Source organism: Xenopus tropicalis, chromosome 8, assembly GCF_000004195.4.
Source record: "Xenopus tropicalis strain Nigerian chromosome 8, UCB_Xtro_10.0, whole genome shotgun sequence".
Classification (NCBI taxonomy): domain Eukaryota; kingdom Metazoa; phylum Chordata; class Amphibia; order Anura; family Pipidae; genus Xenopus; species Xenopus tropicalis.
In genome coordinates, this window is record NC_030684.2 from 126,603,963 (window position 1) to 126,664,921 (window position 60,959).

General features: G+C 41.7%; 2 protein-coding genes across 4 annotated transcripts; one reads left to right on the forward strand and one right to left on the reverse strand.

The window, feature by feature from the left end:
- Positions 1 to 5,356: 5,356 nt before the first annotated feature.
- Positions 5,357 to 31,686, reverse strand: arnt (aryl hydrocarbon receptor nuclear translocator). Of its 3 annotated transcripts, XM_012969821.3 has the most exons (22): positions 31,460 to 31,686; positions 26,962 to 27,073; positions 26,561 to 26,611; positions 25,255 to 25,299; positions 21,471 to 21,515; positions 18,317 to 18,530; positions 16,973 to 17,186; positions 16,781 to 16,883; positions 15,460 to 15,525; positions 14,455 to 14,540; positions 14,115 to 14,191; positions 12,785 to 12,919; positions 12,611 to 12,685; positions 11,448 to 11,599; positions 11,043 to 11,153; positions 10,376 to 10,454; positions 9,401 to 9,524; positions 8,969 to 9,071; positions 8,272 to 8,419; positions 8,006 to 8,165; positions 7,279 to 7,427; positions 5,357 to 7,174 (listed from the first exon to the last, which is right to left on the reverse strand). In XM_012969821.3, exons 2-22 carry the CDS (start codon positions 27,069 to 27,071, stop codon positions 7,085 to 7,087), a joined length of 2,337 nt encoding a protein of 778 aa, XP_012825275.1. In that variant the 5' UTR covers positions 27,072 to 27,073; positions 31,460 to 31,686; the 3' UTR covers positions 5,357 to 7,084.
- A 17,913-nt stretch (positions 31,687 to 49,599) lies between these two features.
- ctxnd1 (cortexin domain containing 1) lies at positions 49,600 to 59,737 on the forward strand. The gene is made up of 2 exons (XM_031891375.1): positions 49,600 to 50,097; positions 57,799 to 59,737. The coding sequence occupies exon 2, from the start codon at positions 57,845 to 57,847 to the stop codon at positions 58,007 to 58,009; it is 165 nt and encodes a 54-aa protein (XP_031747235.1). The 5' UTR covers positions 49,600 to 50,097; positions 57,799 to 57,844; the 3' UTR covers positions 58,010 to 59,737.
- The last annotated feature ends 1,222 nt before the right edge of the window (positions 59,738 to 60,959 follow it).

The window sequence follows — 60,959 nt, forward strand, 5'->3', positions numbered from 1 at the left end:
ATGTAAACTAAAATATTGTTCATGCTAGGCATATTTAGAACAGTGATTGTAATGCTTACACACAACTAATCATATGAGAGACATGGTGCGCATAGTTTCGCTTCAACTCACGTCACATGACTTTAAAAGAGAAGGAAAGGTGGAATCACTGGGGGTGCCAAAATGTTAGGGAGGGTAAGAAGACAAATAAATTAACCATGGGGCCACAAAACACCAAATACAGGTGAGAGCAATAGGGCAAAGTTACTATTACAACTGACCATTACAAAGACGTAACCGAATGAACTGTTTATCTGTATGAGAGTAGGTCAATCTGAGCCTGTCCCCGCTGGTTATGTGCCATTTTACTGCACCTTAGTCCTACTGACCAATTCCGAAGAAGGTAAGGGGACACAGAAATTAACCATAGCGATATGCTACCAACAGCCAAATAAAGTAACCGCTATGAGGCCAAGTTCATGGAAAATTAATCCAAATAAATAATACTAAGAGCAACACAAAGTCTGACTGAAATAACTGGTTTTAATAACAAACATCCTTTCCTTATCTTCATGGCATCCCTGGGGTTAGGGACTGGGGAGCTCTCTACATGAACTAATCAGAACCTTGGATTGTTTGTGTTGGTTGCTACTGCTTCTGTCAGGGGTTATCTTGCCCTGTTTCTTGCAACATTACATATCATTCTGATCCCAGTCCTGCCATCTACTGCATTTGTACCCACCCGGCACCTATACGGCCAGTGGTGAAACTATTTCCTGCTCATTTCCAAACTCCAAATCCACAGACCGCTGTATATAGTATGCCCACGATTATTATTCTAACATATTACATATACAAAGAATAAAAGCCCATAGTCAAGATATCCAAATATAGAAGTCTATTACCCCTACGTCTCAGTGGGGAATAACCTTTATCACCAAAAAATGGAGAGATGCAATAGAGCATTATGTTCATAAAAATGAGCTGGAACTGGTAATTTAAGATTATTTGTCCGAATGGTGAACTTATGCTGACTTATTCTTTAATATGTATAATAGCTTGCACTGTCTCACCTACATACAGTGACCCACACAGGCACTTAATGAGGTAGACTGCATACTCTGTGAGGCATGTATAATACCCATTAATGGCGTACTTCTTACCTGAATACAGATGCGGGAAGTACGTAGGACGTCTGTAGGAAAGAAGCGTGGTTAAAATCACGATAATTTCTTAATTTCGAAAATGTGACAAAAATTCTTTTATCGGTTGTACAAAAATATTGTGGTGTGACCCGAAAGTCGCAAATTTTCTGGATCTGGACGTTCATAAACGGAGCGAAAACCTTTCTGGCTTTGAAACCTTCAATGTATGATTTTGGAAGCCTTCCACAGGACAGTGGCACTGTACAGCTCCAACCTGGCCAAAAGATAGTAACGATACCAAAGTTTGAATGGTCGTAGTCTTTGCTGGAAGTTAACAGAAACCACAAAAAAGTTGTGGAATTTTAATGAAATCATCGCAGACATTACAAAAAGTTCTATAAATTAGAAAACATACAAATTTTTCTCAAAAAAAAAAAAAAACATGGTTTAATGAATGGGCCCCTTAAATTCCTCTATTTGTGGGTAAGTTCTGGCTAATATACCCCAGTGCCCATTGCTGGATGAAATGTATGAACAAATGGAATGTGTTTGGAACTAGATTCTCTCTGTCCCACCTGTTAGCAAACATACTCGATCTGTCTGCCTCACTTTATGTAATTTCCATAGGATAGTAAGTGAAAAAGAGTGATTAGAACTGAGACTTGATGAAATGACTCAGAAGTCAGACAGACTGAGTATGTTTGCTAACAGGTGGGACAGAGAGAATCTAGTTCCAAACACATTCCATTTGTTCATACATTTCATCCAGCAATGCGGAAAATACAACATATAATCAATAGGCACTGGGGTATATTAGCCAGAACTTACCCACAAATAGAGGAATTTAAGAGTCCCCCACTTCTGTCCTAAAGATAACCTGTTTACAGTGTAAGCAATATTCTCATACTATTAGAACTACGTACTTCACACATCCATATTCAGGTTAGAATTAATAGGTATTAATAGGTATTATACTTGCCTTACAGAGTATGCAGTCTACCTCATTAAGTGCCTGTGTGGGTTACTGTATGTAGGTGAGACAATTACCAGTTCCAGCTTATTTGTATGAACATAAGCACTCTATTGCATCTCTCTGTTTTTGGTGATAGAGGCTATTGCCCCACTTAAACGTGGGGGTAACAGACTTCTATATTTACAAAAATGGGAGAAATTTTGGATACATACTTTACAAACATTAGAGCTGAAAGGTATGAACTGGGAATATGATCTGACTGCCTTTTTATAATTATGTCGGGGACAGGAGCAGAAGAGTGTCAAATATGTATGATGTAAATGTACAGATATAACTAGTGGATATCTTGGGTATGGCTTTTATTCTTTGTATATGTAATGTGTTGGAATAATAATGATATTTGGGCATATTATATACAGTGGTCTGTGGAAAGAGCTAAGGTAAAGCAAGGGTTAATTTATTGTGTTGAATTGGAGGGTGGACTTATGATTTTAAAGTGTGGCTGTGGTTTTTAATTGTGGATTAAGAAAGGAGTGGGAAGCTCTGAAACGTTGCCTTAGTATGTGACTAGAGAGGGTAGGACTTTTTTATTGATTTATATATATATATATATATATATATATATATATATATATATATATATATATATATATATTCTACAGTGTGATTATTATACCATAGGCAGGGTAACCAAATGATCTGCGAGTATCGCCCAATAGTCACATGTGTATAATATACTTGGAAATTAAGATACGTAAGGCACAGGCCCATTTTCAGTTCTTGTTTAATACATAATTTGCCTCGTGTTTGTGATTTCACTTCTCTTCTCAAACACATTTTCTAATCAATGACTGTCCCAGGGGAAAAGAGCTTAAGTGTGGGAAGGGCAAGATGGGGGGGGGCAAACAGGGAGCATAAGGGCATCTGCTAGGAATAAATTACTGATTCTTTAAGTGGAAGCAGATCTGTAGGAAATGATCACAAGTAAAAGCCCAATACAGGTATGGGATCCCTTATCCGGAAACCCATTATCCAGAAAGCTCCGAATTAGGGAAAGCCTGTATCCCAATAGACTCCATTTTAATCAAATAATTCAGAATTTTAAAACTGATTTCATTTTTCTCTGTAATAATAAAACAGTACCTGTACTTGATCCCAACTAAGATATAATTACCCCTTATTGGGGGCAGAACAGCCCTATTGGGCTTATTTAATGGTTAAATGATTCCCTTTTCTCTGTAATAATAAAACAGTACCTGTACTTGATCCCAACTAAGATATAATTACCCCTTATTGGGGGCAGAACAGCCCTATTGGGTTTATATAATGGTTAAATGATTCCCTTTTCTCTGTAATAATAAAACAGTACCTGTACTTGATCCCAACTAAGATATAATTACCCCTTATTGGGGGCAGAACAGCCCTATTGGGTTTATATAATGGTTAAATGATTCCCTTTTCTCTGTAATAATAAAACAGTACCTGTACTTGATTCCAACTAAGACATAATTACCCCTTATTGGAGGCAGAACAGCCCTATTGGGTTTATATAATGGTTAAATGATTCCCTTTTCTCTGTAATAATAAAACAGTACCTGTACTTGATCCCAACTAAGATATAATTACCCCTTATTGGGGGCAGAACAGCCCTATTGGGTTTATTTCATGGTTAAATGATTCCCTTTTCTCTGTAATAATAAAACAGTACCTGTAATTGATTCCAACTAAGACATAATTACCCCTTATTGGGGGCAGAACAGCCCTATTGGGTTTATTTCATGGTTAAATGATTCCCTTTTCTCTGTAATAATAAAACAGTACCTGTACTTGATCCCAACTAAGATATAATTACCCCTTATTGGGGGCAGAACAGCCCTATTGGGTTTATTTAATGGTTAAATGATTCCCTTTTCTCTGTAATAATAAAACAGTACCTGTACTTGATTTCAACTAAGACATAATTACCCCTTATTGGAGGCAAGCAAGCATATTGCGTTGGCCTGCAGACAAGGCAGCAGGGAAAAGGAGGAGTCTCTTGCAAAAACATAACAGCAAAATACTTATTATCCAGCCAATAGGAAACCATTATACGTAAAAAGCTTAGTACTTACTGTGGATATTGATAGGGATGGGTGGTAGATGAATTAAAATACCAGTTCCCCAAAGGGATTACAGAAATACCGCCATCTTTATTTATTCATTATATATGTAATTGTAGAGAGGTTACTGGTTCATCTCCCTCTGTATTTAATACAGGTATGGGATCAGTTATTCAGAAACCCGTCATACAGAAAGTTCCGGATTATGGGAAGGCCATCTCCCATACTCCATTATGAACAAATAATTTCCTTTTTCTCTGTAATAAAATAATACTGGTACGTGAGATAATTAATCCTTTTGGAGACAAAACAATCCTATTGGGTTTAATTCTGTTTAAAATATTTTTTAGCAGACTTAAAGGAAAACTATGCCCCCCAAACAATGTAGGTCTCTATAAAAATATATTGCATAAACAAGTTCATTAATAAACCATTTTTTATAAAAATATACTTTTTTTACTAGTTTGTGCTGTTTGTTAATCTTAAATAGAAAACTGCCATTTTAAGAATTAAGGGATCATAGGATTCACAGTGCACACAAACAAGCCAAGGCACACAAACATGCTAGGCCCCATCAGCCAATGAATGGGCAGAGTTCTGCCTTTTGCTCCCACACTACTTCCTGTTACAGTTAGAGCTGCATTATTTCCTGTCAGCTGATCTCTGAGGGAGCACACAGCCCATCACTAAATGGTGGATGAAGGGAAAGGATGTAAAAGGGCAATATTTACAGATATATATATATTCCACTAGAAGATAAACTGTTGGCAGATACATTAGACAGCGCACGAGGGTCTGGAAGCCTTTTTAGCAAGAGGGAATACACAAGTAACTGTAACTAGTACAGGGATGATCTGTATGATCTGGTCCAATTGCCCTTTTGGAGTCAGCATTGTCTATCCCTTATTGAAGCAAATTGCAGAGGATTCTGATTGGTTTATTTTACCTTCCACTATATCAACTAGAAAGCAGAATTTATACAGACATGTCTTTTTTTTCCAAACTGATCAATATAGCTATCTATACAACTTGAGTTAAATTTTACGCAAACATCTGAACACATACAGACACACTCTCTCTCTCATGAGGTATTTACAGGGCCAATCCAGAAAATAAAATGTAAGGATCACCATAGGAAAAAAAACAACAAGGAGCCAGTGAAAGATCATAAAATGATATTATTTCATACTGTATTCACATAAAACAATTTTCACAAAAAGGGGGGTTGAAGTAAAACAGACAAACAGAGCAGTTGATCTGCAGACAAGTCAGCAGAGAAAAGGAGATCTCTGTAGCAAAAATATAAAAGTGAAATACATATTTATCCAGCCAGTAGGAAACAATGATATATACCAACAGGTTACATACAAACCAGGGGGTGTCCTGCTACTGGCCCTCCAGCTATTGCAGATGCCAGCAGCGGGGAATAATAGACAGACGGCAGGAGGGCCACAGGTTGCACTTCCCTCCTATAAATTAAATCTGTGTTTAAATGAGGGCACTTAGAGCCAGAACAGAAATATTCTCCAAATGGAAGTTGTGTCCCCTACTCTCACAGCTCTGCACAATAGAGCCACGTGTTACTCTTGAAACTGATTTTAACGCTCAGTGGTGGGGCAGCCAGCCAATTACGGTTCTAAAACTCCAAATCATTGCTCAGTGTCACAAAACAGCTGGCTTCTTTCTTCACCCTACGGCTCTCTAGCACCTCTAACAACGATTCCCAGCATCCTTAGCCAGGATACTGGAAATTGGAAAGCAGATAGACAGCCACGGGGTTGTGAAAGTCCTGTTCTGAGATGGCTGCTGGCAGATTGCATTATGCTTTGGCAAAGGCCCATATAAGCAGGTCACAATAATTCTGTCCATCAAGATGTTTTCAGTAAATAACTTAAACACGTTGATTTATGTTGCATCTCCACAAAGCCGGAAAGATTTCTAAAGTTGCTCTCGTTGGTCAGAGGAATAGGTGTTGGTAAATCTCGTGCCTGTAAGTGCTAGAAAGAGAGCCACATAGAAATGTCTAGAAACCAGACCTGCTCTTACTCATAGGTGTAGTAGCCACATGACCTAGCGCTTAGCTCAACAGCGGGGTTACATTATGGACTCAAGGCTAACTGTGCATTCAGCAGAGCTTGATACGTTCCTTGCTTGTTGAAATGTAAAGGCTTTATCAATGATTTGGTAACGCTGTCCCCAATAACAATTATTAGGTGGGAAATATATGATTGTCCTACAAATCTGTCTGAGGCAGCACATTTACAAATGGTGCCCCTATAAGTTACAAACGAAGCATTTATCATTCAGCAGTCACAGAACAAAGATCTAAAAGCCATAAAGTGATAAGCAGGCCCCTGCCAGCACCTGTCGGGGGGCTTCCTGGGATTATAAAAGGCATCCATTCGATTTTGATTATCATACGCAATAGTTATCCCTGAAAGAGGTGTCCGTAATAAACAAATCCTTTACGATGCTGCTTATTTTTGCCAGAATTAGCCATTTAGAAAAGATGAAATGTATCTTGTGAATGGTTAAAACTGTGATGTAATCACGCTTTCAGCCACGGCGGGATCTTGCACATCATATGATATAGAAAAAATAAAGCAGTGGCAAAACATGAATTTAAAGCTGGTGTGTACGTGGAGCGGCATCTTTCAGCCTCTCAAAGTTCTATAAAAAGGCAGTTCTGTGGTATCCCTGTAATTATCCTTCCACCCATATGGGTTCCAGTACTTTGTTTTGCTTATGCCCTAATCACAATCGGCTTTCTCCATTCCTTTGTGCTTCTAGGAGGAGCCATAATAAAAAAGATCCTTTGCAGACAAATGGTACGAAAGCAGAACTGATTTTCTTTAGGGAACATTCCAGGCAGAGTATCCACTATTACTTTATTCAGCGAATGACTGGAACATGTTGAGCTCTGAAAACTCCTCGTTGCTGTAACTTGAGGTCTGGTCTCCCAGCATGGAGAGCATATCCTGGAGGTAGGAAGTAAGAAAGACATAAATATAAATGGTTTCACAGGTCCAGTTTTTCAGTGGCTCCAGTAGACCCATTTTAAATAATGCTTGTGTATACTTACTGGGAAGACCTCAGTCTGGTTTGACTGCTGTGACACATGAGATTCAGCTGTGCTTTGTCCATGATGCTGGCTTTGCCACTGAGGCCACACACCTACTGCATCAGCAGCCCGGGCCTGGAACTGGCCTCTCGGTTGGGCAACTTCTGTAGCTGTAAAGATAATATACAGTTAATAATTTAAGGCTCCCACTGTCTCCCTATCAAGCCCCCAAATTGTTTAGGCTCTTAGGGCTGTGACACACGGGGAGATTAGTCATGCCGCGACAAATCTCCCTTGTCGCGGGCGAATAATCTCCACAAAATGCCATCCCACCAGCTAGAATGTAAATCGCTGGTGGGATGGCATACGCACGCCGCAATTTGCCGAAGTCACGGAAGTTGCCTTGAGAGGAAAGTTCCGCGACTTCGGCAGTTCGCGCCACTACGTATGCCATCACACCAGCGATTTACATTCTAGCCAGTGGGATGGCATTTTGGGGAGATTTGTTGCACGGTGGCTATTCTCCCCATGTATCACAGCCCTTAATCACCATGATTATACATTTGTAGATTAACCAACAGTGATGTACCAGTGGAGCAGACAAACACCTACACTTGTTTAATACCACATGAAACAGTTTTAAATCCCAAAACCCCTGAATTGTCCCTTAAATAACTCATCTCCTCACTTAGTGATAACCTAGGTATGTATATGCAGCATTAGAAGCTAAGCTAAAATAAACTTGTACCAAAGTTGGATGTCCTGCCGGTCATGCTGGGATAAGGTGCTCCTGCGGGAGAGGCGGTTGAGCTCTGTGAGGACAAAGGGCTGAAGCTGGAAGGTGTTGCTTGGAAGTTGCCCATTCCAAACTGAGATGCCTGAGTCTTTGGTGTCTGTGTTGGTACCTGCTTTAAGTAAACCAGGAGGAAACTTCTTAAGTTTATTTATATATAATGGTAGGAGGTCACATATGAAGATGTGGGAAAAAAAAAGTATTGAAAATAGAATCAGTACCTGAGCTGTGAAGGATGGACGAGTGCCAGAGCTCCAGTTGGTCCCTGTGACCTGTGTGGGGCTGGTATGCCGAGATATCTGGGCCAAGATCTGCCCTGCAGATACAGGTTGCTGGATGATGCTAGGCTGAGGCACCATGCCACCACTCCTTTAAATTAAATTAATAAGCAATTAAAATATGTAAATAAGACAACACAAACACATAATCTTTCCAACCCCACATACAAACAGTGATGCAAGAAAATGCTAAGCAGCAGAAAAGAAGTGTAAATATAGCACCCCAGAAACGCTATCTCATTACAAACAGAGATTAAGGACTGCTGTAGACAGAAGATAAGACACCCACATTGCTTGAAACGGGTGGGGAATCCTCATTGTGAAAAGGAGAGATAGTCACACTAGGAGTAGTCTGCAACAAGGGCTCAACAAATAGGGCCCTGTGCAAGACCACTTAGGAGTCCCAGGCTATTTATTGCAAAGAGAATTGTAGCTGCTCTTCAACAAGAGGTCACTAGATGGCGCAATGAGCTGAACCTGTGGCTTTTCGCCTTCCTATTGTACTCAAACCAACAAATACAAATTGTGTGCAGGCCCATGACAAGAGAAATATATTTACAGTAGTGATTTTACTCACTTTAGAATCATTACATGGTAAATTTAACACTTATATGACATCATTCATTTATATTTATATTACCTGAAACTCTCTACAGGGCGAGGCGCAGATGTGAAAGTGCTGGATTGTTGGAAGAGCTGCTGGTTGCCAGAGACACCACTGGGATTCAGCGATTTGCTCTGATCTGCAAAAGTGAGTAGAATTTTCATAAATTATGAATAAATTAAATAGTATGCACATGGAACTGTATTAAATCTGCCCTTCTGAACTACTCCCTAAGTACCCCAAACTTATAACTGCAAGATGCCTGCCTAATAAGATGGCTATATATATATATATATATATATATATATATATATACACACACACACACACACACATTTAGGCCTGGTATAGATACCAGAGATGAGAAAGTAAGTCAGAACAAAATAAAAAGGTTTTCTCAACTGAATTTAAAAAATCCAGCAAAAAAGGCAAAATACAAAGAATATAAATGTGACCTTCTTTGCCCACCTGAGTTGATATTGCTGTAGATCTCAGCAAATCTGGGGTCTCTTTCCTGTCCATACATGCCCTCTGTTTTCTCCAATGGTTTGCTATGATCAGAAACAGCGGCACTTACTGGCTGCACCGGCACCTGTATATGGGCAAAGGAAGGGTTAATGATTTTATCAGACTTCCACACTACTCTGAAAAATAAACTGTGTAGCCAAAAATGTATCCTTTTATCAGTATTGCTACATTAAAGTGCCAGCTAAACCAAAAAGAAAACATAGGGCTCATTTACACCAGTGGTTATGTGCATTAACGCCATTAATGGAATATTTGATGACTGCCATTTCACCTGCACAGTCTGTTTGGATTAATAATGCACAAAGATATGTACTTATGCAGGAAAACTTTAGAGCTACCGCCAACTCCAGAGTTTTCACTGTAGTCTATGTCAATAGGTACAGTAGACTTGTGCCTAAAGAATCATGGGCAGGCATCATTTTAACACCAAGCACTGATAAGGACGCCATCCCAACCCAATTTTTAGTGCTACAGCCTTAGGCGTAAATCTGCTTGGAGCCACAATGACTGGAGCTGGGGGAAATAATATTATAAAAAACCTTATTATATCGGATGGACCAGCATTTACAGGTTTTCTTGCCATTTTCCTATTTTCATTCATGAATATTATGATGCTGGAGTTACTGGCCCTTTAAGTACTTGCAACACTAGGCTGACCGCAAACCACGGCCATCACCAAACAGCATTGTTGCACAAAAACTCTCCCCATCCCCCTCCCACCACTTGCTTCTAAAGTGCTTTAGTACATAACCAAATAATGCTTCATAATGAGACACTATGCCCAAGGCTTCTATTCCTAATATCAGGTACCAGGTTTAGACAGTGAGTAACTACAGAGGAAGGGCATGGGGGGACATGGGAAGAAGCAACCAAGCCTGTCTACATACCATAATTAAGCAGGAGAGAGACACTCACCTGTGTGTGGTTGTAGGAGCCCAAGCCCTCCCTGCTGGGCACAACATCTGTTTGTGGTGGCGCCTGTGGCTGCTGCTGCCTAATTATTCAAAAGAGGAGAAGAACAATTTATTTTATTATTATAGCATGTGTTTACCTGAAAATATCCCAAATAAATTGCAAGATGCAGTTCTGGAAAAATAAATGTTTTCTATTATTTTCCAGTTTAAGGACAGAAATCATGTACTATTTTCTGACAAAGTCCTGTTGAATTGCAGAGTCAGTGTCCCACAAGACCTGGGCTGAACAGCTGGAGGTCCACAGCATTTTAATTCCCCACAGTCTGCCCATGAAATTTCCATTTTAACATAACATTTGGACTTCCCAAACATCCCTTCAATTTGGTTATGGGCCCACAACATGAAAGAGGTTGGAAAGCCCTGCACAAGGCAAAGCAGGAACAATTATGTTTTATATAAAACATATCTATTTGCACCAACGCTCTCTATGCTTACTGCTTATGAGATGTTACTATTCCTTAAGCGTTTATTCTATAGAGAAATTCTCTAGGAAGACTGTTCCATGTAGAATATAGGCACTGCCCATTCTGTGGTCTGTATTAGTCTAGTAATGTCCTATACAACTGTGCTGGGAGACACTGAGAAGGGTAAAGGCACTGGGTGCTTACCTCCCGGGAAGCTGAGTTTGTCCCATATCCATGGGGTGGTTGATGCTCGGACCAAGGGGAGGCCTCTGTATTGTACTGGCCAAGGCAGGGCGGGGTTCCTGATTGGAGTTTCTGAAAGAAGGGGGATACAGTAGTTAGCACTGCAATCTCTGTACAGATCTTTCAATTAAGAGTTTCCGGGATATTGGATACTAATACTTTATTTACCCCAGTTTACCCTCAGCTTTGTATTTTCTTAACTAGATTTTGTAATAACAAAAACAATTTCAGTGCAGGATTTGTTTTGCAGTAAAATAAGAAAACTGGTCTAGGGGATGAATATTTTTACACAGGTATGTAACTGCTCTGTGCCAGCTAACATGCTATAAAACATGGAATGTAGAGAAGAAAATTCATGCCACATACTTTACATTAGTGTTGGTACAGATGATATACTCAATCTCATCTGAGTATGGATTCTGGAAGGTAAAGGAGCTGGTTCTCATCAAAAGCCACTCTCTGGTTTTAGACCGAAATCGGAACATGACAGACAGGACCTGACCCTTTAATTTCACCACCTGGAAAGAGGTAGAGATGGTAGTTAAACAATTCAGTACACAATAGATAACCACAATATAAAAACCTGAGATATTTATATATGTTTTATAAAAAGGAGGTAAACAAGGCCTGTAGCCCCCCCCCCTTTCTAACGGAAGCCTCGGATATTAAAACCGTAGGGCAATTTTAAGCATTTTGTCAGCCTGGCATGAAGCAGGCTCAGAACCAGCCTGCCATTCATTTGAATGGGAATCGCCTCATGGTACCTGGTGCACTTCCCTGAATGTGAAAACATGAATGTGAACATTAAAACTCACACTGAGGCTTCTCCCAAGTAATATTCAGCAATAAGGAAAAAAGACACTTTTAGATGAGGGGCAGCATTGTCCCTCACCTAAGAAGCAACAAAACATTCAGTATCACCCAGTATGCCATTGACTTTAAACAGTCAGTGATTCAGTACAGAGCTGCTGCACCATTTTCCTGGTACAATAACCTTATGTCTAACCCTGACCCCCATCCCATCACAATCCTTCTAAACAGTCATGTTGTTTAGTTTTTATAATACAAGGAACATGCCCAAAGTGGCAAACAGCAGAGATACTACAACGCACAGCTTTACCCTTCCAAATACAGGGGGAGAGATAGTGTCCATAATATAAAGTGAGGGTCACTACAATGTAAGCAAAGTATCGCTATAACTGGCAACCTACAGAAGCCTTGTGCCATAAGTCTAACCATACGGACTATTGTTACTCAGGTGGGTGCTGTAACTAAGGGTTCTGTGTCCCAACAATAAAGTTTAAAAATAATAAACTGTGTTACACATATAATCTACTTAAATGCTCAGAGACTATGGCACAGTAATTAAAAGTTCATCACTTCCCAGTACTTTCTTTATTACCAAAGCTAAGAGACTCTTGTTGATTTACATCAATAAGAATATATTCCAGCACAACCACGGTTATACAGAAAAACAGGACAACGGTGCAAATTCTGGGATCTTATATATGATTAGATCTGCATGTTACCTGTTGAAAACTGTCCCGAAGTAGTTGCTGGTCTTCAGGGTGTGCAAACTCCACAATATCCTTTCCAAGGAGCTCCTAAAGAAAGTAAAAGCAAATAAACATCTTTCAGAGATCAGAAAATACTGCGATGGCCAATCCCTAGGCATCAAGTGTCCATGCATTGGAGCTCCTAACCTGCGGCTGGTATCCAACTGTAGCAGTACATCTGTGATCGACAAATGTGAACAAGCCATCGACTCCGTGCCGGGAAATGAACTCTATGGGCTGGCAGACCGTGTTTATATCTGTGCAGGTCGGAGAACTTGTCACCTTTAAATAAAAAAACAACATGTCAACATGATAAACTAAAAGCTTAATATAGAAAATATAGTGATTATAATTGACAGTCCCTAGATGCTGGTGATCTGTTGAGTCACCCTTGTAAAAGCCACTGTAGGTAGCATCAAAAACACAGAATGGGTCTACAGTGCACTAAGCAGCCATATACAGGTATAGGATCTGTTATCTGAAAACCCATTATACAAAACATTCCAAATTACAGGAAGGCAGTCTCCCATAGACTCCACTTTATTTTAATAAATTCACATTAATAATGATTCCCTCTTTCTCTGTAATAATAAAACAGTACTTGAACTTTAAAGATCAAAGACACAATTAATTCTTACCGGAGGCTAAACATTCCTATTGGGTTTATTTGATATTTCAATGATTTTTTTTTTTAGTTGATCCAAATTATATAAAGATCCCCTATCTGGAAAACCCTGTGCATTTTGGATAACAGATCTCATGCCTGTAACATGCCTTGTACTTAATACCCCTGAAACCCCTGGGAAACCCCAGTACCTAAAACTCCTGGGAGCATAAACTGCACAAAGTTTTCATCCAAAAGAACCTTTAAGGTCAATGAAGGAATGAAAATGCTTCCAATTTGTTCCACAATAACATGAATGAAGAGCACCTAAACAAGTAAAAATCCTACATGCCAGTACTATCTTCATAAAGTTATTAACATAGTCAATTCCCATTTTAACAGGCCCAGAAATTATTTTCTGGAAATGACACCATTTTCTCTTGGCACACACGAGGGTAAGCACCATTGTATCAGTTGTGTCCATATCTAAGTATTATATTTAGGATCACAGATGTGACAGAGCAGGTAAAATGGGGTTTTTGGTGCCCATTTAAGTTCTGATGGCCAACGTCCTGCATATGTAAGCATTCTGGGTACAAGGTGCTTTTGCAGTGTCATCTAGGCAACTGTTCTAAGCATGACTGCTTTAAGATGAGAATGCAGGGTATTAGAGACTCTGTATCACCAGGGGAATAGATGATACCTGCAGCAGAAAAGACTATAACACAGCTGTCCTGTCTTCCCCAGTGTTATATAAAAATACACATATCACCACATAACCAAAAGTACACCTGATGGTATACTTTTGGTAGAAGCAACCAGTTCTGAAGTGCAATGAAGGTCAAGATGATGCAACAAAAAAAGAAAATGTACCTGCAGTCTGCCAATGGCCACAAGACAGAATTTGCTGCTTTGCCCTGCATCAGGATCATCTTCTGGTAGTGTGACACCTGATTAAGCAAAAAGGAAGACTTAAGTTAGTTACATTTATTCAGCACTGAAAGATAATAGTATCACTAAATAAATAAAACAAAATAGCAGCTACAGTCTGTCAATATGCACATATAGATGAGAGAAACAAGAAAATTCAATAGAGTTATTTCTGTAACTTAGCTAAATTGTATTAAAGTAGTTGCACAGATGAGTGTATGGAGATGCTGGAGTTATATTCATTTAATGCAACTGAAAGAGTAAAATCAGTTTGATTTCTTACCTGCTGGAGGCCAGGCTTTGATGTATCCAGTGCAGTGCACTACTACAAATTGTGGCTCCCCATCTTTAGATGGACCCAAGCCGTTTCTATGTTAATAAAGAAAATAGCGTTACCTAAATAAATTTGAATTTTGCTTACAGGCACATCATTTATTTTACATTTCCCATGTACAAAAACAGATGAGTGGTTATCATTATGCATGGTTACTGTTGAAGAGTTTTCCCCCCTGCAACATTACAGCATTACTAGCTTTGTGGGGGGTACTCTGTCCTACCCTAGACAGCCACTCTGTGTTTTGGTCCCATAATTATTTATATCTTCTCTTAAAAAACTCTTTTGCAAAAACAAAAAAAAACAAACATGGGCGTGGCCTTGGATATGGGCTGGCAACCTTCAGACATAACTAGAAGCAAAAATTAGAACAAACAGAAAAGAGAATTTTCTATGACTGTACAAAAAAAAAAAAAATGCTAGATTATTTAAGGTGTTACTACGGGTAACTAGTAATTAAACTGTTAAATAATGGAAATCCCAATTAAAGAGGTGCTAGAAAAAAAAGTTTCAAAGGACAGGGGCCTTGTTCAACTGAAAGTCACAGTACAGCCCAATAAAAGAGGATAGCTCTGCATGCAGAAGTGATAAGCAGACCTCAGAAATGCTTTAATAGCAGTGGGTTTAATTAATAAAACACTAGGGAAATGTTTACATGGGCAGTAAGCTATGGCAACCAATCAGTGATAGGCTTTCTTTTAGCTAGCTCCATATTGATAGATAAAAGCAAAGATTTGATTGGTTGCCATGGTTTACTGCCTAAGTGCAAATTAGTGTTAAACTAGCCCTAACACGAGCAGAGGTCCATCTGCCAATGCTATGTGTGGTTAATGTAGTGGGAAGCAGTGTCAGGAAGACAAGGAGAATTTAGACTGCCACTGTTTTTGGACTAATTATGATGGGGGCCAAAAGGCATCATTTGTGCCATAGCAGTAAAATCTTAGAATATCATACCTGCACCTGTTTCTCATGAAGCTAAGTCGGTTCATTGAGGAGGGTTCAATTACTGCATTTCCACACCTGTTTAAACAAAAATACCAATAGGCTTAAAAATGCCCATCTGTACTAGTTCAACTCCAAACCAAAAAATACATAAAATAATATTACAAAGAAAACACAAAAGCTTTTTAGATTTTTAATCTAGCATACATTACACCTTTAGCCATTTTTAATCTTTGGGTAATACAGACACCATCTTGATATTAAAGATGTCTTTTGTATTTTATTTTGATTGAATAAAATCTATACTTTTACTTAATAGTGCATGTTTGCAATGGCCTCTAAACCAAACAACCAGAAAGACTAAGTCCCAGTGCAAACAAGAAAAATAAGTTCCTCCATATACCTCTCCGCTGTCTACATCTTGTATGTGTAAAAAGTAAGATCTGTTGCTATAAAGATGCCTGAATTATCCACTTTTATTCCAACGCTGACTTTAAGTTATTGTGTCTGGGGTTTACATGTCCTTTAATCAGTGAACAGCCTCTTTGAAATCGTTTAATACCTGCCACACTGGTTGTCCAGAGACTAATAGTAAGGCTGGGCGTCACCTTTATCACTTAGATTTCCTTATTCTCCTGTAACTCACTCGGGCCCCCTCCCTCAGGAATTTGCTTTGACTTCTGACTTGCCAGACATGCTCAGTTGTTCAGGTTCCTAAACACGCCCTCCAGTCTAGCAGCCAGTGAAGAGACGGCATTGCTGGTCCCCATAGAAACTTAAATCTTGCTTTCTGGTTCAATTTTTTTTTCTCCAAACCTCCTCTCCTGAGCTCAGCTCAAACAAAGCAGAACTTTTATCAAAGACCGTTCTTCCTGTGTGAGCCTGTATTCTTCATGAAATGTATTCTGAATAATGGTCTGTGTGTGTATGCTGTTTGCAGATTTAAATGTATCTGATTATGTATCAGGGGAAAATGGCCACCGGATGATAGCTGCTATTTGCTTTACGAAAATGTGATGGTGCTGGCAAGCAGAGGGGATATATGCAGTACAAATAATGCCATTAGGGTGGGGGAGACATTCCCAACTGATATACATTGTAGGTAAATGTTCTTTAACAAAAGTTCAGTAGACAGATGTATGTTCCCTTAATTTTGTGCTAATGTGCTTTATAAAAGCTTCACCAAAAACTAAGATTTGCAAAGCTTTATAATGAACTGATTACTGAAGGGATGCCACCTATTATCCTTTTGTCAAACATGGGTGTACACTGACCACTGTGCTAGCTGGCATTTGACTGTATGAAAAGCAAAGAATATGAATCACAACTTCACCTCATTCTGCAGATGAACGATCTGCGAGAGCCCATGCACATTCTCATAGAGGACTGCTGCCCTTCTTTCTTTACTGTACCGGTCTTTAAGTCCAAAATGCGACCTGTGGTAAAGTACACAAATTATAGAAAAAAGTGGAAAGGGAAGAGTGAATTGCATTGTTGTCCAAAAAAAAGACACAAGGAAGCTCACCTGTCATGGCATTTTCAGCTGTGGAAAGCTGCTCTCGAAGTTTGTCTAGATCATCTGGGTGCACCTGGTCATACAAAGTGCTCCCAAACCACTCTGACTGGGGCTGGTTAAGGACAGGGGTCACAGAATCTGACACATACACGATTCTGCCGGTTTCACAGGATACCACAAAAAGGAACCCATCTGCTGCCTCCAAAATCAGGTGTTTAAGCTCCTGTCCAATGTAAAACAAAACATTAAGCCCTTCTAAAGGAATAATCTTAAATTGTCTTTTTTTGACTTAACATAAAGACAACTTATTTATTCTGTGCAGATAACCTCATTTTTGCTTGCTGTACTGTTGCTTGGGAAAGTTCAATTCAATATTTCCCATGTACATCAATAAAACAGTGCCCTGACTGGCAAAGATAACATCAGCAACTGCTGAATATCACACAGACAAGATAAATTTGATTCCCTAAGAAACAGATTTAAAAACCCTTCATGTCCGAACACAGGAAATACCAAAAAAATTAAACCGATGTGGAGCCATATCCTGACAGGGTCTGTTCTGCACCTTAAATTTTATTGCCAGGCTATAAAAGATCAACATCAGTTCCTTCACCTCTCCTCTTGGAAAAAGAGGGCAATCAAACTGCTCACACACTAGCTGCAAGGCACACCAGTTTGCCAGCTAGCTGACCCGACACTGAATAAATCTGTTTGACTTGTCACTCTCTTCTAATCCAGAAAATTTAAGAGTGAACAGCTTTCCCAACAACATTGAGAAATGGACTAAGAGCTGCTAGCTAGATCAGAACAGAAATTAAGAATAAACGTACCACACTAATTAGGGTACTGCCTTAGGGAACCCTTATATTTAGCCACCAACTGTGCTTATATTTTATTCACTTCTTAAAGCAACAGTAACACCAAAAAATTAAAGGAGCTTTCAAGTAATTAAAATATAATGTACGGTTGCCCTGCACTGGTAAAAGTTGTGTGTTTGCTTCAGAAAACTACTATAGTTTATATAAATAAGCTGTGCTGTGTAGCCATAGGGGGAGCCATTCAAGCTGGAAAAAGGCATAGGTTCCATAGCAAATAACAAATGAACTCTGTAGCATATAATGGTGTTATCTGCTATGTAACCTGTGTTTTTCTCCTTTGAATGGCTGCCCCCGTGGCTAGACAGCAGCTTTGTTTATATAAATTATAGTAGGGTTTCTAACGCAAACACACAACTTTTACCAGTGGAAGGCAAGAACACATTATAAAACACTTTCATTTTTTGGAGTTACTGTTCTTTAATATATAGAAATACAAATATATTATTATACTTTTATGCTGCAAAGGTAAACAAACCTGATCGGTCAGGAAAGAAGGCTTGTAAGTGCCATCTGTGGGTGTGTTACCAGTGCCCCGCAGAGACTTCATATGCGAGACAGCCATGCGCAGGATGGTGAGCTTGTCAGGCTTGCGTGCTAGAGCACTGCAGGTGGGCACCATATCAGACAACTCTGTGATATAGGCAGTCATCTTGTTTCTCCGCCTGCGCTCTATTTCACTGTGATTCTCCCTGAAGTAGGACAGACAAAAGGACATGTGAAGACTGTTCTAGTGATATAGATGACAGAGCAAAGACCATAAGGATCTGTTAGTGGAACAAGGCCTTTTGTGTCATTTCTAAGATACCGTGTCATCATGCAAAGCATGCATGACATAGTGAGAAGGAAAGAAAAGGAGCAAGGGTTAGACATACATAAAGCTGTGCAATATAAAGAAAACATTAATGTCAGGAACAGAATCTTTGTACATATGCAAAATTATCCTACTTTATGTCAGTGATGGCCCAAAAATAAAAACAACTCCACCAAGGGGTCCCTCAATAAAGGCTTAGTTCCTGAGAATAAGCCTTAAACTAATAGTGCTACACAAAAATAACAGCTAGGAGGCCTATCGGCATGAACTGAAAAAACATATTACCTGGTTCATTTCAACAAAGGCAAACACAGGACCACTGACAAGCGGCTACCAGTCCAACGTAATAGCATTATGTATAGTTTAGGCACAGAGGCAGACAAATGTCTTAACTACACCTACTGTTAGACCAGCAAGATTCTCACACACTAAACACTGCTGAACAAAATTGACATCAGGTCAGGTTCTATGTGAAGGACACCCAGAGGCTGCATAGTACAGCTCTGGTAACAATCTACCTTCAGGTCACAGAAGAAAGTGAGAAGTGTGGGGGGAAATGTAGTATTCATTCATTATTAGGTTGCATTTGAAGGGGTGGTTCAGCTTTAAGTTAACTTTTAGTATGTTGTACAATAGCCAATTCTAAGCAACTTTTCAAATGGCCTTCATTACTTTTTTTTTTTTGTATAGTTAAAATATTTGACTTTCTCTGACCCCAGCAGCTAAAAACAATTGCATTGTGAGGCTACAATTTTATTATTATTACTCTGTATAGCTTATTTTTCGGTTCAGGTCGTTTCATATTCATAAACCAGTCTCTCATTTAAACTACACCATGGTTACTAAGGTAATTTGGACCCTAGCAACCGAATAGCTGCTTAAACTCCAAAGTGGAGAGCTGCTGAACAAAAAGTGAAATAATTAAAAAAACTACAAATAAAAAATGAAGACCAATTGCAAATTGTCTCAGTATATTACTCTCTACATTCTACTAAAAGTTAACTCAAAGGTGAGATGCACCAAATCCATTATTTTTGGGTTCGGCTGAACCCCAAATCCTTCATGAAAGATTCGACAGAATACTGAACTAAACCCGAATCCTAATTTGCATATGCAAATAAGGTTATGGAAGGGTTACTTAGAAGCAGCCATACAGCCAAATCCGAATCCTGCTGAAAAAGGCATAATCTTCGCCAAATCCCGAATCGAATCCTGGATTCGGTGCATCTCTAATCAATATATTGACAATATGGCCAGAGCCCAGCCTGGTTCCCTTGAGGGGACATATACAGAATGCAGCAGAAGTAATGCATTCAGTTTGTTGGGCGAAGGTCCAGAGGTATTAAACCACCATGACAGCTACTTGGGAGCAGCAGTAGATGCTAATCACTGGAGTTATGCTAGTCATATACATTAAGATCCACTTGTATGGCCAAATTGTAATACGACAGGCCCTACACCTAGGCCAAAAAGTTGCCATATAGGACTGGAGGGATTAAATTGACAGCTTATATTGGCCTGTCTATGTGTAGTTTTACACTGTCTGAGTCCTGCCTGCTATTATTAAAATGGTGTTTGACAGTTATATGACCCTAGCCTTAGGGCAACAAGGAAAGGCATGCTAACATGAGTAATACTTCAGTATGATGGAAGCCTTACAGAATTTCCTGACTCGGCATGTTCTACAGGAAGGGTGAAGCTCATTTCTAAATCCAACATGAGCAGATAGGATTTATCATCTCTCTGTAGGTTTTTCTCCATGCAGGGCTCAGTATGCATAGCACGTCAACTAGGTTGATTTTAGGCTGACAACAGGTTTATGCAAGGTCAATAAATGTGCAATAAATAAAATAAGATGTGGATCATTCTGATGCAATCCTGATGTATAAAAATGGACTGTACTGCTTCCGCAAGGTGCATGATTTAGATTGTGGCAGCATCTGTACCTGATGGGGCAGCCAGCCAACCACTTTGGAACCAGGCCCAGAACAGGTAACTGCATCAGCAGCTATGGCAGGAGGAGTTTGATCACTGAAACAGATGGTTCTGAGTATCCTCTGGTCAAATGATTAAAGCCCACAAATTCCCACGCTTCTGTTCCTTGCAACTACACTGACAACACTGGTATTGCCTCTGTATTCTACTTTTTCTCTACAAAACATACTGCTTTTGGGAAAGAATAGCTACCCCATATTAACAGTTCCACAATCCAACTTGTTAAAGGGGTCCTGTTACCCAGACAAATCTGCATTAAAAAAAGTCCCTTTTAAATTAAACATGAAACCAATATTCCTTTTTCCTCCATACCCATTATAAAGGCATTTACAAATCCCAGCTGTCAATCATATATTGCTTGCCCCACCTCTATGCCTTAGGCCTCCATTGCATCACATACACAAGATTTTGGCACGATGCAAAGCTTCTCTAAATAACTGTTCTCAAAATGGCGCCTGCCTGCTTGCTGTGATTGTGTAATTCCAAGACTGAAGGAAACAAAATTTATATTATTTATATAGTGTAGGTCAATTTTATTTTGCTAAACTAAAATGGTGGAATTAAATTTGGAATTATTTCTTAGGGCGACAGGTCCCCTTTAACTCCACAACCATTGCTTGATGCTTGGATGCCTGCACCTCACAATGGTATCCTGGGATATGGCAGGAAGATAGCCAGTTATTAATTTATGATAAACAACATGGTTTTGTACATCCTAGACAGACAAAAAAAAGCTGTGCGGCGGGGCAGGACAGAAGTTCAGTAGGAAGCGAGGTGACAGGGCAAATAGACCAGCTTTGGCTTGGGATGCTCCTGCTCCTACCTTGCAAGTCTTTCCTTATCCGCTGAGCTCTGCTCATCATCCGACCTAAAAACAAAACCAACCGGCTAAGCTAAAGAACAATCAGTTGGCATTGTAAGAGTTTGCGTACTTTATTTTTATCAGATTCATCCTAGACTGGAAAGGGGTAGGTCCAACTATGGAGAAGGCGGCTATGATCAGAAGGTCCAAACAAGTGTTATCCCAGTTTATTCTCTATTGAAGATGCATTTTGCTACAGCAAAGATTTTCTGAAGGGAAGAAAAGAGGTAACCAAACAGCCTTGGAGCACAATGATCTTAGTTTGTTTGGAAAAAGGATGATGTATTTCTTCGCATTACAGATGTAGGCCAGCACCTAGGGTGTGGAAATAGCCCATCTTGAAAGGCCTGCAATATTATTAAGTTTTATCCTCAAACATGACCCCAGCCTTGGTAAACTTAATCTTTTATTGCAGAATGAGAACGTCATGTTTATGTATGTGAATATACAAGCACAGCAAAAGTAACTATATTTCTATTTCTGAACACCAACCAAGGTTTCCTGTAATGACTATTAAAAGTGTAAAATTTTGCAGGCAGCATGCAGTTAGTCACTAGGGGCAATTCAAGGCAGTGTATGTACACTGGTCTCCTGGGTACGCAAAGCATGAAGGCTGTGTGGAAAGGACCAATAGCAGAAGAATTTGATAGAATAGGCTTCTCAGAATTTTGTAAGGCATCCACTGTGGTTACACTGCAGGAATGTTCAGTCAAAAGATAAGGTGGTGACATGGGCATTTACAGAAAATGAAACATCAGGGCTGTTGCATGCATGCTTTTGGATCGCCATGGTGCTCAACAGAAGAACCATGGCAATAAAAAAAACCCTTGCCACAACTTTTCAATTAAGAGCACAAAATGCTTCTTCGGCAGATACTAAAGGTAACAGCATGAGTAACCACTCAAATTATTATTTTGGCACCACTTATGCAAAACTGCTACAGGCAGATTGACTTAAAGACTCAATATGAAATAAACAACAGATTTCCCAGCAACAAATATCCCAGAACCCCAGAGAAACAAGAGGCTATTAAATACAGATGGGGAATCAAAGGCTGATCCATGGGTAATAGTCTATGATTGCCTAAAGGGCAGTATTTTCATTTTTTTACATCCACAATCATTCCCCAAAACAAATGCAAAGCTTGAAGTGGAAACTACATAGCAACTTTGCAAGTCCCAGTAAAGTCCCTTTAGTTTCCATAATTCAAAATAAATGTAACCCATGCCCTTGCAGAGTCTCTCACATCCAGCGATATAAAAAGTGAAAGGAACTTATGCTGTGGAAAAAAACTTCTAACATGTCATAATACAAAAATGAAAATAAAATCACTGCTATAACTCACAGAGAGAGGTACACATAACCTTTGTTTACATACAAAATACTTTACTAGGGTTTATCACGCACTGTATGAGCTAAAGAGTCATGGGAAGTCTAGAGGTGTTGCAAAAAGTGCTTGGTCATGCAACATCAGCAAATAAGACCAGGCCACATGATGTTCCCCTACCATGCAGTGGTAGCAGACTGAAGCAAGCAACAGTTGCAGTGTGCGTGCCACAAGAGTCCATTTTAATCGGAGCTCAAATGTTTAAAAATTATTTCCCTTTTCTCTGTAATAAAAAAAAACCTTGTACCTGATCGTAAGATAATTAATCCTAACTGGAGGCAAACAATTCTATTGGGTTTAATGTTTAAATTCTTTTTTTAGTATCCTTCAGGTATTGTGATCCAAATTACAGAAAGATCCCTTATCCGGAAAACCCAAAATCCCAAGCATTCTGCATAAGAAGTTCCATTCCTGTAGTGGTTATAAGAGCACAATCTGTCTTTGCAGTATTCTATAACCCCATACAACATTCTTCTTGATTAAGGTGATTATCTCTTATTCCATCAGTCTATCAAATTCAAATCAAATAAGAGACGTCAGGCTCATGTGTGACCGGATAGAGACAGTGACAAGCATTGTTTCCTTTTGGGCTTCCGTGTGCAGCACAATGCAAGCTCTGGAATCAGCAAAGCCAGCTTCCACAGGACCACAAAGCTGCATTTATAGACACAGCACATACCCTTTTAGCCAGGCCTGTCCAAATTGAAGGCCTCGATTGAGCTCTCCAGGAGAATGGACAAGAGAATATTGCACAGGACATCTTGCAACATAAGAATACCTTCAGAACTTGTGACTGATGGCAATCGGCATGCACCCCAACATAAAAAAAAAACATTCTATAGAACCTCTCTGGTTAAACCATGGAAGGGGATCCATGTAAAAATCTACCCCAGGACAATACACAGGAATAACCAGCTGCCTACACAACTTGAAATCTACAAAAAAATAACATGGGTGCTATAGAAATACAGTGGAAAACTAAAGTTTGGAGATCCCAACAAAACAAAAACAACTATCTAATGTTTCAGTATCTTACACTGAAAGCTCCTCAGGCCAGGGCCCTATTTAGTACTTCTATCAGTTGCTTTTTATATGTTATCTGTATGTTCAATATATACACCTATCGATTGTACAGCACTGCAGAATATATTAGTGCTAATAATAAAATAAAATTAATAAAGTATCAAGAACAGGCAGTGATATCTCTAGGGGTGTGTATATTGCAAAGAAGAATTATCAGACATCCATCAGCAGCAAGTGGGAAGCTGAATTGCAGCAAATCTTTCTCATAGATCAAGGGCCACTTATCTTACACACATCACTTGCTAAGGGTCTTATATGAATCCCAGCCCAGTTACTGACTCAACCTGACAGCCACAGGGAATACTATTTAAAGATCAGAATATTCTATTGGAGAACAGCAGCACTTTAAGTTTGCAAGGCAGGGTTGGATGTTAAAGTAAACCTGACTGGTTTAAACATCTGAAAATGCCAGAGGGGCTGATGTAAAATGCCATAGAAAGTTACTGTTTACCAAGATGGTGGAGGGCTGTTTCAGCCTCGGTGTATTTGAAATGCCAGGGCCTATCCTGAATCCTAGTCAGACATGGGAATCACCTTTAAAAGTTTTCTAAATCTGTGGATTTAAAAAGCAGGCTTTTAACCTTTCATCTATGGGGGCCCCTACTTACTAAATTCAGTCACACTGAGGAGGTACATGATTGAGGAAAGGGAATATTGGGTATTCTACCATATAAATGTACCTCGGGTAGAGACAAGGCTGCAAGAGAGATAAGACTTTTTAAAAAGCTTTCACCTTTTCCCAAAGCATTTTAAGTAGTGAGCCAGTCCAAAAGAAACAATACTATCAATAAGTTTATACCAGATATAAATATATATATCAATAAGTTGATACCAGGTCAGTTTCAAGCATACACCTTTTCAATACATCTTTCATAATGGTTATTAGCATGCAAGCATAGGCCGGCAAACAGCCAGCCATTAAACAAATAAATTGTTAACTCTAATATTCTCTAATAAGCTAATAGTCTTCTGGCAGCAGCCCAAAGCCAGGGGCAAGAAAAACAAATGCAGGTGGAGAAAACTGGATGGTCCATTCTTATTGACACTAGCCTTAGTGAGGCCAGGCAGAGAAGGGTCTCCACAGTTAATGTAAGAGCCTACTTTTTAGATGCCACAAACAGAAGGACACGTATCACTGTATGACAGCTCTAAATGACAACAGGCATCAGACATTACTATAAGACTTGTTGACAAACCATTGTACTCCAAAAACTCTGGCGGTCAAAAGTGCTGGAGGAAAAGGAGCATAAAACTAGTTACATGTCAGTACGGTACCTTGCAAATCTCTCCTTGTCATTTGGAAGCTGATCATCGTCACACCTAGGATCACAAAAGGAAAAACTTATTACAGCTTGGTGAATTAGAATGGTGAAACCAACCCCTACATTCCATCTGCAAAGTCATTCTAGTTTAACATATAATTTAACTTATACAGCGAGTATGTACATGTACATAACCGTACATAACAGCATGTGAAAATACTTATATATATATATATATATATATGTAAAATTGAGGTTTTACTGAATAACTAAAAATACAGCTATGGGATCTATTATCAAATAACCTATAATACAAAAAGTTTAGTAATACATAAATGTGGTGACTCAGGGGTATATTTATCATGCTGTGTAAAAAGTGGAGTGAAGCATTACCGGTGATGTTGCCCAGGGCAACCAATCAGTAATTAGACTTCACCAGTTAGAAAACCAAAGCAAAGCATCTGATTGGCTGCTATGAGCAACATCACCAGTAAAGTTTCAACTCCATTTTTTGCACAGCATGATAAATATACCCCTAAGATACCATAAAAGTATGCTGATAGAAACAAGATCCTATGTTTTTTTTATGTTTAAATGTTTTCATCATTTCAGAGAACAGATCCAAAATCTAATTCTGTTAGTCCAGAACATTAGAAAACATATAATCACAAAATCCTATTTTATATTTAGATGATCTAAATTGTATATGGATATGGGGAACATTTTTTACCACCTTTTTATCCCTATAAGTTTCAGACAAACTCTCCAGCATAGCAAACATTTAGTGATTTTTACCCAAAAGGCACATGTGAAAATGCTAGTGTGTGTACACAATTTTTATAGTGGCAGTGTTAGATCACTTGTGTAAAGACACCATGAAGTGTAACATGGTGGGCTAAATGCCCCAAACTGCTGTACTGGTACTGGTGTACAAGTAGACCCCAGACGTGCTGCATTCCTTTGTGGCACTATATTAACAGGGGGATTTGGGCAAAAGCCCACTGCAGATTCCTACTAAGGGTGAAGACACACAGAGCTACTAGTAGCAGCTACTTGTCACGACTACTAAAAGAGACAATGCTGATCATTTACTGATAATTGTCTCCGTTTGTTTTAGCAGTGGCAATTCTCAATATTGTCTATGGCAGGGGATTTTCTGGCACTTCGTAGCCGTGACAAGTAGCTGCTACTAAGTAGCCCTGTGTCTTCACCCTAAAGGCCCACTTAAATAGTCTACTGCATGTAACGCAAGCAACACAAAATGAAATTCGAAGGAAAAAAGAAAAAAAAAAAAAAAGATATATAGTTTTCTAATGTACCTGAGAAATTTATTGCTTGAATCATCGTCGTCGTCATCATCAAAATCTAACCTGGAAGAAAACAGAAGTATTGAGAATGTATTCAGTATTTATTATCTTATTTCATGTTCCAACAGATTTCCTTCGGACTCCTTGTCTTTTACAGTAACAGTAATAGCTATTTTAGAATTAATCAACATGTTGTCACAAATGTAAATTTTTTCATTTCTAAACAAACCAAACCACATATTGAATTTGCTAATCAGATGCAAGGTGCATTTATTTCTAAAAGGAGCACTGGCTTGGAAAAAAAAGACATAGCAATTAGATACACTGGGGGTGCCTAACACAGCGGCACCCTCCAGTCAATAAGGTTTCCCCTTGCCCTTTGATATTTTTTTTTTTTTTTTAGAAATTCTTACCCTGAGCGTCGTTTATTGGTTCTTTGCACCATGGATCCGCCAGCTTGTCCGCTTGAACCAGGATTTCCAGTAGAGACTGCAACACCCAGAGCTGGGACATCAGATGCCATTTCTGCAAATGAAAACCACGTAAATTAGGGGATACAAAATGGAAATACACATGCAGGTAATTTGGGACACAATTCAGCAATCAATGTATATCTGTCATATAAACTGAAATTGTATCTAGAATAATCTCATGTCAGTACAGCAAACACAACACTGCTCCTGATAAAAATGTATCATGCAATCTTTATTAAGCCCTGATTGGTTCTGCCATAGGTTTAATTACACTATATTAACCCCTTTATTGGAAAAAAAAAACTGAATTCCAAACGAACTACTAGGAGGTGCTCTGTATTTGCACAGCTTCTCAATTGTTTAATTACATTAAAAGTATGGCAGTTACACATTAGTACACCAAAATACTCATACTATAGCACTCTCTGAAAATGTAACATTTAGTACCTATTGATACAGGTATGGGATTCCTTATCCAGAAATCAGTTATCCAGAAAGTTCCGAATTACGCAAAGGCCATCTCCCATAGACTCAATTATAAGCAAATAATTCATATCTTTCTCTGCAATAATAAAACAGTACATTGTACTTGATCCCAACTAATATATAATTATTCTTTACTGGAGGCAAAACAAGCCTATTTGGTTAATTCAATATTTAAATGATTTTTAGTAGACTTAAGTTATGGAGATCCAAATTACGAAAAGATCCCTTATCTGGAAAACCCCAGGTCCTAAACTTTTATAGTTTTTATTATTATTTGCCTTCCTCTTCTGACTCTTTCCAGTTTTAAAATGGGGGTCACTGACCCCAGCAGCCACAAAACTGTTTGTTCTGTGAGGCTACAATTTTATTGTTACATTGTTTTTATACCTTTCTATTTAGGCCCTCCTCTTTTCATATTTCTATCTCTCTTTCGAATCCCTGCCTGGTTTCTAGGGTAAATAAGACCTTAGCAACCAGATAGCTGTGGAAAATCTAGACTGGAGAGATGTTGAGCAAAAAAAGCTAAATATCTCAAAAACTGCAAATAAAAAAGGAAGACCGACTCCAAACTGTCTAAGAATAGCACTCTTTACATCATACTAAGAATGAATTAAAGGCAAACAACCCCTTTATCTACAAAATGCAGAAAACTGCCTGTCACGTGTGGCAACAGGGGATTTTCATTCATGCCAAGCGACAGGAGGCATGGTATATGGGTTGTTTCTTTGCTGAAATACACAGGCAGAAAAACACTGAGGTATATAGGGGGTGTATATACACACACAGCAGCAGGCACATTTACCAGCTAGGGGTATATATACACACACAGCAGCAGGTACATTATACAGCTAGGGGTATATATATACACACACAGCAGCAGGTACATTATACAGCTAGGGGTATATATATATATATATATATATATATATATATATACATACATACACACACACACACAGCAGCAGGTACATTATACAGCTAGGGGTATATATATACACACACAGCAGCAGGTACATTATACAGCTAGGGGTATATATACACACACAGCAGCAGGTACATTATATAGCTAGGGGTATATATACACACACAGCAGCAGGTACATTATACAGCTAGGGGTATATATACACACACAGCAGCAGGCACATTATACAGCTAGGGGTATATATACACACACAGCAGCAGGTACATTATACAGCTAGGGGTATATATACACACACAGCAGCAGGTACATTATATAGCTAGGGGTATATACAGTGGCTTGCAAAAGTATTCGGCCCCCTTGAACTTTTCCACATTTTGTCACACCCCACTTTGCAGTTATTTATTTGTAAAAAAAATGTTTGGAATCATGTATGATTTTCGTTCCACTTCTCACGTGTACACCACTTTGTATTGGTCTTTCACGTGGAATTCCAATCAAATTGATTCATGTTTGTGGCTGTAATGTGACAAAATGTGGGAAAGTTCAAGGGGGCCGAATACTTTTGCAAGCCACTGTATACACACACAGCAGCACGGATATTATACAGCTATGGGTTTATATACACACCGCAGCAGGAACATAATAATAAGTAGATTAAAAAAAGCTAGCTATGGTTACTCTATAGAAATAGTAGACAGAAAGAAAGTGTTACACAAGCCCATCCACCACGGATCTATAGAAAGTGAGAGATTTAAAGGCATACATACAGCAGCTAAAGACTGACACAGACAGACACAGATTTGCTCTAGTTCTGCATCACGTTATCTAAGGCCAACATGAAGGGATGAACCAGTATTGCATTTTACCATTTATTCTTTCCATTAAAATGATGGCTGAGACAGCCATTAGCAGAAAAATAAGGCTTACATTTGTATTTGGGCCGGGGTGAGTGAAAGTTATGTAAACGTCAGGTTAATAGATGTATGAGACAAATTAATTATTAGTTGGGCCAGCTCTTTTCACCTGATTATAAAATCACCCAGGCACAAGTATGCTTACAAACTCAAACGCCACGTGGCCTTATATCAAAAGTGAGTGACAAAGTGACACCAACGAGTCGATGGTTGCGACCACCATTTGAGGGGGGATAGTAGTCCTGGAGCCAATTGGTTTTGGATCTATGGGGTGGGGGAAATAATAAGTAAAGCTATTCACAACACAATATTTATAAAGTGTGCGTATACACCTTCTCATCTATGCTAGCATTTTCATTAGCAGAATAATTTGTCCTATTATAATTACTTCCGCAAATTTTACTGACTAGAGACCTATTATTTCTCTTAGGCCCCTTGAGTTCTACGGGTGAAGACACACTGAGCAACTAGTAGCAACTACTAGACTCCAGAATATACCGTGCTATAGACAATACTGAGAACTGAATCTGCTAAAACACACGTAGAGAGATTATCAGTAAATGATCAGCACTGTCTATTTTAGTAGCTACGTAAAGTAGCTGCTACTAGTAGCTCCGCGAGTCTTCCCCCTAAGGGCTCTGGCACACGGGGAGATTAGTCGCCCGCGACAAATCTCCTGTGTCCTGGGCGACTAATCTCCCCGGATTGCCATCCCACCAGCGAAAATGTAAATCGCCGGTGGGATGGCATACGCTGTGGCGCGATTTCAGTGAGATCGAGGCAACTTGTGCAATCTCACTGAAATTGCGCCACCGCGTGTGCCATCCCACCGGCGACTTACACTTTCGCCGGTGGGATGGCAATCTGGGGAGATTAGTCGCCCGAGACACGGGAGATTTGTCGCTGGCGACTAAACCCCCCCCGTGTGCCAGAGCCCTAATAGTCTCTCCAAGGGCACCAAACTGCATAATAGTCATACTTGAGGTGGCCATACAGGTTAAGATTCGCTCGCTTGGCGACCTTGCCAAGTGAGCGGATCTTCTCCCGTTATCCCCACCTACGGGTGTGCGATATCGAGTGAACTTAAGGTGGCCATACCCGCACCGATAATATCGTACGAAACCTCGTTTCGTACGATATTTGGTGCGGGTATGGTATGTCGGCGAGTTGACCGATATCGCAGGAAGCTGCTGATATCGGCCGACTCGCCGATCGGACCAGTTTGAAAATTTTGATCGGGCGCCATAGAAGGCGCCTGACCAAAATCTCCCTTCAGCGCTGAATCGGCAGAAGGAGGTAGAAATCCTTTTGTTTCTACCTCCTTACCTGCCGATTCAGCCCTGAATGGTGTGTGGCGGATCTGACGATGTTTCGTGCGACCGATGGTATGGCCAGCTTTAGGCTAATTTGGTCGCTTGGCCCTGGGGCCAAACAATCGAATTAGAAAGCAGGAATAGGAGCAGTTGGTTGCGGTCCCCGATCCGACTAAATTTTTTAACCTGCCTGATCGATATCTGGATGATTTCAGGCCCATGTCGGTCGGGCAGACCTGCCGTTTGTGCCCCTACATGGGCCGATAAGCTACCGATATTGGCAGCTACAATCGCCCTATATATGGCCACCTTTATTGTGGAACAAAGCTCCCAGTTATACCATAAGATATAGAATACAATATAGTAAATAATAAACAGTAACAATAGCAGTGAAGCCTCACAGAGTAATAGGCGTTTGGCTTCTGGGATCACTTACTGCCATGTGAAGTAGGAAAGCATCAGAAGGCAGTGCATAATTCAACACTATAAAAATATAAAGTACAACTATAAGGTTGTTTAGAAATGCCCACTCTGCAACATGTCCTACCCATGCCCAGCCCCCGGGCAACTGGCCTGACCTGCCTGCACAACACAAGAGCTTATCACAGGTACCCCACACGTATCACTGCCCATTACCAGCTCCCCGTCCCACCCATGTGGAACCGCCACAGGCACACAGAGGCGACAGGTAGCTGTACCAGAGCGAATTCTGAGGCAACTAATTGCGCATTAACACGTACGCCATAAGCCGCCGTTCCCACAAGTACATGACACAAATGCAGAACAATTAGCGAACTCCTTACCTGCCCCCCAAGCCCAGCTGCCTTCCTGCCCACCTCCGTACTAAGTCCAACCCTCGGCTATCTCTTTCCTAAAGTTTCCGGGGCGACCGAACGGATATCGCCCTCCCTGAGGAAGCTTCACAGCGCAACACCGGACATGACGCCATTCAGCTAGCGACGCAATGCGAGAGAAAGTACCTAACCGAATACCAGCGATAAGGGGAAAAGCTTGAAAGGGAATAGTAGGAGGGGTCAGAGTAGTGGGCGTGCTTTTGACGAATCATACAGTGTAGAAATTATTTTTGGAATGTCGAGCATGCGCAGCAGCGGTACATTGGAGACGAATCGCCCATGCGCAGCAGGGGTATATTGATGGAGAATCGCGCATGTGCAGTTTCTGCCCATGGACTGCTGTATGCTGGGAAGTTATGGTGCTGGGCATTACTACTGTCTTCATGGTGTACGGAAACATATAATAAAAAAGTCTATTTATTGTGCTACCACAGAGGCATTGAACAGCTATAACTGAGTGATACCCTTAGGAGGTATATGGCTATTGCAGGGATAACCCCATATCACAGCAAGGGGAGTTGCCCCGGATTGTGCAAGCTAGCCAAAAGACTTTTTATGTATGTATGTATGTATAACTTTATTTGTAAAGCGCCACAAGGTTATGCAGCGCTGTACGTTTGTGCCCGGTAGTATACCTAATATCCAGCACTAACCCCCACACTGCTGGCTGGGATTTCCACTCAAGGTTTTCCCAAATCACTTAGTCCCCATTAACATCAGAATACCAAATTCCTACGAACACATGGGGCACTGGCAGCATATACGCACAAGGAAAGGTTTTTTTTATTGTCTCATGGTGAAGATGCTGCTGATTCTGGTAATAGAGATGTAACCCTATTTTGGCTAGTATTTGCCAATGTCCAGCTAGTGGGTATGAGCACGGAGAAATGCGCTTATGAGATGTTGCTGAACTGCAATTCTCCACCACTGCCAAAGGTGTATATATTATGGACACCAGAGGTTGTTTTGCATTAAACTAGAACTTAGTTTATTGATGGAATGCACAGCATATGCAGGGTTAATACAGTTTTAAGGTATAGTTGTACAAGATCAGATACTGTTGCAATATAAGCAGAGTAGTGTAGCACCATGGTGGAGATAGATAAGTGATAATAGACAGGAGTCCCAAGGGTGTCAACCTTAACTGGCCCGGTTCCCTACAGCCAACTCTGGTCCAGGGTTTAGAAACAGCCTGAATCCTATGTCTGGACTGCTGTCCCTACAATAAGGCAGTAGAGCCTTGGGTGTACTAAACCCACTAAATTCTCGTTTGTTGGAGCACACAGCTGCTCTTGCTAAGTCACACTCCTAGAGCTGCTATTACAGAGTCAAATAACTTCACCTCATTCAAGGGGTCCCTGATCCCCGGCTTAGAATTACTAGTAGGATTGGCTTCGGCTTGGGCACAGGCTTCTGGGCCTAGTTGGGTCCCAGGCTCAATGGAACACCACCTGCATAACAATTAGGGGCATATTTAGTAAGCTGTGTAAAACAAATCAACGTTTTGGCCACCCCTGGCTAAGACCATAGGGAGTGTTAACCCTATGAGTCCCAACATAGCATATAAATATACAGGTAATAGTCTGTTTAGAGGCCAATGCCACACGGGGCAGATTCTCTGTGGATAAAAGCAGGCTGAGAATTTGCCTCTATGCTCCTGGAGCCAAGACTTTCCAAGACTTTTATGCTGAATGCCTGTCCCCATGTGGCACTGTCCTTCTTTGTGTTTTGAGTTAAATACCCTTAGAAGACAATAGTATTCAATCCCATTTCTGGATGCAAAATGAACAGGTAAATCATTTAATTACAAATCTCATGTAGGAAATCCTTTTGAGCACTGAGTTCCCTGTATAACTGTATAACTCCACCCTTGTGCCTTTATATGGTCACAGAACCCCTCATTGACTTCTAATATCCTTATCATTTACAGTAGGGGGAACATTACCCCTTATAATACAAGAGTAATACTCAGAGTTCCCTGTATAACTCAGCCTGCAGCCTTGTGCCTTTATATGGGCACAGAACCCCTCAGTGACTTCTAATATCCTTATCATTTACAGTAGGGGGTACATTATCCCTTATAATACATGAGTGATACTCAGAGTTCCCTGTATAACTCAGCCTGCAGCCTTGTGCCTTTATATGGTCACAGAACCCCTCAGTGACTTCTAATATCCTTATCATTTACAGTAGGGGGTACATTATCCCTTATATAATACATGAGTGATACTCAGAGTTCCCTGTATAACTCAGCCTGCAGCCTTGTGCCTTTATATGGTCACAGAACCCCTCAGTGACTGCTAATATCCTTATCATTTACAGTAGGGGGTACATTATCCCTCATAATACACGATTGATACTCAGAGTTCCCTGTATAACTCAGCCTGCAGCCTTGTGCCTTTATATGGTCACAGAACCCCCTCAGTGACTTCTAATATCCTTATCATTTACAGTAGCGGGTACATTATCCCTTATAATACATGAGTGATACTCAGAGTTCCCTGTATAACTCAGCCTGCAGCCTTGTGCCTTTATATGGGCACAGAACCCCTCAGTGACTTCTAATATCCTTATCATTTACAGTAGGGGGTACATTATCCCTTATATAATACATGAGTGATACTCAGAGTTCCCTGTATAACTCAGCCTGCAGCCTTGTGCCTTTATATGGGCACAGAACCCCTCAGTGACTTCTAATATCCTTATCATTTACAGTAGGGGGTACATTATCCCTTATATAATACATGAGTGATACTCAGAGTTCCCTGTATAACTCAGCCTGCAGCCTTGTGCCTTTATATGGTCACAGAACCCCTCAGTGACTTCTAATATCCTTATAGGTTACAGTAGGGAGAACATTATCCCTTATAATACATGAGTGATACTCAGAGTTCCCTGTATAACTCGGCCTGCAGCCTTGTGCCTTTATATGGGCACAGAACCCCTCAGCTACTTCTAATATCCTTTTCATTTACAGTAGGGGGTACATTATTTCTTATATAATCAATGAATATCCATCATATATTATTTTATTAAAATTTTATCAGTAGCAACATATATGCTTTGTGCAGGGATTATAGGAAATTCTGATCCATTCAATAAAAGTTATTGGCTTAAATAAGATTGATGTTAATAAAATGCAGCAGAAAGAGCAGACACATAATGAAACCGCAGTGAAGTGTGGTTTATTAAGTGGTTCTCTGCTGTGTTTGATGTTGCTTTCTGCAATATACACATATCAATATCTAACATATGTGTTTCTACAGTTCTAAGAATGAATGGTGCCTATATACTCACATAGAACTTTGAGATTCTTCTTAAGGGCTGTAGCACACGGGGAGTCGCGGGCAACTAATCTCCCCGATATACCATCCCACCGGCGAGAATGTAAATCGCTGGTGGGATGGCATACGCGGCACCTCTAATCTTGTAGAGGCAATTCTGAAAAAAAATATGGTGGTGGTTCCACTTTTGGCTAAAAATTAATACTATCTGTAAAAATGACCTTTATGGGAGCTCCCTATGGATCCTCTCAGGTCCCTGTCCATGTTTCAAATGGGGGGTGGGCATGTCCTAACGGTCCCTTCCAGAAGCACAATAGGAGGGGGATAGCAGCACTGCCTCTGGGGTCCTGGCTGCCTGAGGCGGCCAAGTTCACGCCGCCCCTCTTGCTCCCCTGTACGGTATCAACATTTAGCTGAGAGCTATACCAGTATATGTGGGCAAGAGTCAGAATGGCTAAACACTGTCTGGATGCACAGCGCAGCTATGATTTATGGATCAAATGCCATTACTATCTATTATTTAGAATATTTTTATACTGTTGTGCTCATTTTCTGTAATGGTGGCAGAAAAGATCTGAAATCCAATGTTTTAGCCCCTATACATGAGCCTGTAGGCTGCCAACTTTGTCAGAGCAGTGGCCCATGTATTCCCATGTGTAGATCACTGTGCCACTGTAAAGCTGGCCATACATAAGCTCCTCCCATTACGGTTGCCACCTTTCAATGACTTCTAATCAGGGTATTGTTTTCATGGGTGCAAGACAAATAATGTCAGGGGCAGAGTTGCAACATTTAGGGGTAGGGCAATGATGTTTAGGGGTAGACATTAACGTCAGCACAAGAGGGATAATGTAGTTGCACCTGGGTATTGACTCAATTTTGGGACTTTCGGGAACTAAGTTTTGCCCAGGACACTGAAACCCAGACCATGTGAAAACCAGATTGTCCTGTTTAAAACTGTTGCGAACCCTACCTCCCATCCAAAGTCCAAAGATTATTGGCCCCTTTATAAAGCCCACTGACTGTCCTCCATGACCAATATATGGCCAAAAATTAGCCAGATACTTGTTTGGTAAGTTTAAAAATCCCAATAGTCGAGGACTGCATCGTCACGTTAACGACATCCTTGTTTAGAGGGTCTCCATATATCCTACTGTATGATCCTATAACAATTTAGAAAACCGGGCAGGATTCTCTATGATTGACATGGTGATTGGGCAATTGCTGATCGCTGTGTCATATCCCCGCCTCCCTGCCTGGAGTTCCCGGGCAGAAGCTGTGGCAACCCTATGGGTACCCGATGGGCCCCAGGGAAACCAGTCCAACTTTGGTTGGCACATAGCTTGTAAGGAAGTACAGCATAAGAAGAGTGTTTGGACCCAAGTACCCTTAATGAATGGCATGAATACACGCACAATTTGTATCCATTCCAGCACAACTGCACTTGTTTTTGTGATCACAGTTTCTTTCCCTAAAAGCTTGCTTACAAAAGGAAGCACATATTTGATATTTTGTCTGAATGGATAATAAGAAGGAGAAAGTACTGCTTGGCGTGCTACAAGGTTCTTGGCAAGGCACTTTGCCAGTTCCCTAGATACAGCTTTTCTTGGACGTCGTATTTATCTGTTTGGCATTTTTCATCTATATAAGGGTTCTATCGAGCTTTACAGCACTGGAAGAAGACAGCAAAAAATGAAAGAGGATGTTGCAGATGTCAGTTCTCCCCAAGGTATGTTAATTACCTGGCTTCTATTACATTGTTTCAGAAGTCGGAACCAGAAGTGCAGTTAATAAAAACCAAAAGGAGAAAAGAGTAGATGTAACTTTGGCTGCCTTATATACAAAGTCAAAACCAGAGAGCAGAAAGTGATAGACAAACACGCTTTCAAATGCAATGACATGAAACGTTTAATGAATGTTTATTGGAAATTTGCACTAAATTCTCATTTCCTTCTTTATACAAAATAAACATTCCCTTTTAATTGCTTGCAGCCTGTTCTGGTGTGATAAAGCTCTATAGAACTCCTATTTAGATTACAAGATTACATTCCAATAAAAATGCCAAACAGATAAATACAATGTCCAAGAAAAGCTATATCTAGGGAATAGGTAAATTCCAAGTGCCTTGCCAAGTACCTTCTAGCTTGCCAAGCAGCGCTTTCTTCTTTTTATGATTCCATTTAGTTTAGACAAAAATAAATAAAAAAATACAATTTGTTCCTCTGTTTATAAGCAGGGAAAGAATCTCAGCACGGGCCATTAACTATGTGCAGGGCAGCGCGCAAAGTACAAAAAATTTGCACAAATCACCATGTTTTTTTTACACTTTTCACATTACCCTAAACTTTTTTGAATAGCTGTAAACCTGCACGTGCCCCATAAATACCATGCTGCCTGCTTTATTTATGAGTGTCAGGAAGGGGTACATAGGCTACCTCCTCCCATCCCATGACTCTGCATTGTGCACCTAGCTCTGAATTGGACCCCAGGTGCAAGCACTCTTTAATGATGACTAAGGGCTATGCTTTTGGGACCCTTAGGCTGATGCCACACGTGGCGTTGGGCTGATTTTTTCAAATTCAAATTCAGCCATACGCCTGCTACTTGTGCCTGCACCCGAATGAATGGAATACGCTCGGGTGCAGGCACATGTAGCCAATATACGCATGAAAACGCGAGAGAATGCAAAGTCTCGCGTTTTTATGCGTATATCGGCATTTTTCGGCTTGCCGAAAAAATCAGCCCTACGCCACGTGTGGCATCAGCCTTAGGAATATAGTGCTTGTGTCTGGGGTTGTAAAAATTACCTCTTATAAACTTTAAAGGGGAACTCCAGCTTTCAAACCAAAATTGGTTAAAGCACCACACAACACAGAAACCCCTAATATACTTATAACTGTACTCTCTTCTCTCAAAAAATATGAATAAATACCTGTAGGAGCCATAGGGTTTATAGAGGCTCCTTTACAGGCACTGTTGCCTTATTGTAGGGACCACGGTTTAGATACAGGTTGCAGGTCAGTGTAAATCTCTGAACCATCATCGGTCATTTGGGATCCAGTCCAATAAGGGTGACATACTTTCCCTAGACCTTTCACAGTGGTGCCCAACTGGTTTACTATATTATCTGTACAATCTGCCTTGCTATAAATCCTCATGGTCTGTGAGTATATTCACTGAACCCTGCCTCTTTACGTTTTGTGCCTGTTATTTAGTTCATCAGCAAGAGCTTCTGGTGTCCACCTGTTTAATTCTTGCTCTTTACACATATACACGGCAGTGGGAGGTGTAGTTTTACAACACCCTCCATGTAGCACCTTCCATATTGCAAAGGCCCATCCTGTGAAACAGAGTCACATGTACCCTGTGCTCTATCCTAGATGGACATATTGACTAATACAGCCAAATAGGGGTTACATACCATTTTTAGATGCTAAAATCCATCTGTAAAACAGTTCTTCTCTTTCTGCATCAATTGAAATCCTGGCAGGGGAGGAGGGACTAAGACATTTATGTTACAAATTGTAACAACTTCTCCACAGCTTACAGACAGCATTTAGGAACTACATAACCCACAATGCATTGCACTGCGATGTTCCTTTCCTTATTGACATCACATGTGCAGGGAATTGTGGGATTGGGAGGATGCAGGCTGAAGGCAGGCTGAGGACAGGCGACTACTGTTACATTTTATTTGAGTCTCAAAGTAGTCAGCCGGATCAGCAGGGGAACAGGGGGCGGGGCTTAGGGAACTGTTCCAAACCATATTATCACAATAAAAATCATGAAAAGGCTGCTTATTTTTTAATTGATGTATATTGCAAAGTTGCTTGAAATTATGTTTCCTTTTCAAAAAGCTTAAGTTGTGTTTGGGTTGAGTTCCCCTTGAACTGTTAAAACACTGAACTGTTTTAATGTATTTATACTGAAAAGTTACATAGAATAATGAAAAAAAAAACTGGGTGGAGTTTAAGCTTAAAGGACATGATCATCATGATAAAATATAATGTTTGATTTTGTACTTGAGCAATGTGCAGTAGGGAAAAGGTGGCATGATTTGTGGTGTTATTTACCCATAATGCATTGTATGGCAGGCAGGATATCACTGCTAATGCAAAATTTGCATCCATTTACATACAGTGTGCACAGGTGGATGCCACATGGTTGCCCGATCATTTTGCCTTTCGTTTGCACGCTATTTAATTCCCCATAAATATTTGAATTCAGCACTAAAGCCTGCATAACAGCAGCGCCGGAGCGGCCATTTATACTACCATACGGAGCAGTGGGGAGAAGCCCCCCCCCCCTAAAATTGTGCCGCCCTAGGCCCGGGCCTTTGTGGCCTCGCCACAAATCCGGGCCTGCATAACAGAAGCCTAATAGGTACTCAGATGTGGTTAAATACAGGGCTCCCTTGGTCCTGGGTCCCACAGACCTAGCTCCTATCCCCGCCAGTGCTCCCCCCCCCCCACTGATTTCCCTCCCCCAATCATGCCAAACATAAGTATAATGTTCGGAGGAAGTGGGTTGGGTGGGGGTTGCTCCTGGGAGAGTGTGGGGGCCACGGTAGGGCAGCCCCACTGGGCCCTGCACACCCCAGTCCAACCCTGGTGGTAGCTATGGGGCACAGAGTTGCCAGGGTGCTCCAAGGTGCTAATTAGCACTGCACCATATTCTATGTAGGGATGCAAAACTGGCCTTCTAAAACTCTCATAAGCCAGCCTAAGTGTATTGAATGGGACAAATACCCTGCCTTTTGTTTTTTTAAAAAATAAATGAACAAACACATTGTTGTTCGGCGAGGCCATTAGTAACAGCAAATGCTGGCAGCCTGCGTGCTGTTGTCTAATAAAATTTATATGAATGTCACCCGATGAAGCAGCTTACAGTATGAGCTCTAGTTTCCCCTTACGATAATCCTCTAGCTCTGATCTGCTTTCTGGTGATCAATCCTGCCGTCAAGGTTGACTGAACGTTCTCTACTAATCTCTTCTATTGTAGTGTCTCCCGCAGGGAATATCTAGGAATTCCTTTTAGGAAATATTATAAGCAGGTAAAGAGCAATAAGGATACTAAACATGTTATGAAGAGTAATGGCGTTATAAAGAACCCAGAAATGTATTCATTTTATTAAGCTTTTTTTGTATAATAAGAGACCTAGAAACGAGGGTTCATCTTCTGTGTTGGCTCCTTGTGACATCCATGTGTCTAAAAAGGCGGTCATACATGTTAAGATCCACTCACCAAAACCAAACGAGCAGATCTTATCCTGATATGCCCACCTAGGGCCAAACAATCAAATTACCAGGGTCGGACTGGGCCGCTGGGACACCGGGAAAAATCCCGGTGGGCCCCGGCGGCCCAGACCCGACCCTTGCGGCGCTCCCCCTGCCCGAATGCTCCTGCTCCGACGCGTTATGTTTACACGCTCGGGAAGGTCGTCGGGTGGGGGGCCCTGCAAGGGGGGTTGGGGGGGCCCTCATGGGGGGTACGCTATGGGCGCGGGCCCCGGTGGGCCCTCCACATCCCAGTCCGACCCTGCAAATTACAATGATGGGTACGGGTACGAGGACCTTATCAATGAGCCGATGTTGTGTCCGATCCAACAAGAATATCAAACCTGATCAATCGACACCTGACCAATTTTTATCCAGATAGCTAAAGGACTTATTTATGGCCACCTTAAGACCCTGGCCTGTGTTCCATTGCTGGAACTTGATGAAATCACTTACATACATTTATGACTGCAGCGCAATGTGCAAAGTGCAGTTTGGCATGAATTATAATGTAGCATTTTTTCCCCACATTTCTAGTGTAATTGAGAGCACTCAATAATTTGCACCTGCACCTATCGCATCTGATATGTGAAAACGAATGCAATGGAGCACCTTTAGAAATCAGGTGTGTTGTGGGCTGTATAATTTCCAGCACTAGCACATTATTACAGTGTGATTTTTTTCCCCATGTCTACTGCGCCACAATTCACTGTGGGAAACCTGGAATTATTGCCACCATCTCAAGGGTTCCTCAACCTTTGAGCAGCTGCATTCATAGATGACCCTATATGTCATGTTATCTCTTGACATTGCCAAGACAATGAAAAGTACACTCCTCAACTTGTTGTGCCCTTCAGCTAGTCATGTCAAGCTCCTTTGTTCTTGAATGTTTAAGTCTGGGTCCTATTCCTGTGTTCCTTGATGTGACTTTAAGGTACCGGGTATTTGCTATCTCTGGAAGTGGCCAAGATCATGAATTCAGTGTTTCATTGCAAAATCAGCTCTTTGTGTCCTTGAGCTAGTCACTGGTGTCCCTAGAAGTGAGGAACCACTAAGTGGTATTTGTATCCACTGATTGTGCCTTTGTGCTGTTATCCTGGCACCTCCAGAACCTTCTAAAAAGACCAGTCTTTGGTCAGCATCTGGGACCTTGAGCTAGTAATTTAGCTGTCCCTTGAAATGGCTGAGACACTAAAGCATGAGTACCATCTCTGCATCAGTAACCTTTAGCTGGTCAAGAGGCTGAGATATTGAACCCTCGTTCTTGTTCCTGTGTGAGCTTGAGCTAATCAGTTAATGCCCCTTTGTTTCTGACAGTGGCCGATCCATTCAATCATGTTTTCTATTTCTATTTAATGTGCAGTCTGTGACCTTGACCTTAGCAGTATATGCCCCATATATTCAGAAGTAGGGATGAAACAAATCAACTATTTTTGTAAAAGATTTGGCCAAATACCGAACCGAATCCAAATATGCAAATGAGTATAAGGAAGGGTTAAAGAGAACCGTGTGCGCGTGGCGAAAATTTTCAACTTCCATGTCTATGTGACAAAAAGTCACATGACTTTAAGGATTTGGATTCTGTTCGGCCAGGAGCTTGGATTTGTCCGAATCCAAATCCTGCTGAAAAAGGCAGATTGTTGTCCGAATCCCTGGATTCAGTGCATCCCAATTCAGAAGTGTCTGTAACAGCCATGCATGGTTTCTATCTACCTTGAGCTAGATGACTTATTTTTTTGTCTTTGAAATAGGCTGAGACCTGAATGCCAGGGTCCCAATTATGTCCTTGTGATTGTAAGTTTATATGTCTTTTTGTCTATGGTGCCTAATGCAGTGATCCCCAACCAGTGGCTCGGGGGCAACTGGTTGCTCCCCAATCCCTTGGATATTGCTCCCAGTGGCCTCAAAATAGATGCTTATTTTTTAATTTCTGGCTTGGAGGCAAGTTTTGGTTGCATAAAACCTGGTGTACAGAGACTTCTGTAGCCTTCAGTTCATATAAGGAACACAAAATAGCCAATAACGGCTCATATTTGGCACCCCCATGAACTTTTGTATGTTTGTTGCTCCCCCAACTCTTTTTACATTGAAGCATAGCTCACAGGTAAAAAAAAAGTTCTGGGCTCCCTGGCCTAAAGCAACTATTCCTGCATCAGCTCATTGTGAGCTTACCCTATGTCTCTGTCTTTATGACCTTTTGCCTTAGAAAGAGGCGTTGAGGGATGGGTTCCATTCCCATGTAAGTTTCTTTGTGTGACATTGAGCTATTCATTTCATATCTTATATTTCTGGAAGTGGCTCTGACACAAAAGTGTAACCAGGCATCCCTAGACCCCTTCCCCATGCAAAGCAAATCGGTAAAAATTATTTTCCTTGTTACTGCAAATTAGGTACTAAGGAAGTAAATAAAGAGCCGTTCTGAGTTTTCTCTCTTAATAAGCAGTAAAATAACCGATCATTAATAAATATACCTCAGAAAATTCTTTCTGTTCGCTACCCTTGCAGCTCGATATGCTATTCATTTCACAAATGGATATGTATCATTGCCGCCGCCGCTGATAACGACTCCAGCAGTCAAATTCAATTTACCTTTATCTACAGTCCCTTTCTAATACAGTGAATAATGGCACACTCGCATCACCACTTACCGGTCACCTGACATCAGGCCTCCAGCCATTGCACTAATGATTGATTCTCACTGCAGATAAATGCTAGTGAAAGGCTAATGTCTACTGCCTCCATCCATGAAATAAGTACTCTTCTACTGTACATTACTCAGGTACTTAGGGGAACTCTAGCTTCTAAACCAACATGTGTTAAAAAGTCCCACACAACACAGAAACCCTTACTACCTATCACTGTAATCTGTTTCTTCAAAAAGTATAAATAAATAACATTTTTATATGCTGAAATCCAGCTGCAAAACAGTTCTTCTCTTTCTGCATCATTTAAAAATCCTGGCAGGGGAGAAGGGACTAAAACATTGATGTTACAAATTGTAACAACTTTGCATCGTACAGACAGCATGCAGGAACTACAAAACCCATAATGCATTGCAGTGTGATGTTCCTTTTGTTATTGCCATCACATGTGCAGGGAATTGTGGGATTGGGAGGATGCAGGCTGAAGGCAGGCTGAGGACAGTCGACTACTGTTACATTTTATTTGTGCCGGATCAGCAGGGGAACAGGGGGCGGGGCTTAGGGAACTGTTCCAAACCATATTATTACATTAAAAATCATGAAAAGGCCGCATATTTTTTTAATTGAAGTATATTGCAAAGTCGCTTGAAATTATGTATACATTTCAAAAAGTTGTGCTTGGGTGGAGTTCCCCTTTAACCATAGGAGTATGGTGTGTCCCATGCTAACTCAAGAGTGGGAGCAGCCATGATTGCTCTCATGAGGTGACTATGTATGTAGCCCCCCATAAACACTGCCCTGTAGTAACCCAGGCTATAGTGAATGGCTGCTAAGCTTTACCAAGCAATGGATGGGTGACAGCGCATTGATTGTGGATGAGCCATTTACCAAGTTTCTGACATTTTTTATGTGGAATCAATGTTGATCTCTTCCAGTTGATTTAAATGAGAGGGGTCAACTATTACTGAGAGACAATTTATTGCAAGGTTATAATGGTCAACATGTTGACTGTGGGCTCTTTACCTGCAGCGTTTGCCCCAACGCACATTTATAAAGCTTCTATAGGAATGCATTGTAATAAATTACACCTTAAGCATCCTTGTTAAATAGAATGGGACTCACTTCACTGAATGATTAATGCATTTAATATGTGTGTTAGAGTCCTGTGCAGGTCCGTATAGGCAGACCTGTGCCCAACTCGGACCCGCTGACCTACAACCCATCCCTGAACCTCAGACCTCGCTATAAGCCCACCCTGTGGACTGCCCACATGGTTAGGGAATTGGGATCGTTTTGCCTCTAACCTTAAGGTGGCCATACACGTAAAGATCTGCTCGCCTTGCGAGTTCGCCAAGCGAGCGGATCTTCTCCCGATATCCCCACCTACGGGTGGGCGATATCAAGGGAATTTAGGCTAATTGGGGCCAAACGATCAAATAATAACGACTGTAATGGGCGCAGTTGATCCAACTAAATTTTTTAACCTGGCCGATCAATATCTGGCCAATTTCAGGCCACATGTCGGTCGGGCAGGCCCGTCGTTGCTCCCCCTACACAGACTGATAAGCTGCCGAATCGGTCTAAGGAACCGATATCGGCATCTACAATCAGCCCGTGTATGGCCACCTTTACTGTTATGCGGGTATTCCATGGGTAACTGCAGGTACCCAACCTAATACAGAACTCTAGTGTTAGGGTTTGGAAAGAGATCATTGCCTACTCCAAAAGACGAAGGACCCTTATCCCAGTTTTATGGTAGAAAACATTTTAAAATTGTGTCTATTTATGTCTTTTTTTGGATATAACAGAAGAGAAAGGGTAAGGGGACTATTTATTTTCTTGAAAAAGTTTAAGGTAGAATAGTTAGGGATGCACCACGTTGCACTGACTCTTTGGTCAGCTAGCCAAGTGCATTCTGGGAGTGTTATTTTCCCAGCCTGTCCTATGTTAAATAACAAATTAGCTAGGTTTTTATTTTATGTTTGCTATATAAGCCCGCTTTTTTATAAAATCAAATTATAAGGGCAGCGTCGTATGGGTCGATTTTGGGCATTTTGCCCGCTGCATCTGTCATCTTAAGACAAAAAGCGAGGACAAAACACTTGGCATTGATCTCTATTGTCCCCGAGGAGAACCACTTGGAAACACTAGCAACTGCTCCGGCCAGGGGATTCTCACCTGAAAACATATATAGAACAGCCTGGAAGTGCTTGTGCTAGAGCTTAAAGGGGAACTTCACCCAAACACAACTTAAACGTTTTGAAAAGTAAACATAATTTCAAGCAACTTTGCATTTTAATGATTTTTAATGTAATAATATGGTTTGGAACAGTTCCCTGTTCCCCTGCTGATCTGGCTGACTACTGGGAGAATCAAATAAAATGTAACAGTAGTCGCCTGTCCTCAGCCTGCCTTCAGCCTGCATCCTCCCAATCCCACAATTCCCTGCACATGTGATGTCAATAAGGAAAGGAACATCACAGTGCAATGCATGGTGGGTTATGTAGTTCCTGCATGCTGTCTGTAAGCTGTGGAGAAGTTGTTACAATTTGTAACATCAATGTTTTAGTCCCTTCTCCCCTGCCAGGATTTCAAATGATGCAGAAAGAGAAGAACTGTTTTGCAGCTGGATTTCAGCATATACAAATGGTATTTATTTATACGTTTTGAAGGAACAGATTACAGTGATAGGGATATTAGGGGTTTCTGTGTTTTGTGGGGCTCTTTAACAAATTTTGGATTGGAAGCTGGAGTTTTACTTTAAAGGTGCGGGTGATTCTAATTCACAGCATGTCTTCCATGGGCAAAGCTTTCCCTTGTGTCTGAGTTAATCTCATGTCATGTCAGCGTCATCAGAAATTAAGTTAATTTTTGCCTAAACAATTGTATTTTGGTTTATTTAGGCTGATGAAAACGCGAGACTTTGCATTCTCTCGCGTTTTCATGCGTATATCGGCTACATGTGCCTGCACCCGAGCGTATTCCATTCATTCGGGTGCAGGCACAAGTAGCAGGCGTAGGGCTGAATTTTCGCCAAGCGTTTTTCCGCTTGCCGAAATCTCTCAAATGTTATCTATTCCCACAATGCCACAGTGATAACAATTCTTTATTCTTGTACATTAACACAACCTGTGCCAAATGCTCAAGACACACAAAGGTCAAGAACAGATATTCTGTTAGACAGTAACTTAAAGGCTAAAGTTGGCCATACACAGTAAGATCTTCTCCCAATATGCCCACCTAAGATGGGTGATATCTGGCTAATTCAATCGTTTGGTCCTGCAGCATAGGTGCCATTGGACCAAGGACTGCATCAACAATCCGATGCTGTCCCCAATCCAACAGAAAATCAAAGCTGCCCAGGTAAGCCTGTTAGCGGTGGGCATAGGCACTGTTGGACCAAGGACCACATCAACAATCCGACGCAGACCCCGATGCAACAGAGAATCAAAGCTGCCCAGGTAAACCTGTCCGTGGTAGGCATAGGCACAGGCACTGTTGGACCAAGGATCGCATCAACGATCCGATGCAGTCCCCAATCCAACAGAAAATCCAAGCTGCCCTGGTAAGCCTGTTCGTGGTGGGCATAGGCACCTTTGGACCAAGGACCACATATTTGATCCGATGTGGTCCCTGATCCAACAGAAAATCCAAGATGCCCTGGTAAGCCTGTCCGTGGTGGGCATAGGCGCCGTTGGACCAAGGACCACATCTACGATCCGATGTGGTCCCTGATCCAACAGAAAATCAAAGCTGCCCAGGTAAGCCTGTCTGGGGTGCTCATACACGGGCAGATAAGCTACCGAATTGGTTTAAAGGACTGGTCTAAAGGCAGCTGAAATCTGCCCATGTATGGCCACATCTGCATGTTCTGCTTATTATGCCAGTGAGCTATAATATTTTACCATAGGTACAGCAGCCATAATATTATCATTTTAGACCCACTCCACCCCTTCTCATTTTCCACCTAATCACTTAATTTGCTCTAGTGCACAAAATGATGATTTAGAAGAGCTGATATTGACAGCACTTAATCTTGATTTGTCCATGGAGACCACACAGCACCGTTGTAGTGTCTGAATACCATGCAGGGAGAACAGGTTCTTATATACAGTACATGTATTGGTTTGGGATATGTTCTCTTGAATGCCTGGGACAGGAACTATATGTAGTTAATTTGGAGAACTATGCCTTAAAGGAAAACTAAAGCCATTGCTTGGTTTTTCTAAATTTTAGCCACCTTCAGAGTCCTATCATGGTGATTCTGAAACAGCTGTTTTGCTTTATTAGTGGTGAGGGTCTACAGCAGGGTCTTCTGATGTGTATGCTTGGGCTACTATTCATGTTGATCCAAGAAGTGACACGGGCCAAGATGGCGGCTGCAGGTAAGTCACCACCTTGATAAAAACCATGCACTGTAAAGGTAAAAACACTGCATAATGCTTTAAGATAAACGTATCCCATAGCATTGCTCTGTTGCTCTGTTAGTCAACATAATCTTTGCAAAGATGGCTGCAGTTGGTCACCACCTCCTATAACCATGGAAATGGGGGGGGGCACTGCATTGTGGGAAAAAAACATGGCAAATGCACTTTACACATTGCTCATATACATATATATACAGGTATAGGACCCATTATCCAGAATGCTCGGACCAAGGGTATTCCGGATAAGGTGTCTTTCTGTAATTTGGATCTTCATACCTAAAGTCTACTAAAAAATCAATAAAACTTTAATTAAACCCAATAGGATTATTTAGCATCCAATAAGGATTAATCATATCTTAGTTGGGATCAATTACAGGTACTGTTTTATTATTACAGAGAAAAGGGAATCATTTAACCATGAAATAAACCCAATAGGGCTGTTCTGCACCCAATAAGGGGTAATTATATCTTAGTTGGGATCAAGTACAGGTACTGTTTTATTATCTCAGAGAAAAAGGAAATCAGTTTTAAAACGGGCTATAATGGGTTTCCGGATAAGGGGTTCTATACCTGTATATATATATATATATATATATATATATATATATATATATATATATATATATATATATATATATATATATATATATATATATATATATATATATATATATATATATATATATAGGAGTGTGCGACAGCTTGGGGCTGCACTGAAGTTTATGTACTGTTAGAAATAATTGCTATTATTGTGCCAGGCAGAAGGATCAGAGGCTGATGGTACAGTTATAAAGGAAAAAACTCTGGGTCCTCAGTAAACCATATGTTCTATTCTGTTCAGCTTGTATTCCCATACTGTACACGGTGTGTTCTGCTTTTGCTGATGTAACTACTATCACCGGACTAGTGATTTTCTATTTATTTAAAGGTCACAGAAAGCCTTACCTTAAAGGGCCAGTACAACCCCTTGTTCAACATGACTGCTTGACTGAAAGGAATACTTTCATGGGAAAACATGTTTTTTTTAAAACCCATCAGTTAGTAGAGCTTCTCCAGCAGAATCCTGCATTGAAATCTGTTTTTCAAAACTACAAAGATTTTTTAATATTTAATTTTAAAATTTCCCATGGGGCTAGCCATATTCTTCATTTCCCAGGATGCCACAGCCATGTGACCTGTGCTCTGATAAACTTCAGTCACACTTTACTGCTGCGCTGCAAGTTGGAGTGATATCCCCCCCCAGCAGCCGATCAGCAGAACAATGGGAAGGGAGCAAGATAGCAGCTCCCAGTAGGTATCAGAATAGCACTCAATAGTAAGAAATCCAAGTCCGGCTTGGGACTCCTCCAGTTACATGGGAGTAGGAGAAACAATAGGTTAGCTGAAAGCAGTTCTAATGTGTAGCGCTGGCTGAAAGCTCAGACTCAGGCACAATGCACTGAGATGGCGCCTACACACCAATATTACAGCTACAAATACATTTGTTGGTTCAAGAATAACATTTTAAATGGTAGAGTGAATTATTTGCTATGTAACAGTGTAAATTAGAAATAAAAAGTACCCCATTAAACATGAGAAATTTAGGGGATAATGGCACGTTCCAATTTTAACAGTAATATCTCACTAGGTCTATATATACCCTAACGGTTCTAGTTTTTTCTAACAGAGGTAACATTCCTCTAACCCCCCCCAGCTTATCAGTAACATGTGTCAGCACTGTTTACATATTGACGCCTATAAGAACATTGGCCTGCCCCCAAGTGTGCCTTCACTCACAAAGCTGCTCTTTTTCAAGCCATGTTGGAGAGCATCACATTAGTTAGTAAGCGGTGAGCTGCGGGAGAGGGCCTCTCCCAGTGGCATAAATATAGAAGAAGCAGACCCCATGGGGATACTTGGACCACTGGGATCTGCTTTCTCCATAGCCTGATTCCCACTCGCTGGGAGCCAGGGAAGCAAGAGCACAGGTGGGTGGCCGGGCTGTAGTCTTAAAGTGCGTGCTGGGCCCCCCTGAAGAATTTTTTGCAGGAGGAGCCTGGCATCTCCATTAGAAAACATGACCGACATTGGGCTTCATACTGACATAGTGACAATTTCTGTTGAAACCTGGAACATGTCACTGTCCCTTGAGTCTAATGACACACAGGACATACAGTGTCATTAGCCTGTGATCACTAGTAGGCAAGGCACAGAGAACAAAATCTGCATTAGCATTAATTAGAATTAGAATTACCGGTACATAAATAAACCCTCTGCATAATGGACATATGTGTATCTGTAGACAAAACAGCTACAAAAAAAACAGAAGGAGGAGGGGTTGTTTATACAGAGCTTATTACCTCTTAAACAAACTCAACCATTACTTCTTTAATTTTGTAATAAAATAGGCTTACATTTTCCAACATGTCAAGGGCTATCTAACTAATACCCATGGTACATAGATAGAAATCGGGATAATTTGAGAATCGTACAGGAACTGATAATTATACACTTGGTACATTTAGGGGAAAATACTTCCCCTAATCAAGTGAGAAAGAGTATAATCAGTGTCATACAATTTATTATAATGCCCCCTGTAAACTTTACATTTGTTTTTTGTGAATATTGTCAACTTGCATTTTCAGTGCCCCTTTAAAAACGGTGACATGCTTGGCTGAGAGGAGTGGAAGGGAGTCATTTCAGCGCAAGGTACACTAGAAGGCAGGCTTCCACCGGACAGATTTACAGCCCTGTTGTATGTCTGCCCTTCATTTAATTTGCAGGACAGAAGATCGTGTCCCTTGAAATCCAACGCTGGTGCATTCTCAGCTAAACAATTCATGAATTCGCCCGCTCAAGGCAAGCTGCATTGCCACCAACAAGGGAGAAGACTGCAGGGGAGAGAGCGGACGCTTTCATCCCCCCCTGTACATGGAAACTAGCCTGCCTGCATCCCAGTACCAATGACAGGACTCCCAGGTAATAATCTTTCCACCCATCCGGTAACATTGTGTGCAGTTAGACTATCTCTCTCTCATTCACACACATACACACATACATATACACATATTCATACACACATATACACAAGCACGTGTTCAATTCTGCAGAATTCCCCCTCCAGCCTGTATAGCCACACACACAGGCATTACTTCTAAAGCTAGCAAACAGAAAGCCTCGGAAAGGATGCAAATGTTACGCCAAACAGCAGGGTTTCATTTAACGAACAGAACCAAACTGCTAAATGCAAATTGGAAGTCAAGTCCTCTCTAAATAACAAAATGAGGTTACAGAGTATAAGTGGGTGTAAATTGCATATTGCCATTAGCTAGCCCAGTGCAAGCGTGCATGTTTATACTTCTATCATGAACTAATTAGAAACAGTTACCTCTCTCATAATTGGATACCAGAATTTTAATTATGCGGGTCATCTGCATGGCGCGATTGGATTTTATTATGTCATGGTATATTAGCCATAACGACATAAGTGTATTATCTCACAATTCGATCTTAATCGTCAGCTGCCGAGCCCCCCAAGGTTGCCTGTGCTGGCCGAGAAAGCTACGGCTGCATGTCCTGTAATGAATAATAAGCGTTATTGGAAAATTGATCAGGGCAGCCAATAATTTGCCTTAAACTCTTTAAGCGGCGGAAACAATTTTTAACCTTTTAATGACAGTTCTGCGCATGGGCTCAAAATATTTTGAAGGGATACAGTTATAAAAATAATCTGTATGTCATCGCCATGACCCCTTTTCTTAGCAATAACGTTCTTTGTTTTTTAACTAAATGCACTATTTTGGGCAATACCTCCAGGGATCGTCATCTCTGGGAAATCAGGTCCTATGGTTGACATCTGGATGATTTAAAAAAAAAAAAAAAGTCTCAAGTGAAAATCAATGGGGGGAGCCTATTTGTCAGGTACCCCCTCCAGGAATCACAATCTCTGGCTGCTTGGGATCACATGAATAGGCAATATAGTAAACATATATTTTACTATATTGCACATTCACTGGGACCCAGACAGCCAAAGGGGTAATTGAGAAGTGGCTAAAGATGGTGGTGCTGCTAGGTGTGTACCCTGGGCTGATTGGGCTTTATTTTTCAAGCACTGGCCCTGGCATTGAGGTCCAAGGTCAGCAACTGTATTTGCTAATAATTTTTACTTTGAATAACTTTTTTGAACCCAGTTCCTCATATGGCCTGAATGTCATAAATCTGGTTTGTTAAAGCAATGTCCCCAAATGGTCACTGAGTGATGAATCCTAGCATCACACCTTTTGCTGTCAGTGACTGTACTATGCCTAATCTATGGGTTGTGAGAGATACAAGCATTAAGAACACTGTAAAGGTGGGATACATGTAGCACCAGGGAAAAGGCCTGGTTTAGCAACAGCTAATGCTGTATTCAGGCAAGCGGATTAGCAAAAGCCGGATAGGTGAGTCCTGGAGTAAATGGAGGGTTAATAGGATAGGTCCTCTATTCCATACTCCAGTTTAGCATTTTGATTTGGCCAGCTGTAAGTAGCTGCCCGATTAGGCTGCAGGTGAGCAGCATATTAAAGAGCTGTGGGATTACACAGTAGGTTATGGGTGATAGGTGACTGATGATTAAGGTTGGGGACTCAGAGGGGTTCCCTCTCAGAGCAGGGCACAGGGCAGGAAAGCTGCCAGACTGTGTGAGGAACTCCCAGAGGGGCTGGGGGTGCTGCCTGTCTGTGTGAGGAACTCCCAGAGGGGCTGGGGTGCTCCCTGACTGTGTGAGGAACTCCCAGAGGGGCTGGGGTGCTCCCTGACTGTGTGAGGAACTCCCAGAGGGGCTGGGGGTTCTGCCTGACTGTGTGAGGAACTCCCAGAGGGGCTGGGGTGCTGCCTGACTGTGTGAGGAACTCCCAGAGGGGCTGGGGGTGCTGCCTGCCACTGCAAGGAGCAGAGGGAGCGGTAACCAAATGAGGAGTCACTCAGAGAAGTGCCAGGAGTCACAGAGAAAGGTCTCTCAGAGCAGGTCACAGGGCAGGAAGGTTGCCGGACTGTGTGAGGAACGCCCAGAGGAGCTGGGGTGCTGCCTGCCACTGCAAGGAGCAGAGGGAGTGGTAACCAAGTGATGAGTCTCCCAGAGAAGTGCCAGGAGTCACAGAGAAAGGTCTCTCAGAGCAGGGCACAGGGCAGGAAGGTTGCCAGACTGTGTCAGGAACTCCCAGAGGGGCTGGGGGTGCTGCCTGACTGTGTGAGGAACTCCCAGAGGGGCTGTGGGTGCTGCCTGTCTGTGTGAGGAACTCCCAGAGGGGCTGGGGTGCTGCCTGCCTGTGTGAGGAACTCCCAGAGGGGCTGGGGGTGCTGCCTGTCTGTGTGAGGAACTCCCAGAGGGGCTGGGGTGCTGCCTGTATGTGTGAGGAACTCCCAGAGGGGCTGGGGTGCTGCCTGCCTGTGTGAGGAACTCCCAAAAGGATTGGCTTGGGGGGGCATTATAGGCAATGCACTGTTTGTAGTTCCCAAAAGTATGGAGGACTTTCACTGCTCTCACCCAGAGTGGCCTTATTGGATCTGGATGGCCACACTATGCTGCGGGTTGATAAATGTAATGGGTTGGTAAAGTTGGCCATATATCACTTTAACAGTATCCGACCAGTCAGCCCACAGGCTATGCAGGAAAATACTGCAGAACTGGCCTTACACACGCATGGCCTCATTCCACTGGTGACCACTGAATGGAATCACAGTGACAATATGCTGTCCCATTTCTTAAACTCCCCTTATCAGACTTTTGTTATAATTTTATTTGGCTGGCTTTTATTTCTTGGTTCTGCTGCCTTTGATGCTGGTCAGATCTCTTCCCGTTCAAAGTATATTTCATTTTCCTGGATAATCTGTTACATCAGATCTCCTCCTCAGAGCACAGCAGCCGGGGAAGAGATAAGGTTGACAATGAATAAGGTTGACAAACTCACTGGAAAAAAGGGATGGTGTTTTGTAATGGGATTCTGCTCTTTCATGAACCGTGAAGGTCATTTAGAAGATCAGCTCTCAAATGCAATGCCAAGGAAGGTTATTCATTTGCCGGCTGCCTTCATTTTTCTACCAAGAGCTAATTACAGAAATGAATACATGGAAAGCAGAGTTGCCCTGCAGTTGATATCCGTCCGTAAGAAACAAGTAATTCCACCTGTTTGGTAACTGTAAGCTAAATCTGAAGGCAAAAAGTATTATATTCCAGCTCTTCACTGCTACTATAGGCACCATCTCTCCCTAATATACCTGCTATCCCACAGCCCCAGTCCCTTCCCAGAGGCTATTATCCCCCCACTGCTACTATATGCACCATCTCTCCCTACTATACCTGCTATCCCACAGCCCCAGTCCCTTCCCAGAGGCTATTATCCCCCCACTGCTACTATAGGCACCATCTCTCCCTACTATACCTGCTATTCCACAGCCCCAGTCCCTTCCCAGAGGCTATTATCCCCCCACTGCTACTATAGGCACCATCTCTCCCTACTATACCTGCTATCCCACAGCCACAGTCCCTTCCCAGAGGCTATTATCCCCCCACTGCTACTATAGGCACCATCTCTCCCTACTATACCTGCTATCCACAGCCCCAGTCCCTTCCCAGAGGCTATTATCCCCCCACTGCTACTATAGGCACCATCTCTCCCTACTATACCTGCTATCCCACAGCCCCAGTCCCTTCCCAGAGGCTATTATCCCCCCACTGCTACTATAGGCACCATCTCTCCCTACTATACCTGCTACCCCACAGCCCCAGTCCCTTCCCAGAGGCTATTATCCCCCCTCTGCTACTATAGGCACCATCTCTCCCTACTATACCTGCTATCCCACAGCCCCAGTCCCTTCCCAGAGGCTATTATCCCACTGCTACTATAGGCACCATCTCTCCCTACTATACCTGCTATCCCACAGCCACAGTCCCTTCCCAGAGGCTATTATCCCCCCATTGCTACTATAGGCACCATCTCTCCCTACTATACCTGCTATCCCACAGCCCCAGTCCCTTCCCAGAGGCTATTATCCCACTGCTACTATAGGCACTATCTCTCCCTACTATACCTGCTATCCCACAGCCCCAGTCCCTTCCCAGAGGCTATTATCCCCCCACTGTTACTATAGGCACCATCTCTCCCTACTATACCTGCTATCCCACAGCCACAGTCCCTTCCCAGAGGCTATTATCCCCCACTGCTACTATAGGCACCATCTCTCCCTACTATACCTGCTATTCCACAGCCCCAGTCCCTTCCCAGAGGCTATTATCCCCCCACTGCTACTATAGGCACCATCTCTCCCTACTATACCTGCTATCCCACAGCCACAGTCCCTTCCCAGAGGCTATTATCCCCCCATTGCTACTATAGGCACCATCTCTCCCTACTATACCTGCTATCCCACAGCCCCAGTCCCTTCCCAGAGGCTATTATCCCACTGCTACTATAGGCACCATCTCTCCCTACTATACCTGCTATCCCACAGCCACAGTCCCTTCCCAGAGGCTATTATCCCCCCATTGCTACTATAGGCACCATCTCTCCCTACTATACCTGCTATCCCACAGCCCCAGTCCCTTCCCAGAGGCTATTATCCCACTGCTACTATAGGCACTATCTCTCCCTACTATACCTGCTATCCCACAGCCCCAGTCCCTTCCCAGAGGCTATTATCCCCCCTTTGCTACTATAGGCACCATCTCTCCCTACTATACCTGCTATCCCACAGCCCCAGTCCCTTCCCAGAGGCTATTATCCCCCCACTGCTACTATAGGCACCATCTCTCCCTACTATACCTGCTATCCCACAGCCCCAGTCCCTTCCCAGAGGCTATTATCCCCCCACTGCTACTATAGGCACCATCTCTCCCTACTATACCTGCTATCCCACAGCCCCAGTCCCTTCCCAGAGGCTATTATCCCCCCACTGCTACTATAGGCACCATCTCTCCCTACTATACCTGCTATCCCACAGCCCCAGTCCCTTCCCAGAGGCTATTATCCCCCCACTGCTACTATAGGCACCATCTCTCCCTACTATACCTGCTATCCCACAGCCACCGTCCCTTCCCAGAGGCTATTAACAAATTGGCAACCTCAGCCCAGTGATTTAACATTTCCTTCTCCACTAAGTCAGTTTGTATGTGAAAGTGTGTTTACTAGTTTTCCTCAGAGCAGCCTGATCCCATGAAAAGGTGATGCATAAAAAAAATTGGTCAATTGCTTTCTCCTAACACAAATTCTTCTGGGAACACTTTCCCTTACAGGAAATATCAATATAGAAACAATAAATATATTTAGTATGACTGCTTATGTAAAATAAAACAACATTACCACCAAGTCTGACTTCATTTAAAAGGTAAAGAAAAAATATGACCTCTCTAGTTTGACCTTGTGATTTACCCGCCCGGAGGGGCAGTTTTGTTGGATTATGTGGATTATGTTCCACTTCACCTGGTTTTCAGCTATGAGATATAAAAGGAGAGGTCAGAGGCTGAGCCAAATCCCACTCTCTGAAGACAGCACAACAGCACGCTGCCGAGGCTGACTCAGGCATGTAGAACAGCGGGGAGCCATAATAAAGAGCCGGGCATCAGATATAATAATGGCACGACATCAATCAAATCCTGGCCAACCATTTGCCAGCTGTATAATGTTCTCATTTGGGACTGACTGAATCAGCAGTCCGACACGCAATTCCTGCTTGAAATTGGGTGCACAAGTTAAAATATAACTGGATTAGATTTACAAATCTGATAGGAAAGGAGGAAAAGGTGCCATTGGGTAGTGTGACAGGCACAAGACAGAGGGATTAGCTATGTGGGGAGGGTATCGACACACATCATTTTATCCTTTGTAACTGGTTATGCCCCGGTGATCTAATGGGGGCACGTGGACTAAAAACCTGATTTCTAATTGATCTTGCAGTCTCTCTGCCTTGAGATAGTGGCACATATCTAGAATACTTATCTCACTGCCATCATTAGGCTAGCTATTTGTGACAGCCTGATGCTTTATCCATGCTTCTGATGGCATTGATTTTATTGCCATTTATTAGGCCCTTATCTCATAGGATATGGTGTTATAAAAGCGGCATAACAGGCAGTCTGTTAATTGTGATAGGCATGTGTGGGAATGCGTGCCCGATACTCACCTGAAATGTGTGTTAAACAGAATGGGTTTTTATTGTAATTGAGTTGTCTCTGTGGGTAACGTGTGCAGTGTTACTAGGGGTGCCAATAATTACTTCACATCAGAGCGGCTCAGAAAATCAAAGTCAAGGCAGTGGAAATTCTAAGCCTCATTTATGAATACGGTGCATTGTAAAAATTGCAAACCACCATGTTTTAACCCACAATGCTGCATGTTTCCTGAGAATTCCAGCGTATTTGCAACTTGTGTGTCATGCACCAAAGCAGAGCAGATGCAAGGTAGCATCTTTTTGTTTCCAGAGTGTGGCATTAATAATGGCATTAATCTCCTATTCACCTGGCACAAGTCAGGATCTAGAGGTAGGCAGAAGTGGCACCTGTCTAAAGCACAATGGTGGGGGGGTCTACCCCTAGTTCTGTAACTATTAACCCCGCGGGCCACTATATTACTGCCATATCCAGACTGGCAGTAGTTCTAGAGTTTCCAGTACCAGTTGTGAATAGTGTCAATGTATGCTCAGTTTTGCATGCAAACTATTGCTATGGGCTTGCACGCATCAAGGCTTTGTTTCTCTTCCTTGATCTGTCCCTAAATTATAAAATCACCCAAACGTCAGTCTCCTTTTATCAGGTATCTGCTTCCTAGTTGTAATTACCCTAGCAACCAGGCTGCAATAAAGTTGCCAGCATTGAAGATGAACAGTTGATGGCCTGAACATTTATACATGTCATAGAAATAGAAATAAGCATAAAATTGAAGACTCACAGCCACTCTCTTTTGGTTACCAGGGTTAATGACCCCATCAGCTAGATAGCATTACCAGTGGCAGGACAGAAAGAGACTGAATAGGAAGACTAATACATTGAAAACCATAGAAAAATAGGAATAACTAAACAAGAACTATAGCACAAGACCCACTTACAACATAAAGTTTATTTAAAGGTGAACTTCACCTTTTTTAATCTACATGCTACAGCAAAGTGACTGCTGCATTTAAACCCTAAATCTTTTAAACTGGATAGTAGTTCCTGCCATAAGTCCCACAAGACTACATACAGTATCTCTTATATTGATACCTACAGCCCTACAGTCATAAAGAATGTAATAGGGGCTATTGTTATTTGTTTAGGGCAAGACCAGTGTTGTAACTGTAGGTGCAGCCTATAGAGGCCCAGTAAACAGTCCCCAAACTAGGCTCCTTCAGCATTTCCCAATTCTGGACCCCCAAACGTCATTTACATTGCGAGCTGGTAAGGTGGGCCGGGAAATGCAACGAGTAGCAGGAAATACATTCTGCGTATACTGCCTGCCCCTACTTCTGGCCCTGAATCAAAAAGATGCCTATAGTATAAGGAATCGTTTACAGAATGTCTGTTCATAAAATAAAACAGGGCAGTTATTTTCTAGGGACCTTTGTTTTTCCAAAACCAATACAGTAATATGCGTACTATATATTGTAAATAGGGAATCCATGTGTTGAGCCTGGTCATATTCTACAGCTAATGGGTGCTGCTATGTATTCTAGGTCCTGGCCCTTTCATGCAGATGAAGAGAGACAAAAGAACCTCTGTATGGATGACCCCACCTTGCTGCCCCTTGTGGATGTGGATAAGGGATTCGCTATCGCCCTCTTCCTGCTCCTCTGTGTGTTTCTTGCCATGATGATCGTCCGCTGTGCGAGGCTCATAATGGACCCCTACAAGGACATCCCCAATTCCATGTGGGAAGACCAATAAGCAACACTGACTGCACAGACAGGAGACTTTTACTTGTGCTAATTTGAAGCCTTCAAAAAAAATGTCCACTTGTACTGGTTTATGGTTAATAAGAAAATGCCCTTGGCAGGTCCATACTGCCTTGGGCAGAGGAAAAGATTTGATCACATAACATAGAGCTTTATCTTTTTTACATTGACTTGGGTTATTTTGGGTTAGATATCAGGAAAGAATCAATGTTGTAGAGCAGGAGCTGGAGAGTTTTCTGGGCATTGTAGTTTTCTTTTCTAATCCTTTCTTTACTTTACATTTTTAGAATTTACCATGTCCTCAGTTTCCTAAGACCCATGACCAAACAGAAAGAGCCAAGTTCTTCTTGTAACAATGCTTATAGCACTAGTGAGGCTCTTCAACATCATCAAACCATCATACATGTATACAGTACCAGCAAGTTTCACAGCACTTTGCAATAATTTTAGGGGGTTGATTAAGAAACAAAGTTTACAGAATGAGACTAGAGGGATTAAAGAGTTTACAATACAAAAGGTAATTTCTGATGATTCCATATGGTATGCTGACTTCTGATAACCCAGGGTGCATCAAACCATGGCTCTTTAGGGGTGTTTGAAGGTTAGGAGGAAAGAGTCATGAGCCAAAGGGAGTTGGAAATAGTCAAAAGATGGTATTGGAATCCAAACGACATCTTAGAGATGTGATGCAGAGTGAGCAAAGGGGACCTAAGACTGAGCCTTGAAGATGTAAGGTTCTAGTTAGATAGGAACCAGGAAGTTGGAACACTGAGAGAAGTTTGCCTCTTCAGTAGGAAGGGGATACCCCCAACGCCCATTTGGGGCCCTGGACTTTCTGTTGCAGTACTGGCTGAGAAGCTACTAACTTCGCGGTTTAAGATTACCAAAATGTGAAGTACAGGCAAGGATGAGACAAAACATGGTTAATTCAGGCTAAGGTTAAAGAAGGCAGCGAGTATCGTAGTCAGGGAAACAGGCAGAAGTCAAATAAAAAAACACACAAAAACAAGGGTCTGAGCAGGAGCTGAGACAACCAGAAGCCAGCTTGAGCAAAGAGGGAATGAGAGCAGGCGGCAACCAAGGTAGGGGAGCGGGCTGGACCAGCAGTGCGCCTTACAGAGGAACACCAACAATGAGCAAGGGGGAGGTGGGACTGGAAAAAGCAATGTCAAAGGCAATGGCACATGGGACAATTCTTAATATTATTGTACAGCGCTGCGGAATATGTTGGCGCTTTATAAATAAATGTTAATGTAATGTAATGTAATATTGCCCAGGTGTTTTACAGCTCTACGGGCAGCTGCAACACATATTGTCCCCCCACTCACTTGAGCTGCAATTGCCTGAAAGCATGGTGCTACCTTCTTGCCAGGCAGTTCTCACTGAGAAACACAGATGACTGCATTTTTAAAAGGCAAAGGCTTAAAATTCACCCACTGTTGCCATTTATATGAATGGGATGCTTAATGCCAAGCATTTTGGCTCCTTGTCCACAAGTCTACAACAAGCCTGGTCAATGAACTTTTTGGCATTGTGCTGTGTGCCACCGCCCTAAAGGAAAATGGTGAGTAATGGTGTCAATGGATGCAGAGAAATCATTGGTTATTGTGAGGGTACTTTCATACAAAGTGCATGGATAGAGGAGCCCTGCTGGAGAGACAAGACAAGAGAGTCAGTCAGCTGATTGACAGTAACAAAACTGTACCAGACATAGACATATTAGGGCTCTGGCACACAGGGAGATAAGTCGCCTGCGACAAATCTCTCTGTTCGCGGGCGACTAATCTCCCCGAGTTGCCATCAGTTGCCATCCCACCGGTGAACATGTAAGTCGCCGTGGGATGGCACACGCGGCGGCGCGATTTTGGCAAATCGCCGAAAATGCCTCGCGCGGCAACTTCGGCGATTTGCCAAAATCGCCTGCGCAGCATGTATCATCCCACTGGTGACTTACATGTTCACCAGTGTCACGGGCGACTAATCTCCTCGTGTGCCAGAGCCCTTAGACATACTTACCCAGTCAGTGAGAGCAGTGCTCCCGTTGGTATATGGTGTTTTAGGTCAGATTTTGTTAATTCCCCATTTAATGTGCTCTCAGGTATGCGGGTATATTGGGTTTTAGGGCAGGTTTTGGTAATTTTCCATTTAATGCATTATATTTATAATGTCCCTAACAACCATATTTACTGTTAAAGCATGACAATTAGTCCTAATAAACTTACCATTCTATTTTATTGTTATCAGCTTTACCTTTCCTATGATTGCGGTCTATAGTGATCTCTAGAGCCCTTAGCAAGATATTCTTGTTTAGTATCCTTAGTATCTAACCAGTGAATGAGTGGCTAATCCAGTATGTGTGGAGAGGAGGACCTGGGTGGCATACCCATACATTTATAAATGACTCAGAAATAAAGAAAGTACTATTTCTACTGGTGCAGGGCAGTCATGAATGGGCTAACTAATATGCTATTGTTAAAGCAGTGCCGGGCCATGCCAGCCGGATGCTCTAGGCCAGTTCTGTCCAACTGGTGGCCCGCGCCCCCCTGTAAATTCCTGCTACGTTCACACCTTTTATCCCCTGTATTGTTCACAATTGTAAGGCCCTGTATTGTTCTCAGTTGTAAGGCCAGGCACACTGCACACTGAGGTCTTATACTTGTAAGACCTCAGACTTAGATTGTAAGCACCTGTTGATCACCTCAGACTGTAGGAGCAGTACTGACATTGTATCACTGCATGTACTGCCGTACAAACTGTTCATGTTGGAGTGGCCACGACCAGTTACTTATACAGACTTGATAGGTTTCCCTGTCTCCTTCCCTTCTCTGCCTGCCCTGCCTATGTGTGCAATACTCTGCCTGCCCTATGCTGCCTGTGTGTGCCATAATCTGCCTGCTCTCTGCTGCCTGTGTGTGCCACATTCTGTCTCCTATATGCTGCCT

Bases quoted from the DNA above. Each gene is read 5' to 3' on its own strand.
- arnt (XM_012969821.3), bottom strand. From the start codon at position 27,071: ATGGCATCTGATGTCCCAGCTCTGGGTGTTGCAGTCTCTACTGGAAAT. The intron at 21,516-25,254 runs GTACCGTACTGA...TTTTGTTTTTAG, and splicing joins GACAAGGAGAGATTTGCAAG to GTCGGATGATGAGCAGAGCT. The intron at 12,920-14,114 runs GTACATTTTCTT...TTTTATTTAAAG, and splicing joins TGGCCATTGGCAGACTGCAG to GTGACAAGTTCTCCGACCTG.
- ctxnd1 (XM_031891375.1), top strand. From the start codon at position 57,845: ATGGATGACCCCACCTTGCTGCCCCTTGTGGATGTGGATAAGGGATTC.